Source organism: Pan troglodytes, chromosome 17, assembly GCF_028858775.2.
Source record: "Pan troglodytes isolate AG18354 chromosome 17, NHGRI_mPanTro3-v2.0_pri, whole genome shotgun sequence".
Taxonomy (NCBI): domain Eukaryota; kingdom Metazoa; phylum Chordata; class Mammalia; order Primates; family Hominidae; genus Pan; species Pan troglodytes.
Window position 1 is genome coordinate 22,248,855 of NC_072415.2, and position 72,089 is coordinate 22,320,943.

At 42.1% G+C, this 72,089-nt stretch overlaps 1 protein-coding gene across 1 annotated transcript; it reads right to left on the minus strand.

The window, feature by feature from the left end:
• Positions 1–18,108: 18,108 nt before the first annotated feature.
• RAB12 (RAB12, member RAS oncogene family) lies at positions 18,109–48,051 on the minus strand. Its single transcript, XM_001140752.8, has 6 exons — positions 47,519–48,051; positions 32,455–32,515; positions 24,139–24,277; positions 21,852–21,941; positions 21,117–21,221; positions 18,109–19,322 (listed from the first exon to the last, which is right to left on the minus strand). The coding sequence occupies exons 1-6, from the start codon at positions 48,033–48,035 to the stop codon at positions 19,209–19,211; spliced, it is 1,026 nt and encodes a 341-aa protein (XP_001140752.2). The 5' UTR covers positions 48,036–48,051; the 3' UTR covers positions 18,109–19,208.
• Positions 48,052–72,089: the final 24,038 nt, after the last annotated feature.

Below are 72,089 nucleotides of genomic sequence, written 5' to 3' on the forward strand. Positions count from 1 at the left end.
TTGGCTTTTGTCAAATAGGCTGTGGTAAGTTATTTCGGGATCAGTCATGGGGGGAAAGAGAAGGAAACTGACAAAGCAACAGATATTTAAAAGAGCAGGGACTATGTTAGTAACCTTCATTTTGCTATCTCACTTATTGTCACAACGATTCTATCAACCTACCTCACAAAGCCAAGTGGGGTTAGGACTTTGCTGAAAGAAAGATTTCTCCCTGTTTTCTTCTAGAGGATTTTTAGCTTTAGGTGTCATGCTTAGGTCTATGATCTTTTTTGTAGAGAGTGCAAGGCGTAGATTGAGGTACATTTTTTTTACATATGAATAGCTAATTGTTCCAGCACTATTCACTGAAAAATCTATCCTTTCTCCATTGAATTGCCTCTTTCCAAACTTGTTGAAAGTCAATTCACCATATATGTATGACTCTATTCTGTTCCAGTCATCTGTATGTCTATCCTTTCTTCTCCACTACTTTTTTTCTTTTTTTCTTTTCTTTCTTTCTTTCTTTCTTTCTTTCTTTCTTTCTTTCTTTCTTTCTTTCTTTCTTCTTTCTTTTTTTTTTTTTTGAGACAGGGTCTCACTGTGTTGCTCAGACTGGTCTTGAACTCCAGGCCATCCTTCTGCCTCAACCTCCTGAGTAGCTGGGACTACATGCACGCACCACCATCCCTGGCTTATCCCTTATGCCTTGATTACTGTCGATTTATAGTTAAGTCTTGAAATTAGATAGTGTGGATCTTCCAACTTTGTTGTTCTTCAGAATTGCTTTAGCCTTTCCAGTTTATTTGTTTTTATATATAAAGTTTAGAATTAGCTTGTTGATTTCTACAAAAAATCCTGTAGGGATTTTGATTGGATTGGTGTATCTTTCTCCACTTGTTTAGGTCTTTGATTTTTTTAATCAGAATTTTGTAGTCTTCAGCGTGTAGATCTTACATATATAATTTGTTGTGTGTGTAGGCGTGTGCGTGCTGTTTAAATAGTACTTTGAAAAAATCCAACCTTCAAGTGTTTATTGATCGTAAATAAAAATACAATTAATTTTTGTATATTGACCTTGTATCCTGTGACCTAGCTAAACGCACTTATTAGTTCTAACAGCTTTGCTGTAAATTCTTTGTGAATTTCTATGCAGACAATCATGCGAATAGTTTTATTTGTTTTATTTATTTGTTTCCATTAATTTCTTCTTCTTGCCTTATTGCAGGCTATAAACTTTAGTATGATGTTTAACTTTTTAAAAAAATCCTTGTATTGTTCCTATTCTTAGAGTTAAGACAAGTCTTCCACCATCAAGGATGAGGCTAGCTGTTGTTTTGTAGGTAATATTTACCAGGTTGAGAAAGTTCCCTATGTTTTTTTTTTTTAAATAGCTTTGGCAGTTTGTGTTCTTTAGGAAATTTGTCCATTTAATCTAAGTTGTTAAATTTATAGGCTTAGGATAGTTTGTGCTGTTTCCTTATTATTATTTATTATTATTATTTTTTGAGACAGAGTCTTACTCTGTTGCCAGGCTGGGGTGCAGTGGTGCAATCTCAGCTCACTGCAACCTCTGACTCCCTGGTTCAAGCTATTCTCCTGTCTCAGCCTCCCGAGTAGCTGGGATTACAGGCATGTGGCACCACGCCCAGCTAATTTTTGAGAGATGGGGTTTCACCATGTTGGTCAGGATGGTCTGGATCTCCTGACCTCGTGATCTGCCTGCCTCAGCCTCCCAAAGTGCTGGGATTACAGGCATGAGCCACTGCAACTGGCCTCCTTATTATTCTTCAGTGCCTGTAATGATTTCTCCTCTTCCATTTCAGTTATGGATAATCGTCCTCTCTCTGTATTTCTTGGTGAGTGTGGCTAGAGGCTTATCGGTTGTGTTAATTTCGTTGGGCATGATGGTTCACACCTGTAACAAGCATTTTGGGAGGCCGAGGTGGGAGGATCACTTGAGGCCAGGAGTTCAAGACCAGCCTGGGCAACTCACTGAGACTCCTTCTCAATAAATAAATAAATAAATAAAAATAATTTTTTTTGAAGTTCAAGTTTTATTTAATAAATTAAAATACATTATTCAATTTTAATTAATTTAAAATTTTTTTATTATACTTTAAGTTCTGGGGTACATGTGTAGAACGTGCAGATTTGTTACACAGGTATACACATGCCATGGCGGTTTGCTGCACCCATCAACCCCTCATCTACATTAGGTATGTCTCCTAATGCTACCCCTCCCCTAGCTCGCCACCCTGTGGCAGGCCCTGGTGTTTGATGTTCCCACCCCTGTGTTTATGTGTTCTCATTGTTCAACTCCCACTTATGAGTGAGAACATGTGGTGTTTGGTTTTCTGTTCCTGTGTTAGTTTGCTGAGAATAATGGTTTCCAGCTTCATCCATGTCCCTGCAAAGGACATGAACTCATCCTTCTTTATGGCTGCATAGTATTCCATGGTGTATATGTGCCACATTTTCTTTAGCCAGTCCATCATGGATAGGCATTTGGGTGGGTTCCAAGTCTTTGCTATTGTGAATAGTGCTGCAATAAACATATATGTGCATGTGTCTTTATAGTAGAATGATTTATTATCCTTTGGGTATATACCCAATAATGGGATTGCTGGGTAAAACGGTATTTCTTGTTTTAGATCCTTGAGGAATCGCCACACTGTCTTCCACAATGGTTGAACTAATTTACACTCCTACAAACAGTGTAAAAGCATTTCTATTCCTTCACATCCTCTCCAGCATCTGTTGTTTCCTGACTTTTTAACGATCACCATTCTAACTGGCATGAGATGATATTTCACTGTGGTTTTGATTTGCATTTCTCTAATGACCAGTGATGATGAGCTTTTTTTTCATGTGTTTGTTGACCACATAAATTGTCTTCTTTTGAGAAGTGTCTGTTCATATCCTTCACCTACTTTTTGATGGGGTTGTTTTTTTCTTGTAAATTTGTTTAAGTTCCTTATAGATTCTGGATAATAGCCCGTTGTCAGATGGGTAGATTGCAAAAATTTTATTCCATCCTGTAGGTTGCCTGTTCACTCTGATGATAGTTTCTTTTGCTGTGCAGAAGCTCTTTAATTTAATTAGATCTCATTTGTCAATTTTGGTTCTTGTTGACATTGCTAAACCACCACATCAATTTTGGTGGTTTAGTCATGAAGCCTTTGCCCATGCCTATGTCCTGAATGGTATTGCCTAGGTTTTCTTCTAGGGTTTTTATGGCTTTAGGTCTTATGTTTAAGTCTTTAATCCATCCAATTTTTGTATAAGGTGCAAGGAAGGGGTCCAGTTTCAGTTTTCTGCATTTGGCTAGCCAGTTTTCCCAACACCATTTATTAAATAGGGAATCCTTTCCCCATTGCTTGTTTTCATCAAGTTTGTCAAAGATCAGATGGTTGTAGATGTGTGGTGTTATTTCTGAGACCTCTGTTCTGTTCCATCAATCTATATATCTGTTTTGGTACCAGTACCATGCTGTTTTGGTTACTGTAGCCTTGTAGTATAGTTTGAATTCAGGTAATGTGATGCCTCCAGATTTGTTCTTTTTGCTTAGGATTGTCTTGCCCATACGGGCTCTTTTTTGGTTCATATGAAATTTAAAGTAGTTTTTTCTAATTCTGTGAAGAAAGTCAATGGTAGCTTGATGGGGATAGCATTGAATCTATAAATTACTTTGGGCAGTATGGTCATTTTCATGATATTGATTCTTCCAATCCATGAGCATGGAATGTTTTTCCATTTGTTTGTGTCCTCTTTTATTTCCTTGAGCAGTGGTTTGTAGTTCTCCTTGAAGAGGTCCTTCACATCCATTGTAAGTTGGATTCCTAGGTATTTTATTCTCTTTGTAGCAATTGTGAATGGGAGTTCACTCACGATTTGGCTCTGTTTGTCTGTTATTGGTGTATAGGAATGCTTGTGGTTTTTGCACATTGATTTTGTTTCCTGAGACTTTGCTGAAGTTGCTTATCAGCTTAAGGAGATTTTGGGCTGAGGTGATGGGGTTTTCTAAATATACAAGAGAGACCATTTGACTTCCTCTTTTCTTAATTGAATACCCTTTATTTATTTATCTTGCCTGATTGCCCTGGCCAGAACTTCCAATGCTATGTTGAATAGGAGTGGTGAGAGAGGGCATCCTTGTCTTGTGCCGGTTTTCAAAGGGAATGCTTCCAGCTTTTGCCCATTCAGTATGATATTGGCTGTGGGTGTGTCATAAATAGCTCTTATTATTTTGAGATATGTTCCATCAATACCTAGTTTATTGAGAGTTTTTAGCATGAAGTGGTGTTGAATTTTATCAAAGGCCTTTTCTGCATCTATTGAGATAATCGTGTGGTTTTTGTCATTGGTTCTTGTTAATTTTCTGCCTTGTTGATCTGTCTAATATTGACAGTGGGGTGTTAAAGTCTCCCATTTTATTGTGTGGGAGTCTAAGTCTCTTTGTAGGTCTCTGAGAACTTGCTTTATGAATCTAGGTAATCCTGTATTGGGTGCATATATATTTAGGATAGGTAGCTTTTCTTGCTGCATTGATCCCTTTACCATTATGTAATGTCCTTCTTTATCTTTTTGATCTTTGTTGGTTTAAAGTCTGTTTTATCAGAGTAGGATTGCAACCCCTGCTTTTTTTTTGCTTTCCATTTGCTTAGTAAATATTCCTCCATCCCTTTATTTTGAGCCTATGTGTGTCTTTGCACATGAGATGGGTCTCCTGAATACAGCACACTGATGGGTCTTGACTCTTTATCCAATTTGCCAGTGTGTGTCTTTTTTTTTTGAGACGGAGTTTCACTCTTGTCTCCCAGCCCATAGCCCTCACTTCCTCTCACCTATTGTTGCGGTCTCTGCCTATGGGCAGAGACCACTGCTTCCTCGCTTTCCCACTGCTTGCTTGCTTGTTTGCTTTTTTTTCTTTTTGAGATGGAGTCTTGCTCCGTCACCAGGCTGGAGTACAGTGGTGTGATCTTGGCTCACTGCAACCTCTGCCTCCCCAGTTCAAGTGATTCTCCTGCTTCAGCCTCCTGAGTAGCTGGGATTACAGGTGCATGCCACCATGTCCAGCTAATTTTTTGTATTTTTAGTAGAGACAGGGTTTTGCCATATTGCCCAGGGTGGTCTCGAACTCCTGACCTCAGGTGATTCACCCACCTCAGCCTCCCAAAGTGCTGGGATTACAGGCATGAGCCACTGTGCCTGGCCCACTCTGTGTCTTTTAATTGGGGTATTTAGCCCATTTACATTTATGTTAATATTGTTATGTGTGAATTTGATCCTATCATTATGATGCTAGCTGGTTATTTAGCCTATTAATTGATGCAGTTTCTTCATAGTGTTGATGGTCTTTACAATTTGGAATGTTTCTGCAGTGGCTGGTACTGGTTTTTCCTTTCCATCTTTAGTGCTTCCTTCAGGAACTCTTGTAAGGCAGGCCTGGTGGTGACAAAATCTCTCAGCATTTCCTTGTCTGTAAAGGATTTTATTTCTCCTTCACTTATGAAGCTTAGTTTGGCTGGATATGAAATTCTGGGTTGAAAATTCTTTAAGAATGTTGAATATTGGGCCCCACTTTCTTCTGGCTTGTATGGTTTCTGCAGAGAGATCTGCTGTTAGTCTGATGGGCTTCCCTTTGTGGGTAACCCAACCTTTCTCTCTGGCTGCCCCTAACATTTTTTCCTTCATTTCAACCTTGCTGAATCTGATGATTATGTGCCTTGGGGTTGCTCTTCTTGAGGAGTATCTTTGTGGCGTTCTCTGTATTTCCTGAATTTGAATGTTGGCCTCTCTTGCTAGGTTGCGGAAGTTCTCCTAGATATCCTGAAGAGTGTTTTGTAACTTGGTTCCATTCTCCCTGTCACTTTCAGCTACACCAATCAAATGCAGGTTTGGTCTTTTCACATAGTCCCATATTTCTTGGAGGCTTTGTTCCTTTTCATTCTCTTTTCTCTAATCTTGTCTTCATGCTTAATTTCATTAAGTTGATCTTCAATCTCTGATATCCTTTCTTCTGCTTGATTGATTCGGCTATTGATACTTATGTATGCTTCACAAAGTTCTCGTGCTGTGTTTTTCAGCTCCATCAGGTCATTTACGTTCTTCTCTAAATTGGTTATTGTAGTTAGCAATTCTTCTAACCTTTTTTCAAGGTTCTTAGCTTCCTTGCATTGGGTTAGAACATGCTCCTTTAGCTCAGAGGATTTTGTTATTACCCACCTTCTGAAGTCTACTTCTGTCAATTCATCAAACTCATTCTCCATCCAGTTTTGTTCCCTTGCTGGTGAGGAGTTGTGATCCTTTGGAGGAGAAGAGGTGTTCTTGTGTTTGGAGTTTTCGGCCTTTTTGCACTGGTTTTTCCTCATCTTCGTGGATTTATCTACCTTTGGTCTTTGATGCTGGTGACCTTTGGATGGGTTTTTTTTTGTGGATGTCCTTTTTGTTGCTGTTGATGCTATCTATTCCTTTCTGTTTGTTGGTTTTCCTTCTAACAGTCAGGCCCCTCTGCTACAGGTCTGCTGGAGTTTGCTAGAGGTCAACTCCAGACCCTGTTTGCCTGAGTATCACCAGCAGAGGCCGCAGAACAGCAAAGATTGCTGCACGTTCCTTCTTCTGGAAGCTTCCTCCCAGAGGGGCACCTGCCAGATGCTAGCTGGAGCTCTCTTGTATAAGGTGTCTGTCGACTCCTGCTGGGAGGTGTCTCCCAGTCAGGAGTCATGGGGGTCAGGGACTCACTTGAGGAGGTAGTCTGTCCCTTAGCAAATCTTGAGCACTGTGCTGGGAGATCTGCTGCTCTCTTCAGAGCCAGCAGGCAGGAACGTTTAAGTCTGCTGAAGCTGCGCCCACAGCCGCCCCTTCCCCCAGGTGCTCTGTCCCAGGGAGATGAGAGTTTTATCTATAAGCCCCTGACTGGGGCTGCTGCCTTTCTTTCAGAGATGCCCTGCCCATTGAGGAGGAATCTAGAGAGGCAGTCTGGCTACAGTGGCTTTGCGGTGCTGCGGTGGGCTCCGCCCAGTCCAAACTTCTCAGCGGCTTTGTTTACACTGTGAAGGGAATACTGCCTACTCAAGCCTCAGTAATGGTGAACACCCCTCCCCCCACCAAGCTCTAATGCCCCAGGTCGACTTCAGACTGCTGTGCTGGCAGCAAGAATTTCAAGCCGGTGGATCTTAGCTTGCTGGGCTCCGTGGGGGTGGGATCTGCTGAGCTAGACCACTTGGCTCCCTGGCTTCAGCCCCCTTTCCACAGGAGTGAATGGTTGTGTCTCACCGGCATTCCAGGCTCCACTGGAGTATGAAAAAAGCTGCAGCTAGCTCGGTGTCTGCCCAAACAGCCACTCAATTTTGTGCTTGAAACCCAGGGCCCTGGTGGTGTAGGCACCCAAGGGAATCTCCTGGTCTGCAGGTTGCAAAGACCATGGGAAAAGCATAGTATCTGGGCCGGAATGCACTGTTCCTCACGGCAGAGTCCCTCATGGCAGAGTCCCTCATGGCTTCCCTTGGCTAGGGGAGGGAGTTCCCTGACCCCTTGTGCTTCCCGAGTGAGGTGACACCCCACCCTGCTTCTGCTTGCCCTCCAGGGGCTGCACCCACTATCTAACCAGTCCCAGTGAGATGAGCTGGGTTCCTCAGATGGAAATGCAGATATCACCTGCCTCCTGCATTGATCTCGTTCATAGCTGCAGACTGGAGCTGTTTCTATTCAGCCATCTCGTGAGCCACCCAATAAATAAAATTTAAAAAAAAAAAAAAGAAAGAAAAGTTGCTTCTTTTTAAGGCTGAATAATTAATATTCCATTAATTATCGTACATGTATGTACATGCCAGATTTTGTTTACCCATTCATCCACCAATCGACACTTTCTTTGTTTCCACCTTTTGGCTATTTTGAACAATGCTGCTATGAACATGAATGTATAAATATCTGTTTGAGTACCTGTTTTCGGTTCTTTTGGGTATATACCCAGAAGTGACATTGCTGGGTCATATGGTAATTCTATACCTGATTTTTTGAGGAATCACCATACAATTTCCACAGTGGCTACACTATTTTATATCCCACTTAGCAATACATAAGAGTTCCAAATTCTCTACATCTTCACCAACACTTGTTATTTTTTCACATATAATTGCCATCCTAATGGGTGTGAAGTGGAATCTTGTGGTTTCAATCTGCATTTTCCTAATGATGAGTGACATTGAGCATCTTTCCATGTGCTGTTGGCTATTTGCATATTTTCTTCGGAGAAATGTCTATCAAGTCCTTGCACATTTGTTAATTGGGGTTTTTGTTGCTGCTGAGTTCTTTGGATAGTTTTGGTTTTTCTCTATTATTATGTTCTTAATTTCATTGAGTTATGCTTTATCTTTATTATTTCTTTTCTTCTGCTTGCATTGGGTTTAATTACCACTTCTTTTCCTAGTTTCTTAAAGTGAAAATTTAGATAAGTTATCCAAGACTTTTTCTTTTCTAATATAAGCACTTAATGTTATAAATTTCCTCTGTGCACTTCAGCTACATCATACAAATTTTTTTTTTTTTTTTTTTTGAGACAGAGTTTCACTCATGTCACCCAGCTGGAGTGCAGTAGCACAGTCTCGGCTCACTGAAACTTCTGCCTCCTGGGTTCAAGCGATTCTCTTGCCTTAGCCTCCCGAGTAGCTGGAATTACAGGTGCCTGCCACCATGCCCAGCTAATTTTTGTATTTTTAGTAGAGACTAGGTTTCACCTTGTTGGCCAGGCTGGTCATCATACAAATTTTGATATATTGAATTTGGGTTTTTGTTCCATTAGAAGTACTTTAAAATTTCCCTTTTGACTTCTTTTTTACATATGGATTATTTGAAAGTGTATTGTTTATCTTCCACATATTTGGAGATTTTCCAAATATTTTCTATTATTATTCCAGTTTAATTCAGCTGTGGCATAATACATACTTTATATTATTTTTTTAAAAATTTATGGCACAGAATGTAATCTGTCTTGGTGAATGTTTCATGTATATTTGAAAATACAAATTTTTCTTTTGATAGTGTTCAATTAGGTTGAGTTTAATTAGGCCACATAAGTCAAATAGGTCTTCTGTAGCCTCACTGATTTTCTATTGACTTGTTCTGTTGACTGAGAAAGGAGCATTGAAATCTCCAACTGTAATTCTGAATCTGTCAATTACTTGTAGTTTTATCAATTTTTGTTTCATGTCTTTCGAAGCTCTGTTGTTAGGTGCATACACATTTAAGATTACTGTCATGTCAGTGAATTGACTCCTTTATTATTATATAATGCTCCACTTTTTCCTGGAAATATTTCTTGTTCTAAAGTCTGCTTTGTCTGATAGCAATAGAACCACTTCAGCTTTCTTTTGATTCGTGTTTTCATGATACCTCTTTTTTCATCCTTTTAACTCATCCTTAAAGTGGGTTTATTGTAGACAGCAAATAATTAGGTCTTTAAAAAAAAAAATACAGCCAGGTGCAGTGGCTCACATCTGTAATCCCAGCACTTTGGGAGGCTGAGGTGGGTGGATCACGAGGTCAGGAGTTCGAGACCAGCCTGGCCAATATGGTAAACCCCGTCTCTACTAAAAATACAAAAATTAGCTGGGCATGGTGGTGTGTGCCTGTAATCCCAGCTACTGGGGCAGCTGAGCCAGCAGAATGGCTTGAACCCAGGAGGCGGAGGTTGCAGTGAGCTGAGATCATGCCACTGCACTCCAGCCTGGGTGACAGAGCAAGACTCTGTCTCAAAAAAACAAAAACAAAACAAAACAAAACAAAACCAACAAAACAGTATGACAAATTTCTTCTTTCAATTTGTAAGTTTAAACGGTTTATAGTTAATGTAATTGCTAATATAGTTGGATTAAATTCACCATCTTGGCCGGGTGTGGCAGCTCACGCCTATAATCCCAGCACTTGGGAGGCTGAGGTGGGCAGATCACTTGAGCCCAGTTCAAGACCAGCCTAGGCAACATGGTGAAACCCCATTTCTACAGGAAAAAAAAAAAAAAAAAAAAAAAAGCTGGGCATGGTGGCACATGCTTGTAGTCCTAGCTACTCGAGAGGCTGAGGTGGGAGAATCACCAGAGACCAGGGAGGTCAAGGTTGCAGTGAGCTGTGATCATGCCACTGCACTCCAGCCTCAGCAACAGAGCGAGACCCTGTCTTAAAAAAGGAAAAAAAAAAACCCAGCATCTTGCTAGTTGTTTTCTATAGACATTTAAAGTCAGTGCTCATCTTATAATGATTTGTGCATATAGTGATTGCTAGCAAATTTAAATGACACTAAGAACATAAGCCATTTGGGCCATCTTCTAGTTGGTGGGAAGTCAAAATCCTGCTTGGATGGTTATTACAAATAAATAAGGAACATGCTACTATATACTTAAGCCAAAACGTTAGTAAATCTGTTCAGACTGTGAGAAGACAGCAAAGAGTCTAAAGACCTGGGGCTCTGACCCAGCTCTACCCCTTGCTAGCTATGGAGATCTGGGCAAGTTGCCTAATCTTCCTGAGACTCAGTTAAATAGACAAAACAATACCGTCTACAAGCAATTAGAGGAACTATCTCTAAATCTTGGGTACAGTTGAGGAAAAAAAATCTCTTCATTTGGGGAAAGTCCAGAGAAAATGGAATTTCTGCATCTGGATGACAAATGGAATTTCTGAATCTGTTTGATGACTTGTCACAGTAAGCTTGCGAGTATTTTTGTGTACAGGGAGAATAATTAGAATATATGTATAGACCAGTGACTGCTGCAAGGATGCAAATGAGAAACTAGGGACTTCAACTAATGCAGAAGGTTGGAGAAGAGGATTTAATTCAATGGGGCTTGAAGACCAATCGGATGTAGGGAATAAAAAAGAAGTCAAGGACCAGTCCCAAGTTTCAGATTTGGGAAGCTAGGTAAATAGTGGTTACTTTCACTGAGGTATGAAATATAAGAGGACAAGTTTCAGATTTGGGAAGCTAGGTAAATAGTGGTTACTTTCACTGAGGTATGAAATATAAGAGGACAAGTTTCAGATTTGGGAAGCTAGGTAAATAGTGGTTACTTTCACTGAGGTATGAAATATAAGAGGACAAGTTTCAGATTTGGGAAGCTAGGTAAATAGTGGTTACTTTCACTGAGGTATGAAATATAAGAGGACAAGTTTCAGATTTGGGAAGCTAGGTAAATAGTGGTTACTTTCACTGAGGTATGAAATATAAGAGGACAAGTTTCAGATTTGGGAAGCTAGGTAAATAGTGGTTACTTTCACTGAGGTATGAAATATAAGAGGACAAGTTTCAGATTTGGGAAGCTAGGTAAATAGTGGTTACTTTCACTGAGGTATGAAATATAAGAGGACAAGTTTCAGATTTGGGAAGCTAGGTAAATAGTGGTTACTTTCACTGAGGTATGAAATATAAGAGGACAAGTTTCAGATTTGGGAAGCTAGGTAAATAGTGGTTACTTTCACTGAGGTATGAAATATAAGAGGACAAGTTTCAGATTTGGGAAGCTAGGTAAATAGTGGTTACTTTCACTGAGGTATGAAATATAAGAGGACAAGTTTCAGATTTGGGAAGCTAGGTAAATAGTGGTTACTTTCACTGAGGTATGAAATATAAGAGGACAAGTTTCAGATTTGGGAAGCTAGGTAAATAGTGGTTACTTTCACTGAGGTATGAAATATAAGAGGACAAGTTTCAGATTTGGGAAGCTAGGTAAATAGTGGTTACTTTCACTGAGGTATGAAATATAAGAGGACAAGTTTCAGATTTGGGAAGCTAGGTAAATAGTGGTTACTTTCACTGAGGTATGAAATATAAGAGGACAAGTTTCAGATTTGGGAAGCTAGGTAAATAGTGGTTACTTTCACTGAGGTATGAAATATAAGAGGACAAGTTTCAGATTTGGGAAGCTAGGTAAATAGTGGTTACTTTCACTGAGGTATGAAATATAAGAGGACAAGTTTCAGATTTGGGAAGCTAGGTAAATAGTGGTTACTTTCACTGAGGTATGAAATATAAGAGGACAAGTTTCAGATTTGGGAAGCTAGGTAAATAGTGGTTACTTTCACTGAGGTATGAAATATAAGAGGACAAGTTTCAGATTTGGGAAGCTAGGTAAATAGTGGTTACTTTCACTGAGGTATGAAATATAAGAGGACAAGTTTCAGATTTGGGAAGCTAGGTAAATAGTGGTTACTTTCACTGAGGTATGAAATATAAGAGGACAAGTTTCAGATTTGGGAAGCTAGGTAAATAGTGGTTACTTTCACTGAGGTATGAAATATAAGAGGACAAGTTTCAGATTTGGGAAGCTAGGTAAATAGTGGTTACTTTCACTGAGGTATGAAATATAAGAGGACAAGTTTCAGATTTGGGAAGCTAGGTAAATAGTGGTTACTTTCACTGAGGTATGAAATATAAGAGGACAAGTTTCAGATTTGGGAAGCTAGGTAAATAGTGGTTACTTTCACTGAGGTATGAAATATAAGAGGACAAGTTTCAGATTTGGGAAGCTAGGTAAATAGTGGTTACTTTCACTGAGGTATGAAATATAAGAGGACAAGTTTCAGATTTGGGAAGCTAGGTAAATAGTGGTTACTTTCACTGAGGTATGAAATATAAGAGGACAAGTTTCAGATTTGGGAAGCTAGGTAAATAGTGGTTACTTTCACTGAGGTATGAAATATAAGAGGACAAGTTTCAGATTTGGGAAGCTAGGTAAATAGTGGTTACTTTCACTGAGGTATGAAATATAAGAGGACAAGTTTCAGATTTGGGAAGCTAGGTAAATAGTGGTTACTTTCACTGAGGTATGAAATATAAGAGGACAAGTTTCAGATTTGGGAAGCTAGGTAAATAGTGGTTACTTTCACTGAGGTATGAAATATAAGAGGACAAGTTTCAGATTTGGGAAGCTAGGTAAATAGTGGTTACTTTCACTGAGGTATGAAATATAAGAGGACAAGTTTCAGATTTGGGAAGCTAGGTAAATAGTGGTTACTTTCACTGAGGTATGAAATATAAGAGGACAAGTTTCAGATTTGGGAAGCTAGGTAAATAGTGGTTACTTTCACTGAGGTATGAAATATAAGAGGACAAGTTTCAGATTTGGGAAGCTAGGTAAATAGTGGTTACTTTCACTGAGGTATGAAATATAAGAGGACAAGTTTCAGATTTGGGAAGCTAGGTAAATAGTGGTTACTTTCACTGAGGTATGAAATATAAGAGGACAAGTTTCAGATTTGGGAAGCTAGGTAAATAGTGGTTACTTTCACTGAGGTATGAAATATAAGAGGACAAGTTTCAGATTTGGGAAGCTAGGTAAATAGTGGTTACTTTCACTGAGGTATGAAATATAAGAGGACAAGTTTCAGATTTGGGAAGCTAGGTAAATAGTGGTTACTTTCACTGAGGTATGAAATATAAGAGGACAAGTTTCAGATTTGGGAAGCTAGGTAAATAGTGGTTACTTTCACTGAGGTATGAAATATAAGAGGACAAGTTTCAGATTTGGGAAGCTAGGTAAATAGTGGTTACTTTCACTGAGGTATGAAATATAAGAGGACAAGTTTCAGATTTGGGAAGCTAGGTAAATAGTGGTTACTTTCACTGAGGTATGAAATATAAGAGGACAAGTTTCAGATTTGGGAAGCTAGGTAAATAGTGGTTACTTTCACTGAGGTATGAAATATAAGAGGACAAGTTTCAGATTTGGGAAGCTAGGTAAATAGTGGTTACTTTCACTGAGGTATGAAATATAAGAGGACAAGTTTCAGATTTGGGAAGCTAGGTAAATAGTGGTTACTTTCACTGAGGTATGAAATATAAGAGGACAAGTTTCAGATTTGGGAAGCTAGGTAAATAGTGGTTACTTTCACTGAGGTATGAAATATAAGAGGACAAGTTTCAGATTTGGGAAGCTAGGTAAATAGTGGTTACTTTCACTGAGGTATGAAATATAAGAGGACAAGTTTCAGATTTGGGAAGCTAGGTAAATAGTGGTTACTTTCACTGAGGTATGAAATATAAGAGGACAAGTTTCAGATTTGGGAAGCTAGGTAAATAGTGGTTACTTTCACTGAGGTATGAAATATAAGAGGACAAGTTTCAGATTTGGGAAGCTAGGTAAATAGTGGTTACTTTCACTGAGGTATGAAATATAAGAGGACAAGTTTCAGATTTGGGAAGCTAGGTAAATAGTGGTTACTTTCACTGAGGTATGAAATATAAGAGGACAAGTTTCAGATTTGGGAAGCTAGGTAAATAGTGGTTACTTTCACTGAGGTATGAAATATAAGAGGACAAGTTGGAGGGGGCTGGTTTATAAATAGAAGGTAATATCAGTTTTAATGTCAGTTGATTTAGAGGTGTCCATAAAACCAAGGTGGAGATGCCAGTAGGTAGTTTGATGGGTGTATTTGGAGTTCAGGAGTAGTCTTCACTAGTCTTGGAAGTCATCGGTGTACAGGTAGAGGCTGGGCCACTGTACACTGACAGTTGGGCCCTGACCTCTCTCTACTCTGAGCTTCCCCAGGACTTGGTGCGTCTTCCGTGGATTCACAGAGGCTGCTCTGCTGCGTGTTCTAGTTATGGATCCGCCATCCCTTGCACCTGAAACTCGAGGGTCGTTGTATTGATCTAGGCCTTGCACAAAGCAACCACACAGCAAATTTCAACTGTTACTACAGTGTCACAACAGAAATAATGGGTTCCTTCTATCACGTCCTGACCCACTCATCACTCTTATGCAGCTTGTAAGCCAAGTTACAAATTCTAGGCAACGCGTAATCTATACACAAGGACTTTCCCTCTCCCTGGTAATGTAAGTCACTCATGGAAAAAGACCTAATTTGAGGAAGCTTGTTTGAGAGCTGGAGACATGCGAGGCAAATCTCCTGTTCTGTTGTCATCAACTAATATTCACCCCTCACATTTCATTTTAAAGACTTTAAGCAATTAGTTAAATTAAGCCAGCTGCCCACTAGTGACTCCATTTTGAAGCCCCAGGAGATAGAAAGAGAACCAGCTGGAGATGAGTGTACAGAGAATGAACCTGTTGTTTCCCCACTGCTTTACAAGAAATCCACTGTAATTCTCCACAAAGCTGCTCAACTCCAGGATGTTTAGCATCCAGTTCACAGACCAGAAATACAACTGTGTGGCCCCAACAAAATCTGCAGATCTTGTGGTCTTGGGTGGTTTTTATTTGTTCTTAGATTATGCTCCTCTCCATCTACATGGATGACTGAAAATTCCTTTTATATCTGGCTCTATTTACTTCAGAGTCTCTGTGAGAACCAAATAAGACACTAACCTAGGACAATGAGCTATAAACGTATAAAATATTACTTGCGACTGTTCTTCAAAGACAGTTCCTAGCTGGGCATGGTGGCTCATACCTGTAATCCTAGCACTTTGGGAGGCGGAGGCAGGCAGATCGCTTGAGCCTGAGTTTGAGACCAGCCTGGGCAACATAGTGAGACCCCCGTCTCTACAAAAAATAGAAAAGGTGCGTGCACCTGTAGTCCCAGCTACTCAGGAGGCTGAGACGGGAGGCTCATCTGAGCCTGGAAAGGTCGAGGCTACAATGAGCCATGATCGCACGAGTGCACTCCAGCCTGGGTGACAGATAGAGACCCTCTCTCAAAATCAAAACAAAATAAAACAAAACAAAAACACAATAGGACAGTTCCCTTAAAAAATCTAGAGGAATGGCTGGGCACAGTAGCTCACACCTGTAATCCCAGCACTTTGGGAGGCTAAGGCAGACAGATCACTTGAGGTCAGGAGTTCAAGACCAGCCTGGCCAACATGGTGAAACCTGTCTCCACTAAAAATACAAGAATTAGCTGGTCATGGTGGAAGGCACCTACAATCCCAGCCTTGGGCAGTGTGGAGCATTGCTTGAACCTGGGAGGAAGAGGTTGCAGTCAGCCGAGATCGCGCCACTGCACCAGCCTGGATGAGTGTGTCTCAAAAAACAAAACAGAAATCTAGAGGGATCAAACTGCATTTCAGCTGATCAGACAATGGACTGCTGGGCTGTCCAAAGGTGAGACAGGCCACTGACAGCATGAGAACCACTGGCCAAGCAGATACTGAATAACCAGCCCCTATGACAATGTGGGAATTAACAGTCTAGAAAATTTAGCTCTAGTCCCACGCTCACAAATCGTATTCATTGGAAGAAAAACCCAAAAGTATACTTACCGGAAAACCTAAGAATAAAAATTTAATCAGTCTGGGCCAGTGGTTCACACCTGTAATCCCAGTACTTTGGGAGGCCAAGGTGGGTGGATCACCTGAGGTCAGGAGTTTGAGATCAGCCTGGTCAACATGGTGAAACCCCATCTCTACTAAAAATACAAAATTAGCTGGGTGTGGTGGCGTGCACCTGTAATCCCAGCTACTTGGGAGGCTGAGGCAGGAGAACTGCTTGAACCTGGGAGGTGGAGGTTGCAGTGAGCTGAGATCACACCATTGCACTCCAGTCTGGGCAACAAGAGCAAAACTCAACAACAACAACAACAAAAATTAAACTCAAGAGCTATAAACCACACTGCCTTCTTGCAAAGTCCAACTTTAACCCCCAAACTATCCTACTAAACAAGGATAGCACTTTTGTTAATACTACAGTTGACAGACTGAAAATGCAGAAACTAATATTGAGTTGTAAACATAAAATAGACCACAGATTGCTGAATGAGCTACAAATGCCCATGCCAAACACCACCTTTTTTTTTTGTTGAACTCATCTGTGAGGATCTGTTTCTTGAGCTCACTCCTGGTTCCAGGTCCTCTATCAGTCAGGAAGACAGACACCAATGCGGGATATCTAAACAGAAGGATTTAATACAGGGGACTACATGGCTGTTCAAATGCTAAACCAATGAAGTGAAGGAAGCAGCTACCAACCCTAGGGCCCTGGGGGCAAAAAGGGGAGGGCACTGCCACAACTCAGGAGCTCAGAGGAAGGACCCCTGCAAGACTGGGTCCAAGCTTCTGAGGAGGGGAGTGCAGACTCGGAGGAGCAGGACCCTGGGGGGCAGAGGGACTGCTGAGGGTACAGTCCAGCAGGGGCTGGAATGACCCGGCTGGCAGGACACTGAGAAGCCCAGATGCCACTGGTACCTCTGACAGGGCACAGTGAGGTTGGAGCCAGGGGTTCCGCAGGAAGCTGGAGGCTAGAGCTGGTGGTCTGTTGTTGCTCCAGGGAGGCTGATGGGAACGGAAAAATGGCAAGCAAGCCCCTTCTTCCCTCCTGCCAACTTCTAGCTCTCCATCAGCAAGTTTTAACAGGAAGAGCAAGAGGGTTTGGCAAATATAGTTGGGAGTCCCAACCCCAGCATCACAGAGCAGAACACAGAAGGGCAGGGTGGGAGGTGAGGGTAGGTAAATCACCAGCAGTCGTAATCAACTGTGGCTGATAAAGGCATATACACGAACTAAAAATCTTTTCTGGAGGACACGACAATCCAGTTTGCTACAGCTCAGTGGCACTAAAGAAGTCCCTGCACACTGCTGTGCTGCCATCGCCACTGTCCATCTTCCCCAGCTGAAACTCTGCACCCAGAAACAATGCCTCATCCCCTCTCCCGCCCTCCTGGGAACCACCATTCTACGTCGTCTCTATGAATCTGGGTGCTCCATATACCTCATGTAAGTGGAATCAGGCAGTATCAGTCCTTCTGGGCCTGCTTATTTCACTCAGCGTAATGTCTTCAAGGTTCATCCGCGCTGCACATGTGACAGCATTTCCTTTCTTTTTAAGGATGAATATCCCATTGTTTGTAGAACACACATTTTGTTTATCCATTATTTTGCTGATGGACATTGGGGCGGTTTCCACCTTTCGGCTCTCGTGAACAATGCTGCCGTGGGCACTGGTGTACAAGTACCTGTTTGAGTCTCTGCTTTCGATCTTTTAGATATAAACCTAGAAGTCAAATTGCTGGATCATATGGTAGCTCTATGTTCAGCCCTTTGAGAAACCATCAAACTCTTTTCCCCAGTGGAGGACTATGCTTTTCCTGTCTAAACACTCAAAAGGATTAAGCTGTGGAGCTCATGGAGAATACTGTCATATATACAATTTATAATTGGATAAATAAATATGGCAACTCAACTTCATTCATAAATACAAAATTTTATTTGCACTTCATTAGTGTAGAAAGACCACAATGCTTTTCATACCACAACACTCAAGACACACCAAGTTATTCAAATACATAATTACTTAATTACCTTGACTAAACAAAACAGTGCAGTTTAATAAAAGATATACCAAAGATAGAGTTCACAAATTCATCATCAGACCAAAAAAAAAAAAAAAAAAAAAAAAAAAGAACACAGTCTAGGCTTAATCAGAATAAGCTTCACCGTAAAGGGGGAAGTTTTATCATTACAAAGGTACAGAGTGTTTAGGCAAATACACGTATGTTCTTTGATATAGTAAAATGCATCTCTTTAAAATTCCTTTAAACAGGATTTGTTTAGGACAGCAGCGTGTTTTAAAATCTTTTTCTATAGTTTCAAAAACATTTCTTTCTTTATTGAATCTTTGTAGTTCTTAAAAGCATAAAGGTACATCCCTTAGGAAGCCATGAGAGAGATTCTGTGGCCTTAGGACCAAGTCAAATCCAACCCTCTAACTAGTAATATTCTACCATTATGTAACATTAATAAATAACCTTCAATGACGGCCATGAATGGAGCTTTGCTTCGTGGCAGAAACACTCCAATACTTCAGATGCTACCACTGGGGGAAATGTCTTGTAAATAAAGAAAAAGCACTTAAGATAGCTTTTTTCCAAAAAGTCTTTAGTTTTACAAATTTTCTTTAAAACGGTAAGCAAAGCACCACGTTCTCTCTTATCAGAATATCTTCTGTCCTCATAATATAATTAATAAGGACAATTATATTATTTATTTCAAGAAACATTATACCTTTCGTTTCTCCCATTCTTCATATTAGAAGTACTAGGTTTCCCAGTGTATGTACACTAGACACTGGGGTAATGAATGAAATATAATAATTTGGAGGGAAATAGGTAACTTATAACCAAAACTTACCCAGGATTGCATATATGCATATTTACAAGTTAGTGTATAGCTCTGACTTGGATTACAAAGTGCGAAAGGAAATTGTCAAAATGATTGTAGTGCAGAATAGAACGTTTTTTCCCCTTTCCAGGAATCATTTCCACTTTGTCTCCAAAGTAGGAAATCAACAGCATCGGACATGTGGTCTTGGTGGAGGCAGTTCTGGCGGTATCTCAGGCTCTGGTTGTAACGACAGGATACTATTGGACAACTCATTCCTTAAAATATCCAGAGGCATCTAACGTATAAACAAAAAAAAAAATCCATTTTAACTTTACAAGGTACACATACAGCTGACCCTTGAACATGGGTTTCAACTGCACAGGTCCACTTATACATAGCTGCTTTTCAATACAAGTTTCACCTGCCTCTCCTGCCTCCCCACTCACCTTCTCCTCCGCCTCTGCCACCTGGAAGAGACAGCAAGACCAATCCCTCCTCCTCCTCCTCCTCCTCAGCCTACTCAATGTGAAGATGACACAGATGAAGACCTTGATGATGATCCACTTCCGCTAATGAATAGTAAATATATTTTCTCTTCCTTATGATTTTCTTAATAACATTTTCTTTTCTCCAGCTTACTTTAAGAACATGGTATAAAATACGTATAACATACAACCTATGTGTTAAGTGACTGTTTATGTTATCAGTAAGGCTTCCAGTCAGTGATAGGCTTTTAGTCGTTAAGTTTTTAGGGAGTCAAGTTATACTCAGATTTCTGACTGTTTAGGGGGTCAGCACCTCTAGCCCCCTTGTTGTTCAAGGGTCAACTGTAAATGCTTTCCAAATTATACAATTATATAAAAAAAGTATTATTATTGAAAGTCCTCCGATCATTAAAGATCAATTAGACATTAAAATATTAAGCCAAAAAAAGCCATGTTCAAGACACTTCATATCACAACATGAACAATGCCCAGCCTACTTAATACCCTATGGTAGAAGAGAACAGATCAACCTCATAAACATATATTTTCACAGAACCAGGCAAAATAAAAATACATTAATAAATTTTAAAAATGGTCTGCATTCCAAGGAGTTGCATACTTACTAAAGACAGACATAACCTACCTTGGCAATTATATAAACTTTTTTTTTTTTTTTTTTTTTAAATAGAGACAGTGTCTCATTCTGTCACCCAGGCTGGAGTGTAGATACGATCATAGCTCACTGTATCAAATTCCTCAAATTCCTGGGCTCAAGCAATCCTCCTGCATCAGCCTGGGTAGCTGGGATTACTACAACCAGGTACATGCCACTACACCTTGCTAATTTTTAAATTTTTTTTTGTAGAGATGGGGCTTCACTGTGTTGCCCAGTCTGGTCTTGAACTCCTGGCCTCAAGTGATCCTCCCACCTTGACCTTCCAAAGTGCTGGGATTACAGGTGTGAGCTACCACACCCAGCCTAAACAATTGCTTTATTAAAAGCTTCTGAATTATGTATGAACTGAGCAAATTTCACTTAATAACATAAACTTCAGTTCTTATTAACAATTTTTGAATGTAAGCCTAAAGATGCCTGAAGAAACTGCTGCTGCTCAATGAAGCTGTCTAGCAATTTTCTTGCAACTCAGCATCATGGAAAGGTCTCTGTAAGGAAGTGGCTCCCACCAGGGAGCAGAACAGGAAGGGATGCAAGCGCAGTACCAAGGGGCTCTCTTTTCCGCTAAGACACCTGCAGACTTGGCTAGGTCTCCAACTGAATTCTCACAGAAAAACGGGGGAGGGAAAAAAAGCAAATGTCAAATAAACACAGCATATTGCTATACCCTGTTAAGTCTACCCTGCTGTATCTTAAGGCGAAGCAAGTATGCCATATACCAACCCCAAGGACACCAGAAGCCCCTGGGTGGGAAACGGCTACAGCAGGCCAGGTGCCTGTGGCTGAGTTAACAACCATACCCGGTTCTTGCGCCTGAGCACAACTACTGTATTTTGGTTTCTAAATACAAAATTCTCAGTAAAAAAGCAATAAAGGAAACAACAGGTTTCAGATGATATACTTTTATGATGTAGATTCTTTTTTTTACCTTTTTCAGAATGTCATCGACAAGTTTCAGAAATATCTCGTCCACATTGAAGTTATCCTTGGCACTTGCTTCACAGAACCGCATCCCAGTGATTTGCTGTGCAAACTGAGAAGAAACACACACCTATTTCCTCTGTGTGGGGCCTCACAGACCAGCGTGCGAGCATGAGGCCTCTGGGCTCAGCTTCAAGGGAAGGGCTGGGATTAAGGGGTAGAAAGTCCCACTGATGCTCAAAGATAAAGTTCACAAGTGTAGCAAATTCTTACATTATAAGCAACTAGCAAAACAAAAGACAATAAAAATCCTGAAGGTGATGCCAGGACCTTCCAGTCAAATCAGTTGCCTAAGTTTCTAAAAGTGTAACATATCTGACATTTAAATGTGAATAGCATCGTTTCTGCATGATTCAATCCTTAGCACAAACCAAGGAAGTTTAAAGTACGTTAAAGTAAATTATAAAAGCAACTTTATGGCTTAAAATATGTTTCTCTGTATAAAATGTCAGGTTAGATAATAATGTTGTATACACTGATGTGTTTTTTTCTCCCTCCATTTCAGAATGAATTTAAAGGCACAGTTAGTCAAAAAAGTGCAAACAAATTAGGAGGATGTGACTGAGTAATCACTGTATTGATAATTTCTTTGTAATTTTTAAAATAAGTAATTTATTAAAAGAAACAGTACCTCAAGCGCTAAGCACAGTGTGTGGCAACCGTGCGTCCCATACCCTCTCACCTTTTCCCCCTGCTGCCTGGTGATTTCTCTGTCCGTTTCACAGTCCAACTTATTTCCAACTAAGAGAAGCTCTGCATCTTCTGAAGCATACTGTGGAATTTTAAAAGAAACCACATTTCAAAGATGGGCATCGCCATATACTGACAGCAGAAATATAAACCGATACAGTATTTTTCGCTAATTTACATTTGTCCATTCACTTCCACTGTCTTTGAGGTTCTACCAGTTCCCAGGCAGGACTGGGCAGCAGTGCAAGGCAGGGCTCACTGTGTCTTAGAAAGAACTAGGGCACAGGCATTAAGAACCACAATGCTCTTGGCTGTTGACCCAACAATTCCCAAGACCTCTTCCTAAGGAAATGATTCAACATACAGGCAAAGCTCTACACTCAAAATGGTTATCAACTGAAAAACCTACAAGTCAAACAAAATGGCTCAAGAATCAAGTTATTTTAAAAACACAGGCATTTAAAAAAACACACGCTTCAGAAGAACAGAGAATGACACAGGAAGGACTCCGTGACAGAATATTCACAAAATAAGCAAGACGTAAAGCTAAATACAGTGAAACCAATTTGGTTTTTCAGGATGCCAGAGGTACAGATTTCTTCTTTACTTTTGTGCTTTTCTTCATTTTCCAAATTTCTATAATGAAGGTATCATTAATTTTATAACCAGGAAAAAAGTTAAGCTACATTTCTAAGTTTAAAAATACATATAGGTACAATAAGATTTCTGTCTTTAAAAATGAGGTTAAAATCTCTTGAGCAACTTACTGTTCTAAAAAGTTATTTGAAACAGATTGCAACAAAAGGAACCTGAATGGTGTGGCCGTGGGCCAGTTACGCAGCCAGGTGAGGAGTGCCGGCCCCTTATCAGGGAGGTGTGGGTAACAGTGACAGCACCCACCGCAGGGCTGGGGCAATGGGCTCCGCACTCAGGAAATGATGCTCTCACTCAAGTAGGGTGAAAAGCAGCAGTTGACGACAAAAGGAAGACAGCATCAGACCTCAAGACCTGGGTGGGCACAGACTCACAAACTCAAGTACCAAATGGGGTAGGATTTAGGCCATTTCTTTTGGTTTTGTATTCATCCTATTCGTTCTAAAAGTTTTAGACTATGAGGACTGTCCACTTCTAATTTCCACAGAATTGCACTCTGTGACTTCCATATCAGGGAACATCAGTATCCACTGATGTGCCAATGGAGGGCCTGGTATGACTGATGCCCAGTGCAGAGCAGGCTGGGGCAGGGGCCCCGCCTCAGGTCTGATCCAACCTTGCAACCCTGATCCTAACAACTTTTTTTTTTAATGAAAAAAAAAAAAAAAAAAAAAAAAAGAGAGAGATGGAGTCCCACTATGTTGCCCAGGCTGGTCTCGACCTCCTGGGTTCAAGTGATCCTCTTGCTTTGGCCTTCCAAAGTGCTGGGATTACAGGTGTGAGTCACCATGCCCGGCCACCAATCCTAACACATTTTAAAGAGGCATACATCATCAATGACATGCTTGGTAAAGCTGGCAAACATTCTCCAATGTTATCTAGCAGACAGGTTTAAATGCAATGTGTAGATAAAATCCAATTTATATTGCATATGCTTGTTATGCAAAGGAACTAAACATGAAACTACTGCACGAGGGGAAGAAAACTCAAAATGTGGTCAATGGTATATCATCACATCCCACTCCCAACTGCTCTGCCTTCTAAATGTGTATTTGGGAACATGTTTCTTAGAGAACCCACGGTTTACATTAACCACAGGGACACAGCCTATCTGTATGATTCAATCACGAGCCAAAGGAGAACTCAAGCTCCTCTTGCTCAAAATGAGGAGCTAAAGGGCATCTATAATTGCGAGGACAGATGTCCAGTGGGTGACGGAGGCGTGTGGGACATCCGCAGGCACCGTGGAGAAGGCCATCTCCTCAAGGTTGTCACTCAGTGGACGTGCATGAGATGAGTGTCCAAGTGACCTTTCCGCAGAAATGAAATGTCTTATATCTATTCCATGAAAGCAGCTGGATGTAGTGGAATGAGCATGTTTGGCCTCTGTAGTCGAGACAGTCCAGGATACCAGACGAAAAATCCTGATTCTGGATAAATTTAATTCTTCTTTGCCTCATCCACAATACAGGACTACATCCCTATCCTGAAGGCTATATATGGGCTAAATGATGTTTAGTCTGTATGAAAACATGCTCAATACATGTGTTTCCCCTCCTTCTTTTAATAATGATTAAGACTCACAAGCAGAGAGTTCACATTGGACAGAAAAATGCAACATTTACCTTATCAATCATCTTCATCCATTTCGGCAAATCATCAAACGTCTCCTTCTTAGTGATATCATATACTAATATGATCCCCTTGGCACTTCTGTAATAAGCTGAGGTAATGCTGTTGAATCTCTCCTGACCTGCTGTGTCCCTAAGAAAAAGCAGCCAAAGTCAGTTCCCAAATAATGCCCAAAGTGAGCACCACCACATTCCAATGCAAACATAGATTATATGCTGCAGTTTTTCTGCGAAAAAAGAACGAGAGTAACCCCTATTTCCCTTTGACCTGATGACCACACTTAAAGAAAGTAGGAAAAATTTAGGTTGACTAAAACTATGACATAGAAAATACCTTTATATTTAACAACTAAATTAGATTAATGGAGATGGATTATGAACCAAGATCAACATACTCTCCTGAATAACTTTTTCCCTCAAGACAGAAAATCAGCCACAGGAATGCTAATATAACATCAAAATATATGATGTTTTTCTGAAATAAAATGGGGGAAAAGTTTTTAAAATACAGAATTTCCAAACAATCAATCGCTAAGAATTCACATTGTAGGTGATTTACAAAACCATTTGTCATACCCAAGAGCAACAATGCCACACAAGAAACACACACTTGATACACATGCATGACCCACTCCCCGCTCACACACACAATAAATGGTGGGCATCCTAGGATTGTGAAAATGAATGCCCTCCAAGCCACAAAGAATTCATTTCTCGGAGCTCACTAACCACCACCTAGAGTGCTGGGGGCAGGCGTGGGGCACATGTGGCAGCTTACGATGACCACTTCAGGAAGAAAAGAAGATCCACAGTTACAACCCTAGCAGGCACAGTCAGGCCAGCAGCACTGAGTCTGTGGAGACAAGCAGGGCCAGCTCTTGAGAATGCCTCTGTCTGGGTCCGGCCACTGGGAGCTCCTCAAGTCTGCACTGACATCTGTGCACAGCCACTACTGTCAGCCACAGTAGCTTTTCTGAACAAGTTACACTCAAACAAAAACATCAATAAGTCCCAATTACTTTTTTTTTTTTTTTTTTTTGGAGACGGAGTCTAGCTCTGTCACCCAGGCTGGAGTGCAATCAGTGACATGATCTTGGTTCACTGCAACCTCTGCCTCCCGAGTTCAAGCGATTCTCCTGCCTCAGCCTCCCGACAAGCTGGGATTACAGGCATGTGCCACCATGCCTGGCTAATATATTTTTAGCAGAGACAGGGTTTCACCATGTCGGCCAGGCTGGTCTCAAACTCCTGACCTCATGTGATCCACCTGCCTTGGCCTCCCAAAGTGCTGGAATTACAGGTGTAAGCTACCAGCCCAGCCTCCAATTACTTTCAAACCAAGATTTTGAAAATTAGAAAACAAGAATTTTCATAGCAGAAAAGATCTGAAAATCCTTTACAGAGTAAAACTTTTAATTTTTTTTTCAAATGAAATATCTTTCCAGAGTGAAATTTTGTGCAGAAATGAAGCATGAAAGTAATTTTTTATTTCTTACCTCATACCTGAAGGATTAATGTTAGCCAACATTAGCTTTGTAATCAATGTGCTGACCTTCTAGAATAAATCATAAGGGTACAAGGAAATTTAATACTCTAAATTATAGATGTGCACTTGACCATATTTCTTCCCCTTACAAAACCATAACTTCTGTTCTAGAAGGTTCTGAGTCCCCAATCTACTACACTCAGAGGGAAACAGACATGGAGGGAGCCCGAGGAACAGTGAAGATGTGCTGGGAACTGGGCAGTGGGCTTTTTCCCAATTTTCTCAGCAGCACTGGCTCAAAGGCTCCCTGGCTTGGATGACAGCCGTATCTGAGTCGCTCTGCAGCCAGCAGGGCAGTAGTGGGCAGAGTCTCATGGCACCCGGGCACTATTCTTGGCCCCATGACTTGGCTTCTTGGAAAACTCAACCTCTCTGAGCTGAGCTCTGTTTCCTCCTGTGTAAAATGGTGGAAGCTGTAACACCTCTATGGTAGGCTGTTATCAACAACATGAAAATGTAGGACAATTGACACTATTTAAGTCTACAACTCTCCTTTAACTGACATGGATTGTTAATATCTGGTTTTGTTGAAAAGATGACCAATAGTCCCACACTTATGAAAAATGCTGTAGAATTAGCCTTGTTAGGCCGGGCGCAGTGGCTCATGCCTGTAATCCCAGCAATTTGTGAAGCTGAGGTGGGCAAGTCAACTGAGGCCACGAGTTCAAGACCAGCCTGGCCAACATGGTGAAACCCCCGTCTCTACTAAAAATATAAAACTTAGCTAGGCATGATGGCAGATGCCTGTAATCTCAGCTACTCAGAAGGCTGAGGCAGGAGAATTGCTTGAGCCTGGGAGGCAGAGGTTGCAGTTAACTGCAATCGCGCCACTGCACTCCAGCCTAAGGGACAGAGAGCAAGACTCCATCTCAAAAAACAAAAACAAAAACAAAAACAAACCAGAATTGGCTTTGTTATTTTCTTAACCCTAGACAGAATAGGTGGTCAAAGGAAAAGGGAGGAGAGATACCAGATAGGTTTGCAAATACGGTAAAGTTCATTATTACCCAACTGCTCATTTGAAATCTAAAAGCGTTCTTTTTTCTCCAGGCTGACACTGGCCACATCCACATGAAGAATGTAAGCACATCAATCAGTACAGATGCCAGCTGAGCCCTGTTTCTCCTTTTTAAACCAAATATAAAATCTGAAGTCCTCCCACAACCATCTGAATGGACCTCCCCTTCGGCCAGGGCACTCTAAAATTTAACCTGAAAGGCTGGTGCTGGCCATGATGAGCAGTGGGGGTCAGACATTCCTCACTCTACCCTCCAGCATGAACATGAACACATACTTTAAGTCTGGTAAGAAACGTTTAGTCTCTTCTCTCTGAAGCCAGCTACTTAGAGGCTCATCTACATGATAAAACCTAGGTCTCCACAACCCCTTATAGTAACCCAGACATTGCTTTCTATAGATAATAACTCTTTCAACCAACTGCTAATCAGAATATGTTTAAATCTACCTATGACCTGGAAGCCCCAGCCCCTTTGAGCTGTCTCACCTGTCCAGATCAAACCAGTGTAAATCTTACATGTATTGATTGATGTATTATGTCTCCTTAAAATGTACAAAAGCAAAGTGTACTCTTGACCACTTTGGGCACAGGTTGTCAGGACCACCTGATGCTGTGTCATAGGTGTGTCCTTAGCCCTGGCAAAATAAACTCTCTAAATTGATTGAGACCTGTCTCAGATACTTTTTGGTTTATATCTTATATTATGATAAGCCTAGAAACTGAGAACCACTGCAAATTTCTAATTCCAATAAGGCTCAATGGAGAAGGCTTCCAATCAGGAAGGACTAACACTTGCAAAGCGATTTCTTTAAAGACCATCTATGATTTAGCTTTACCCAAAGAACCCCAACCAAGTGCGCCACAGTGGAGTAAGCTGGGGGGCAACAGGCTCTTCCATGCAAGGCCACCAGAGCCTCTCACCACACAGCAGGGAGTTCCTGAAAGGGGAGGAGAACACTTCCCTTAGGCACCTGTGGGACTGGGTCCCTAGAAACACCCCTTGGCCATGCTGTTATAATTTATGGTTTCCTTCAGAGGAGACCTGCCACCAAATTAGTTCACATCAGTGATGCCTTATTGTCAAACAAGCACGAAAGCTCACTGGCAAATTCATTTCCACATAAAGTGAAGCCATTTGCTTTGCCTCAGAGGATATGAGGATCCCCTGCTGCCCTGACTGGAAGATGAGGAGGGCAGAGGTGGGTATGTTTCTGTCTACCCAGGTCCTGCAGTACACGATCAGTAGACATGCGCTGGTAACATGTTTAAAAATTAGAAAGTTGATGCCACGTCAGGCAAGGCAAAGAAACTTCATTTTTTGGCCTCAGAACTGCAAAAACAAAAAAGGAAATCTGAAGAATATGATAGACGAAGACTGAATTCTTCAGGATTTCTAAAAGCAACTTAAAGACCACACTAATAGTCACCTTCAAGGTGGCTGAGAAGGAACAGAGTTAGATACCATTTGGTTTCCATAAAGAGTCAATGAATAAAATTATTTCTCTAATCCTAGGCATTTAGGGGTATACTTCACTACTTCCAAACCAATAAAGAGTTAAATCTTTCAGAGGATGGTTTACCATCCTCACAAGTTATGGCTTGTCTAAATTAGGATTCCATCAAATGTTTTTAATGTTGAAAAATATTCTGTGCTATTTGAGTACTGTTACAAAACATTCCCCATTTCTTTAAAAAGTTAAAAATAATAAGCATTTTTTCTACTCTGAAATCAGTGGTTAACACAATATCGCTGAACCACAAATTTAAATAACAATCAGATTTAAGGTCTTCAATAAGCATTTTAGGAATTACATACTTTAATAAACTTTTATTCTAGGTAATTTTAATCTGGTTTTCAGTATAAGTCAACTCACATGCACTTCCATACACATTCAATGACTTAAGAATCCAGAAACTGGAGGCACAAAACCAGAGAAATTACAGATAATAGGAGTTTTAATAAAAACAATCAAAGAACAGGGATAGTAAAAGGCAATTTTGATGTAGCTTAAAATGTTTTTGCATGAATAGCATACTCAGGAGTCTTAGAAACATTAAGAAGCTCACCATTAAGAAGTCAGCTGCCTCTACTGACTTTAAGTCCAATGTAAAGAAAGAGGATAGAAACCTCAAAATTCAAAACCTGAGGCAATCGTCCTAACGCAAATGAGCAAACTGATTTAGTTGACAAAAATCCCAATGAGGAAACATGAACTAGTTCAGCACTCCCCATTTAAGCCCATTCCTTAAATGCCACTGTTTGGGCCTGGCTCTGAAGGCTGGGGGTAGAAAAGCATGTTTCTTTGAGAGACGATTCCACACTCCCAAAATATTTGGGTTGAGAAAGCTTTTATTTTCTATTCCTCTCAAAAGTGCCTTTGCTTGATTTATTTCCCTTACATACTAAATTATCTACTATCATGTACGGCCAAAGAATAATAAATGAAATGTTGATTCCATTCAGCAAGTATTTCTTAAGTATCTACTATGTGCCAGCACCATAAAAATCCCACACAAATCTCTCCTTTTCAGAAAATTAGATTACATCAATGCACTGATCATGCTTTCACCTTTCTATGAAAAGGCAGAATCCTAATATTTCCCTCTTTTTCCCCATAAACTTGAGTTTTCACTTCAATGATAAGGTGCGGATTTCTAGAGGTTTGCAAGTTATGAACGTCAGCTCAATCATCGTTTACTACAGTTAGCATGCCACCTTATTCTGATTTTTCTATCTGGTTTTTGTGCAATTGAAAAATTCCTGCAATTCTGTTTTCCCAGTTTGGTGATACAACAACGCTTGGAGAATTCAAAGCCTCTTATTTGCTGTATTTAATATAGCCACTTAAATTATTTAATTACTAATTTTCAGGGCATACGCCAATATAGGGTATGAAATATTCCCCCTCTTCCAAGCAGAGAACAAAAGGAATGATGCTGACCTAAGAACGCTGGTTAAAACAAAGTCCCCCAACAGTGGACTGGTCCGACAGGCAGAACAAAGGGCCCTTATATGAAGCATTTCAATTCTGTGTTTGCCTAAAGGTAAGAGGCAAATTTCACGGCTTCAAGTCCATTTCAACACAACTCCAAGTTCACTGTAAATAGTTTCTAGGACACCATTTGGATATAAATTCATCAAACTACATCCTAGTCAACACGTTTTATTTTAGCTACTTACATAAAGTTCTAACATTCATGTAGAAATACTTTAAAGTACAGAGAAGAGAAAAATGGTCCTTTTTTTTGACCACAGGTAATCAACAAACTGAAATATGTGGCAATGACATAAAACGTGACGTAAAAATGTAACAGACACCTGCAGCTTTTGGTACTTTTAGCTTTTAGGAATCTATAGTAAATAATGCACTTCTTCCAACAAGATCCTCCTATGAAAACCGAATGGCAATGCTTTCATGCCAGTCTAGAAAATCGGAGCAGAGCTATCTATTATTAGCATAGCACAATCCACTGCGCCTCCTTGAGGGACCGTTTCCAGCTACACAGGCGCCTTCCATGCCCTCAATGGATGAGAGTGAAACGACGACAACACGCCCACAACAAAGCAGGTTACACCAGCAGCAGCACAAGGGCTGCGCCTCACTCCTAAAGAAGCCACGCATTACTTTAAAACAGTAATACAAATTACAATCATGATTCTAACACTTCCTTTTTACCTGCTGCACAGCAATAATGAAGGAAAAGGTTTTCATCTTTTAAATAAAATATTTCAGAAGATAAAAATCTTATTTTGAGTATTATGTGATCAACAAAATGGCTGGCCTGTAGTAGATATATGAGTCACTGTTCAAAACCTTCCTGCAGGAAAAGAGTCACTGGAATATTCCATGTAGAAAACTTGCAATCAACCATTCCATAAGTCCAATCCATTTCATTCTTCCTCCCTTAGTTACGCTCTTTGCCCATGCTGTACAGCTGCACAGATTTAGAGAATGAAAAAGTAGTAAAGAGTCAAGGGAGAATCAGGAGAGGGACAGGGGTCATTTGGAGAATGCTTTCATATACAAGAGAAAAATGGTTTCTGAGTGCCCGCTGCTCTTCGTGGAGCCACAGTATCTCACTTTCTCCCCGGGGGGGATTCCATCAGGTAGGGCCCTCTTATCTCAGAGTCAAGGACATTGTAGTCAGATTCCAGGAGTGTCCAATGTCACCAGCATAGACTTAGTGGGCAGAGCTCCAGGGAGGCACCAGGACATTTGGACATACTTTATAAATCAGAATACTGCCGCCAAAGATGAAGATGGAAGTATTAATGCATTAATTAAGACATGTGCCACAGTCATCAGGCATGGCTGTCACCCACTAAGGCAGGCGTCACACATTCTAATAATGTTTACATCACTTTTGTGGGGCAATATTCTCATCAGAAAGTACCTCACACAGGTACTAGGAACAGAGAGAGGCACATCCCAAATCCTTTTGAAGATGGTCTTTACCTTATAGAGCTTATAATTAGAAACAGCAGCTTGTGTGCCAAACACTTTGTTGCCATTTCCAGCGTTTAAAAGCTGGGCAGCAATGCACAAAAAGTCTGCGGGACTAGCACAGGAAGAAATATCTATTTGTTGTTTATTCAAGTATTTAGACAAGACCTAATGTTTCATAATCAAGCCAAAAATGAAAATATGCAGACCAAATGCACAACAGAAAAGAAAACAAACAAAAACCCAAATCAAAAAATCTTTGAAGTGTGTTATACAGTGAAGGGTGACCAAATGAAGATATTACCTCAGACACCTCCAGAAGGCAGGCACTGCGGCTTGGCTGCAGCTGCGGCCCAGACAGGGACACGGATGAAGAATGAAGACATGGCACTAACATTCAAGCATTAGGTGACCGATGATGCCACAGATGAAGCAGCAATTAACGCAGATGAAAGCAAACACACACATGGTGGACAAACAATCAGAGCTGAGGGTGACCTGCCAAGAGGAGTTAGTAAGCTGAGTACACCACAGCTGTAGCATTCAAAACAAAACGGCATTCTCAGAGCACCTCAATGGGGCTACTTTTAAGCCACCGCCAGACCACCAGACCAGATCTTATCCCTTCTTCCACAGACAGGTCGCTAGCACCTGCAGGCTGTTAACAGGTTAATAGCTAACAGAAAGCTCTTAGTGCTGAGTGCAGTTATAACACAGCTGGTTGAGTCTCTCATTCCAATTGTGATTTGAGAAAGGGGCCTGGATTCATTTCTAGTAGGCATTAGTGGGGGCTCACATCCCGTGGAATCAGCAGTACAGCCGGAAGGAGTATGCCCACCCGCAGTAATAGTCACACTGTGCCACCAAGAAGCTCTGGAACTGTCTGCAGGGGACCTGCCTTCAGATTGTGCAAATCTGGTTATGAACATATTGGGCTTTCTTTGAATACTATCATACAAAATAAAGACATGAAGACAAACATTTGAGCAATCATTTTAGTGGAGACAGTTTTGATATCACGTAAATAATTTGAAAATAGAGGCAAAAAGGTTCCAAACTAGCTACCATTAAAGTAACATTCTTCTGTCCACAACTGCTCCCCATGTGCAAGTGGCATATAACATAACAGCCTTATCTAAATTCTCTCTCTTGATGGAAACACTGTCCATTTAATTTTAAAATGAGCAAAAGAGGAGAAAAGTAGGAGAGGCAAATCAGCTCAAACAGTTCATTTTATTAGACAAGTACATGGACTGTTAAACACACACAGCACATTACTGGGTGCACACTCTCCCACTTACCAGATCTGTAATCTAATTTTCTTTCCTCTTAGCTCTACAGTTTTGATTTTGAAGTCAACACCTGTAAATAAAACAAATAAATGTGAAGCAAAAACAACAAAGATGCAATTTGTCATACAAAATAATCCTATTTGTGTATTTTGTTATCATTATCAGAAAAAAAGAAAACCCCACGAAACCTGACATCACTTAATTCCAAGGAAAAGCAGTATCTGCACCAGTGTCTATAACCTCCCATCTCTCATGCTTCAGTCCACACTGGGAAGGTCAGCCCATGTTATGTCTTATCCTGAGTGATCGGTCTAGTATTTGCTGTTCATAACACAACTTATAACTACCACAGTTCAGCATAGAAACCAGTTTAAAATTACATTTAATAACTACATCAACAAATAAGTGGCTTTAAAAGGATGTTTTCTCAGGGAAAATTCTTATATGGGACACTGGAAACTTAATCAAACTTAATCAACTTTAGTCAAATAGCCTTAGTCTGAATTTAGAAATTATTGTACTAAAAATTTCAGTACTCATGAAAATTTTAGGTAAATATAAACATAACATTATATGATCAACAGTGAGAAGATTTTAAAATTTACTCTTACACAAATTAACATATCCAACTTTAATTTTTATTCATTTTAATATTACTAAGCAAACCATCATGTATATTTCCTTTTCAATTTAGCCTGTAAAGCTTCAGATATATTTTTAAAACCAAGTTTTCATTTGTGTATGCTACCTTATATGCCTTCCAGTTATACAAAATGTAAATATTTCACAACAATATTTTATTACACAATTTTCATAACTAAGGGAAACAAAAGGGATGCTGGCTGAATTTAGAACTAGAGGCACCTTCCCTACAGGAACGACTTCCTGACAGCTTCCTTGGGACCCAGGGTGTAGACCATCCCAGCTCCCCGGGCCAGCAGGTGCCCATGTTTGTGAGTGGTATGGTGGCTGCAGAGGACAAGGCCCTGGCCATGCCCCTGACTGCCCATCTCTGGGCACCAATGAGGTGCTGCAGTCAGATGAGGCTCTTGAGGGGAAGTGGAAGACATGTGACCGATTTTTATAATTAGTAACACTGTGGACACCAATGCCACACAAAAGGCATGTTTACAGCCCTGGGGCAGGGTGTGGCCAGGGAGGCAGCCCTCCTGCCCTAGGAGAGAAGGTGCATGAATATAAAATGTCACAAGAAAACAAAGCTAGAGAGCACTACTCCATGTCAATTCTTAACCTCTCACATAACACATAATTTCAGATGTCCCTGAAGGAAAGCTACTTAATTCAATTTCACTTTCAGTTCTAGAAATGATTTGCTTTCCAAAGTCAAAGGAAGCTCAGACACTGCCTTGACCCAGGAAGCAGGTTCTGCATGATGGAGAACTTGAAGACAGTGGCTTAACACTCAGCTGCAAGGAAACTGCAATTTCAAGTGACACTACCCAAGATGCACAAAATAGCGCAGATATTTGCTATCTGGTTTAAAGCAGCACAGTTTAATGACAAAACACTGTCTTCATATTAATGTAGAGTTAGGATTTCACTGCTGCCATGCTACTCTGTGATGGAATTTACTAATCAAATGCATAATCTGTGATGACTACTATTCTATTGTTGCGGGAAGTCAGGGACCCCAAACGGAGGGACCAGCTGAAGCCATGGCAGAAGAACGTGGATTGTGAAGATTTCATGGACATTTATTAGTTCCCCAAATTAATACTTTTATAATTTCTTATGCCTGTCTTTACTGCAATCTCTAAACATAAATTGTGAAGATTCCATGGACACTTATCACTTCCCCAATCAATACCCTTGTGATTTCCTATGCCTGTCTTTACTTTAATCTCTTAATCCTGTCATCTCGTAAGCCGAGGAGGATGTATGTTGCCTCAGGACCATGTGATAATTGTGTTAACTGCACAAATTGTAGAGCATGTGTGTTTAAACAACATGAAATCTGGGCACCTTGAAAAAGAACAGGATAACAGCAATGTTCAGGGAACAAGAGAGATCACCTTAAACTCTGACCGCTGGTGAGCCGGGCGGAACAGAGCCATATTTCTCCTCTTTCAAAAGCAAATGGGAGAAATATCGCTGAATTCTTTTTCTCAGCAAGGAACATCCCTGGGAAAGAGAATACTCGCCTGGGGGTAGGTCTACGGGGGGGGGGGGGGGGGGGGGAGCCCTGGGCGTGGCCGTCTTCTATGGTCAAGGCTGTAGGGGTGGAATAGACCCCAGTCTCCCGTAGTGCTCCCAGGCTTATTAGGAAGAGGAAATTCCCACCTAATAAATTTTGGTCAGACCGGTTGCTCTCAAAACCCTGTCTCCTGATAAGATGTTATCAATGACAATGGTGCCTGAAACTTCATTAGCAATTTTAATTTCGCCCTGGTCCTGTGGTCCTGTGATCTTGCCCTGCCTCCACTTGCCTTGTGATAGTCTATTACCTTGTGAAGTATTTGATGTCTGTGACCCACACCTGTTCACACACTCCCTCCCCTTTTGAAAATCCCTAATAAAAACTTGCTGGTTTTGTGGCTTGTGGGGCATCACGGAACCTACCGACATGTGATGTCTCCCCCCGGACGCCCAGCTTTAAAATTTCTCTCTTTTGTACTCTGTCCCTTTATTTCTCAAACCGGCCGACGCTTAGGGAAAATAGAAAAGAACCTACGTGACTAACGGGGCAGGTTCCCCAATATTCTATTTTACTTTTGTTTCCAATTTCTTCAAGTAAGTTAGTTTTTAAAATGTAATTAAAGGAGCTGTAACTTTTGTAAACCTTGTGGCAGTGGCTGCGACTTTATTGAAAAGAACTGGCAGATGATATTTCTTTTGAGCTCTGCTTCAAATTGACTAAGAGTCCCTGAAACAGCTAGAGCAGATAATCTTTGTTTTGACTACAGTTTTCTCTGCTAACAATGGAGTCTGAATATGTCAGACTGCCTTTCCCAACCAACTTGAACAACTTACCGAACTCCAGCAGTCCTACACTAGGACTATTTTGTAATCACAACATTTAATGAATAAAAATAAAAGGCTAGGACATTAATATTCAAAATCAGGAAATAAGTGGTAACATTATCACTATGTAATTATAAACACATTATTATTTCTAATAGGAAAACAAAGCAAAGATTACCCGACAGTAAATAGGGCTAAGAACCTGTTTTAGCATTGAGTACTCATAGACAAAAAGAAGGGAACAGACACTGGGGCCTACCTGAGGGTGATGGGTAGGAGGAAGGAGAGGACTGAAAAACTACCTATCAGGTCCTATGCTCACTGCCTGGGTGACAAAATCATCTGTACACCAAACCTCCATGACACGCAATTCACCCATGTAACAAACCTGCACATGTACCCCCTGAACCTAAAATAAAAGCTGGAAAGGAAAAAAACAAAAGAAAAAAAGAATCTGTTTAGCCAAAATGAAGACTATCTTATAGTGAGTAGATGAATGACAATTAACAAAACAGAAAAATACCCAGTGGCCAGATCTATGGTTCCATGAGTAAAACCAGTTCCTTAAAACAGTCCTCGCTCTTAAACAAAATATCCTATACCTATACCATATCTAACAGCCATTAAGTAGCCTGCAATGACTGGAAACTTAATCCAATTTTTGGCTTAGAAACATATACCTCTATAAAAGTACATGAATAAACATTTCTAAAAACTTTCTTATATTAAAAGTCAAAAATATCCCTTAATGTTGTCTATTTTTAATACTGGGATGTCATAGAAGTGATAATGATCCTCAATAAAAGGAAAAAAGTCATGAATAACCTCAAATATCTGGCAGATGATTTAGGAAAAGTCAACAGAGTTCCTGTTACAGAAGAGGAAATGTTTACAAACAACCAAGGGACAAAGAGGGTGGCGACTTCACTACTGTCTACAACCCTGTTGAAAACCGGTTTCCTACAGGTTATCTTGACTAAGGGAGGAAGCAACGAGCCCCCACCACTGTTGATGGGGACAGTCCCTGCCTTCGAAAACCTCAGTCATACTGACCTAAATTAACACACCATGCACTTGGCAAAGCATCTGTCTTTGCTGTTCTCTCTTCTTAGAGAAACTCCTTGTCTGCCCAGAACCCTCTGAAGCCCTAGATTTCCCATCTGACCTCTTCTGACTGCACCCACCTTTACCCTTGTCTTTATCTATGTTCCAGTTCTTGGCCCTGAACTCTCTTCTAGCCCATATCACATCGTTCCTTCTTTGCTGGCCTCCCCGACAGGCTACGTGCCTGCCCTCTGAGGATGTAGTCATCTTCAGCCCCCTAAAGTCTAGGACACTGCCTGGCACACAACAGCAACTCAATAAATTTGATGGCTGGAAACTGCTCCCTCTTCTCCATCAAATGCTGTATATGTAAGAAGAAATGCAAATTATTTTTGGGAAAAAATAGGGAAATTCAGGACTGATTAGTTAAAAAAAAAAAAAAGGCATCTGAGTAGCAGGTGTGGAATGGAAGCAGTGAACGCAGGGGTGCCCAGCACACAGGGGAAATATGAGTGTGTGCAGCAACACAACCTCTCATTTCTCCTACAGTTCCTCACAGGATGGGGCAGACATCCTTGCTCACAGCCTCTCCCTACACACACTAATCTCAGAGGATTACGGTAACAGTTTCTCCATTCAGTCCCTTAGATACAGAACTGGTCTACCAGGTGAATTATTCTGGTGAGAGGAGCTTGCTTTTCTTTAGGCTTACCAGTTTTGTGGAAGTCTTTCTATAAGTATTTTAACAATGCTTTCTAAAAGCACGCAGGCTACAGAGATACAGTATTATCAAAGGTCTTAGACTGCTCTGTTTAAGTCAGTCTTTTTTTTTTTTTTTTGAAGCAAAAAAAAAAAAAAAAGAAGAAGAAGAAAAAAAGAAGGCTTTGTCACCCAGGCTGGAGTGCAGTGGCAGGATCCTATATAGCTCACTGCAGCCTCCAACTCCTGGGTGATCCTCCCACCTCAGCCTCCAGAGTACGTGGGTCTACAGAAGCACACCACTGTCACTAACTGATTTTGGTTTTTGTAGAGATAGCATCTCACTATGTTGCCCAGGCTGGTCTCAAACTCAAGTGATCCTCCTACCTCAGCCTCTCCAAGTGCTGGGTTTATAGGCATGAGCAACTGTGCCAGTGTCTTATTCTTGACCTTAATTTCCTTTAGTACTAATGACAGTGGACATCTGTCAAATACTCCATGTCTAATACCCAACACATCCAAGCCTCACAGCAGCCCAGTGACGGGGAAACTATTACCCCCATTTTATAAAGGAAGACATCATGATGAGCAGAGAGAGGACAGGGTAATTTGCCTACAGTCATACCACAGGACAGAGAAGCAGCAGAACCAAGACTCAAATTTACACCACTGCCCACAATGAAAGGTTATTATAATAAAAGTCAGATGGGTGAAAAAAGAGAAAAGCGTGAGATGTTCTGAAGTGGCTCATAGCTCCCACAGCCAAGCTGTTAAGACAAGGCCTGACTCTGCGCTCTGCCTTCTTGCTGGCTGTCTTTCACATGTCTAGCAACAGCGGGAGGAATCCCTAGACTTAGTGCTTGTAAGATTTCTATGTTCCCCTTAAAGCGAAACATTTGCACATTACTGTTTCTTTTTGCTGGGCCATAAGAAGTTACAAAAGTGAAAATGGCAAAAACACACGGAAACTTCTTTCTTTACACTCCTTTCCAGTAAAAAGCCTAACCACCACTGTGGTCCACATCTAGGACTACGGCTGAGCGGACCGTGCCCTCTTCTTCCACGCCCAGGTCACTTCTCCTCGTTCCACCAAAGATCTGGAGTTTGGACCAGACCACAGATTTTACTTAATACTTTCAAGAAGTTGAAGAATTTCCATAGACTTGGAAGTAAGTCTCAATACAAACAGTAGTTGTCACTGCCAATTTATAATAATGACCTTAAGTTTTATATAGTGGCTTTTCTTCCAAGGATGTATCTTACATAATGTTATTTAAATTGGATATAATATTCTACTAAGGGATTGGATTGTAAGCATTTTCAGTGAGTTGTGAGAAAATAAATTAAGGAACATGTTAAGGTTACAGAGAGAGGCAAATCTGGCATTAAAATCAAGTCATGTGGGCATAAGGCCAGTCTTCTGCCCAAACTCTACCACCTACCAGGGAAGTGTTCAAAATGAAGTCTCGTCCCATATAAGGAAAAGAGAATGTGGCTGGGCACGGTGGCTCATGCCTGTAATCCCAGCACTTTGGGAGGCCAAGGCGGGTGGATCACGAGATCAGGAGATCAAGACCATTCTGGCTAACACGGTGAAACCGCGTCTCTACCAAAAACACAAAAAATTAGCCGGGTGTGGTGGTGGTGGGTGCCTGTGGTCCCAGCTGCTCGGGAGGCTGAGGCAGGAGAACAGCGTGAACCCGGGAGGCGGAGCTTGCAGTGAGCCGGTATCGCGCCACTGTACTCCAGCCTGGGGGACAGAGCAAGGCTCTGTCTCAAAAAAAAAAAAAAAAGAGGAAAAGGGGATGCAAACTCACTGCTAGTAGACCTGTCTTGTGACATCCTACTATTTAATATTATCTGGCTTTTCCTATCTAACCTGTGTGGTAAGGATTTAAATAGAAACTAAGTACTATAACTATAAAATATTTTGATCAACTCAGAAGCAGGTACTATTAAAATCCTAATGTTACTATGCGTCATTAAAAAATTGCTTATCCAGGCCTGAGGATGTCAAATTGCATCCAGGTACAAGAAGACCTGTCCTCGCTTGCACTCCAGGGTTGGCACGCTCCCACCCAGCAAATAAAGCCCACCCTGTACACAGAAGCACAAGGAGACAGCCTTGCACTTGACTGGAACAAACAATGACACCACGGACTGCATCAGGGAGGGGAGGACAGAGGGACAGTTGGAGGTCCTGGGCCTCCAAGGAGAGGCGTGGCTGGAGCCCAGCAGAGTGAGTGGACAGTTCCTCTCATGGAAGTATACACACGTATGAGAATTCCACAGAAAGGTGTATGTTCTCTTCACAAATGAAAATATTAAGAACTTTTGTGGTGTTTGCTATATTTCAGATAACATTCTAAGGGCCTTATCTACATTAACTTATTGCAGTGTATATTCATTAACAATATTATGAGGTATATATTACTGTCTATATTTTATAGATGAAAAAACAGAAGTCAGGGAAGCTGGTAGACTGCCTAAGGTAACCAAGCTGGTGAACATGAGGGCACAGATTTGAACCTGGGTTGCCTGGCTCCCGGCTGTGCTCCTCCCTGTGCACTGTGCAGCCCCACCTGATGAACAAAAGGCAGAGGCTGGAAGGGAGCTAAGAACATATATTTAAGGCTGAAAAAGAACTTTGCATTGCTAGGCAAGTATATAAAATTAACAGTAAGACAGGGTGGATGGCTGGTTGGCTGGGACAGACTCCATCCCTGCACCAGGAGGCCTTCTCTACTCCTTGGCTTCAGACAAACCCCCATCTGAAATGCTACCATGTTATTTGAGTTCCTGGTCAAAAGAGGAGGAGAATATTTAAAGGGAAGAGATTAAAAAAAAAAAAAAAACCATGATCAAACAGTGGATTATTAACATTTTCTTCATATGCAAAAAAATTGAACTTCACTACTACTCAGAATGGATCCATGAAAACACAGGGACTGTCAAACAGATTATGTTTTACCCAGGACATGTGATTACATTTTGAAATTTATATCATCTGTATATATCAGTGTGTATCATTAAAGGGTAAGGATTTTTTTATGGAGTGTTTCAGAGTTTTCAGATCTACAGGATAAATTAGGAAAAGAGAATTATAAATTGTCTTTTTTATGCCAGACATGTAAGATATTTTAACTTCATTTATGCCTATACTGTGCGATGTGAAGAAAGTGTAAATCCCACTTTGTTTTTCTTCTTATAAGTGAAGACACTGAGGTAAGCTGCTTGCCTAAGGACAGCTGGCAGTCTGTCCTGGAGCTGAAACTTACATGCAGGACTGTATGCCTGCCTCCAAAATCTCTTTCCACAAGTGCCATGGCTTGGGAAGACAGTGGTGGCCAAGGAGAAGGTGGAGTGTTTTTTCTTTTTTGAGACAAGGTCTCACTCTGTCACCCAGGCTGGAGTACAGTGGCATCATCACTGCTCACTGCAGCCTAGATCTCCCTGGCTCAAGTGATCCTCCCGCCTCAGCCTCCCAAGTAGCTGGGACCACAGATGTGCACCACCACACCAGGCTAATTTTTCTTTTTTTTTTTTTTTTGTGGAGATGGGGTTTCGCCATGTAGCCCAGGCTGCTCTTTTTTCTTTTTAAGTAAAAAATTAAAAGTGAAAATTTGACTGCAGGTGTGTGATTCTTTAGCCAATCGACAAGTGTGTTGAGGTCCTACCACACACATGGCTTGAAGAGGTGAGAGGAGGCAAGCGAAAAACACAAAGCTCCTCATTTATAGGGGCCTATTCCTTCGCCCAAGTGCTGACGTGGAGTTGGAATTGCAGGTTGTTTTGTTAACTAGGCACCAGAAACCAAAGGGTGGAGTTTGTCAGAGTTGGAGGGAAAACATTTTCTATGGAATCCAGTGCTCTGTTCAGCCTGTGCTGTGCTTCCCAGTTTCACAAGTTTTTTTTTTTTTTTTTAACAATCACACTCAATTAAGGGCACAATTTTTGGTCTGTAGTTTTGGCTTTCCAAATACTTTCCAAATGTCAAAGACGTGAATTAAAGGACAAAAGGAGGATGATAAATGTCTTCCTCAGCTGAAGCAGGAGGCACTCTTTTCTAACACTTATTATGGCTACCTCCGTGACTCACCTCCTCTCTGAAAAGGGTAAACCAGGTGTGAGCTTTGTGCCCAGGGGAAGGTCGAGCAGGATGGTGTCTTATATAAATAGAAAATGCTGCTTAAAACTATTTGTAGAATGACTACTGTACAAAGCTGTTTTCTTTACAAATTCAAACTAATGCTTATTTGGAACAATGTATCCGGCACCCAAGGATAGAGAATAATTTGGACCTATCAGTTCTCAAAGGAACCTACTCTGCCTTCTACAGCCAGTTCCAAGATCCATTAACAGATGGCTTCTGGCAGATTCCACAGACCAGAGGGAAAGAGGCAATCTCTAAGAATCTGGATCTCTGTCATGCATAATAAAATCTCTTCTTTATTGTAAGTGCAGACAGTGAAAGGCTGAATGCACTTCAGCCAGGTCTTTAAATAGATTTTTATTCAACATAAACAACCTAACACCAACTAAATCTGCACGCTTTCTCTGAAAGATAGCTACTTCAGTCCACAAAAGGGGACGTTTTGTCAAGCCTCTCAGCTTGCATTAAGTTCATTAAATAAACCTAATCACACAACACACAGCATATGTGGGTATAAGAACTAAATGTTGGTTCCTCTCACGCTCACATCCCTGAGTCATCATGTTACATCATTTTGGCAGGGGAGTCTGTGTGAGGTTCTCTCCAGATGGAGCAAAACCACACTGCAGGGCTGCAGAGCTTGGGCTTTTGGAGTGGGAATTCTGGATGATTTTCCTTAATTCTCTCTTAAGTGACACATGGGCAGATCGGTCATAGCTTAGAAGACTGTGTACAAATACAGTATAGCAAAATAAAATACACAGTTAAGCATTTAAGTCCAGTATGAGATGCTCATTCTGGGTTTTCTAACAAAAATCTCTGCCCTAAGTTTCCAGAATAAAGTACAAGTAGTCAATTTCCAGGTGAAGACCCTGGTGGACTGCATTTGACTTGTCATGCCGCCTAACACTGAAGGGCAGACCCCCAGAGAGCATTTCTGCAAGGGATTCACACTCACCTGTTTCTCGGACCCCTCCATTCTGCTGCCAGCTCAACCGCAGGTCCAAAGAAATGGAGTCACTCGCACTACCCTACTTCCCCAGCGTAAGCAGTCTCAGGCCGAGGCCCCACCAGTGGGCATCCTGAGTGCACCCCCATGTCAACACAGGCTAGAGGGGAGTCAGGCAGAGAGCACACAGGACTGCGGCCTGCAGCGGAGTTAAAGGGCTTCACAGAAGGGCTGCCATCCTTTAAGGGGGCCAGGCTGTGAAGTTTAGAGCACTGCCGCACAATGAGAAAAATGAAGATAAATTTAAAGAACTTTTGGCTGGGGGTGATGGCTCACACCTGTAATCCTAGCTCTTTGGGAGGCTGAGGAGGGTGGATCACGAGGTCAGGATTTCGAGACCAGCCTGGCCAACATGGTGAAACCCTGTCACTACTAAAAATACAAAAATTAGCCAGGCGTGGTGGTGAGTGCCTGTAATCCCAGTTACTTGGGAGGCTGAGGCAGGAGAACTGCTTGAACCTGGGAGGCGGAGGTTTGCAGTGAGCAGAGATCGCACCACTGCACTCCAGCCTGGGTGACAGGGTGAGACTTCGTCTCAAAAATAAAAATAAAAACTAAAATAAAAAACTTTTAAACTGTGGTATCTTATCTTTCCTAATTTTTTTAAGTCTTTTTTTTTCTTTTTAATGTTCTTACTTGGCAAAATAAAGAACTGGCAATCCTATGCTGGCCTCCAGCATTTTGAAGGAAACTTTACTACCCAGAAAAATCAGAATTCTGGTCCAGATTGCCTTTCTTTGACTTCTTCTGTATTCAAATATACCTATTTTGGTATGTAAAAGGCTTAAGACATTTGAATTTGAATGATGGAATATATAGATTAAAAAGCAGTTCTTGTAGCATTATTTTAATTCAAAAGGCAAGTGACAAGTAATGACAGGGGCACACTTAAAGAAAATCAGTTTCACTAATACCATAGGATAATTATGTCACTATCTTCACAGGGCTGTAACAAGGACCAAATTCTAAAACGAGGAAAGGGCTCCATCATGTCTGAACTTTATGTGTGTGAGCCATTAGTATTTTCAACAAAGCAAAGTCAATCTAAACCTGAAAGTAAGCTAAGGAACAGACAGAAAGATAGTTAAAAAGAATTCACTTGCAGCCCTTGGCCCTGACCACTTGCTGAGCAGCTGTGCCACAGCAGGTAAATTTCTACCTCTCTGAGACTTCGCGTCCTCATCTGTAAAACGGGGATAACTTTCAGGGCTGTGATGAGGCCTTCTGCTGGTGTAGTAAGTGCTCACCATATAGCAGTGACTACTACTACTACTACTACTACTACTACTACTACTACTACTTCTATTTATAGGCACAGACAACTACATTACTTATCCAAAGTCACAAACTAGTTAGTGGCAGAGCCTGGAGCAAGAACCCACATTTCTTATTCTTACTCTAGTGTTTTTTCCAGCATGCAATGCTGTTGGAGCAAGGGCGGGGGTAGGTTTTTAAAAGGTAAAACCATTTCAACCTAAACAAAATTAACAGCTAGCTTCCAACAGTAACATAGAAATAAAACAAAGATCGACAGATATGTAATTTTATGGAATTGTTTTTTGAAATATACTTTTAAAAAAGCACATTTACCTGTTTATGCTAAAACTAATGAGAGTCAAACAGAAGGAACCAAGATCAAGAATTCGGCATTGCTAGATAGAAATGGTTTCTACAGCTTCACTCAGGAAGCAATAATGTCAACTTGCAAAAGCACACACAGATTCATGGTGGATAAGTATGCTTGTGATACAGGCACTGCTATGAGGAAAATAGTGGACCAGGCATGTTAGTTGTAAATTTCTTTAGTCAATTACTTTTTTCTGTTTCTCAAACTTTAAAAAGCTGCTCCTGTACTTTTTAAAAGAACTTGTAAATTATAATCAGACTAATTAAATTCCATGAAAACAAAATCCCATTTGAAAATATGAGACAATTCCATTAGACAATTTCAATTAAACAGACCAATCAGTAAATACAACCTCTCAGTTTTTCATACCCTTGTGAATTTTGTGTATCTTTTAAACCAGTTTCTGATTTGATTAACAATACAAAAAACAACATTTTGCTCATTTATAATTTTACATAATAGTTCATCATCTCAAATCCCTAAGGACTTCCACTACGGATCTTTTATAGAAAGTTCAAGTGAATCCCATTTACTTTAAAAGGGCACTTACTGGTCAGGAGCAGTGGCTTACACCTGTAATCTGAGCACTTTGGGAGGCCAAGTGCTTGAGACTAGGAGTTTGAGACCAGCCTGGACAACAAAGCAAGACTTCGTCTCTACTAAAAATCAAAAAAGGGCTTGGTGGTGTGCACCTGCAGTCCCAGCTACTCAGGAGGCTGCGGCAGGAAGATTGTGTGAGCCTGGCAGGTCGAGGCTGCAGTGAGCCAAGATCGTACCACTGCACTCCAGCCTGGGTGACAGAGCAAGACTCTCTCTCAAAAATAAATAAATAAATAAAAATAAAAAGGCTTTTAATGGAAACACTCTCCTAGCCTCGGAATTAGACAATACTACCACTCTAGTGACCCATCTTGGTCCAGGCACACTCAGGGACTCTTCCCTGGGCCATGCTGTGAGGCTCACGATCTTTCCCAGACGGCTGTCGTGAGCAGCACACATCCATAAGCCCTGACAGGGTAGGGAAAAACTCCTACTGTGGAAGAGACTCTTGCTCTATATGGAATTCACTGCACTACATGAAGATGAAACTAGAAAAACCAGCCTGGGAAGAACCCCGTGAGCTAACTGCTCAAATGGCAAGCGTTCAGGTAAGGCAACCACAATTCTACACCACGCCCAGTACCATATTTAATTTGCATTTTTCTAAAGGAACTAGAGGAACAAACTTATCTTCAAACATTCCAATGACGAGGAAGCCTTCTCTGACCAGGCCTCATCACTAGCCTCGACTGGAGGCGCTTTCACTGTGCTCCCAAATACCCATACACATCTGTCACTGCCCTGACAAGCGGTCATGCAGCTCCCGGAAGCTCCGATCCACTTCTGGACAGAGCCGATGTCCTGTTCACCACTGAATCCCAACTGGGTAGCATAACACCCAACACACAGTAGGTGCTCAACAAACGATCTGATGAGTGGAGGGGAAAAGCAACTCTGAAGCAGAAACTGAAGTGGAGCTGGCTGGCGTTCTCACAGTGTCTTCCCGCTCTGCAGCAGGCCAGGGGCCATGATCATTCTCTGAACATCCCAGTTAGAAGCACGCACTGAGTACTAAAGTACTCCAGTACTCTAAGTATTATAGGCTACATGTGAAGCAAACAAAAATGAGCAAGACAGAAATTCAACCACACTCAGAGTAGGGAGTATGTGCTCGGGTAAGTGCATGTTTGTTAAGGGACACAGAAACAAACTGCTTGGTCTCCTTGCCTCCTGGTTTCTTCCTTATTCCCAAACATCCTCCGCAGCTCTTCCTTATTCCCAAACATCCTATGCAACTCTGCCAAACTGTTTTCGTGCCAATGCCTTACTAAGGAGTCTTTTGGTTCCAGGTGCCCATAGGATCGGGTCCATTCTCCTTAGCATGGCGGTCAAGGTCTCGCAGCATCCATTCCCAAGTCCCCTAAGGAACCCTCCCCAGAGGTGGGGGGCTGCTCCACTGCTGCCAGGCTTAGAAAATCCTTCTTCCTCTCTCCTCTTCTGCATTCTAAAGCACACCTTTGCTCATCCATCTCACCCTCCATCCACTCAAGCCCTCAGTTACCCACCTATGGGTACCTGATTTCTCTTCATCACACAGTGCAACTCTATTATCCCTCATTTTTATATACTGAAGTACGGAGCCATAAAATATTGACAATTCTAAACGGAATTTAACCCTACTTTATTTATGTCAGGTACTAAAATAACAGCCTAACCCTCATTTGATGGTTTAACAACTCCCTGTACTCTGTATGATCCAAGACTGGATATTTGAAACAGGTATAGTTACGCTACTCATTTTAATATAATGTCTCCAACGACAACATTTTAAAAACATATGGTACAGACATCACAAATATTTCCAAAATGATCGATTCCAAAAAAGCATTAAGGGAAGTAAGTTCTTGAAAACAAACCAAGAAAGACAATACAAAAATTGGAGGTTTCATTTTCCAATAAGACACTTTAAATGTAGTACTGTTTTGTTACATGACAATTTCAAATCAAGTCATCTCAAAATCGTACTGACAGCCTTGGAACTACCACTGGTTATAACACTATTAATAAACAGAATTACATGAAATTATGCTTTTAATTCTATCAAATCTCCTGACTACTCAGTTTCTTGGACCGCCCCTGGGGAAATCTCTCACTTCCTATCACGGAAGTGACTGCCCTTTAAAGAACGGGGTTCTCCTAGTTTGGACATCTTTTAAGGGGTTTTCCATAGAAACAACTGCTACCCACATCCAACTGAGAAATCTCAATGTCAAGTCCTCTAAGCATGACTCAATTAAAAAAATTTCCCCTGCAGTTTCCATTTCAGATCCGCGGCTGTTTTCCTCCTTGACCCTGGAGCGTTCCTGTACTTACTTCACTCCTGTCCCTCACCGAAAACAGCGGTACTGGAGGAATCAACCCCATGCCCGCCAGTCACCGGGTTGTTTGAGGTCATGGATAAATGCAGCTGAAGCTCCTCTGCCCCGTACGTATGGCTAGCACGAGAAACTTACTGTAGTTTTAGTTTTAACATTCTCCATAGGTGACTTTAAACTTCATTTCTTGAAAATGGGTTCAAAATAAGAAAACTGCCCTGGTTGCGCAGGGATCACACCCGCAGCAGACGGCGCGCGCTGGCCTTGGCGGGCCGGGCGGGAGCGGCCTTAGGCGTTCACTCCCCTGCCTGCCTGTGCTCCACTCGAACCCAGCTTTTTCTTGGGCGAGTATGCTAAGGGCCGAAGTTTCCGTGGAGAGCCGCCCCCACAGGCCCCGGGGGCTGCCAGGACCTCTGAGGCAGGGCCGGGGGCCAAGGGCAGGTCTGCCCGGAGGCGGCACGAAAACCTCTGCCAGGCTTTGGGATTGGGATGCAGGGCGCTCCACGGAGACCCCCGCCCCTAGTTTCACCGAGAGGCCCATCCCCGAAAGACTCCCAGGCTCGATGAGACTCGAAGCCCACGGGGCGAAGGGCACCTGCCCGGGCGCCAGGAGGCCCGGCCCAGGGTCGCCGTGGAGCCCTTACCCACGGTGGACTTGCAGGCCTCGCAGAAGGTGTCGTCGGTGAAGCGCTCCATCAGGCTGGTCTTGCCCACGCCGCGGGAGCCGATAATGATGACCTGCAACTTGAAGTCGGCCGGCCTGGGGGGCTGCTTCCTCCGGCGGCCCTGGCCGCCCGACAGCGCCGGGGAGCCCGCGCCCAGACCGCCGCCGCCCCCGGCCCGCCTCTGCAGCGCGGCGCCCGGATCCATGCACGCATGCGGCTCCCGCTCGGCCCGCCGCCCGCCGCCACCCGCCCCCCGGCTGCGCGCCCCGGGCCCCGGCGCCCCCTCGGCCTCCGCCGCGCGCGGGGGGTCGGCCCCGGGCTCGGCTTCCGCCCGCTGGAGCGGCCCCGGCGGCCCGTGGGCTCCGCGCTGCAACTGCGCCGCCGGCCGGCTCTCTGCGCCCGGGTCCCCTCCTCCTCCTCCGCCTCCGCCGCTGCCGCCGCCGCCGCCGGGAGAGGAGGAAGGGAAGCAGCTACTCCGCAGTAGCGGCAGCAGCATCCCGGACGAGGAGGGGCAGGAAGCGCAGGCGCGGGCGGGGCGGCTGGCCGCGAGGGGCCGGAGGCGGGCGGGTGGGCGCCCCCTGCCGGCGGGAGGACCGCGCGCCCGGGCCTCGGTTGGGCGCTGCGCGCGGAGCTTTCCCGCAACCCGAGCCGCTCTTTCCCTGCCTCTGCTCGCCTGCCCGCCCCCGCTTCCCTCCCTCTTCCGCCGGCTCTTTCATCTTTTCTTCCTCTTATCTCTTCCCTTTTCCTCCTTTTCACTCCTCCCTACTCGGCTTTCACTCTGACCCGCATTTATAGTTAACACAAGAAACTTAGTGTGGTTTTAGTCTTAAAATTCTCCGTAGGCAATTTTAAACTTCAGCGTTCCAGTGCATCATGAAAATGGGTTCAAAATAAGAAAAAGAACCCTGGTTGACAGTGGAAACACTCCCATGCGCACAGTCCCCAAACACCATGCACATGTTTTCGCCCCCGCGCGCTCGGTGTAGCTGGAACGCTGGAAAGGCCCCGACCTCAGGCCGCGCCGCCCGGCCGCCTGCGCTGCGTTCGCGTCTACACCAGCGCTCTCTCACAAACACCAGCGGGTGCAAGCCCCCGCACCCTCTACCGGGCCGTGGCACTGCTCGGTCTCTCTCCGTCACGTCTGTCTCCCATTTTCCACGGAAACGCGCGAAATCAGTTATTTTTAACTCTGATCGCTGTCTCACTCAGAGTTCAGAAGTTTTTATGCTGTTTAATTTTTAAATTAAGTAAATGGCATACTCCTTTGGGGGAATAAGCGAGTTAAAACTCAAACAGTGCGAGAAGATTGAAACTTTAGGAATTATGGACTCGGGTCGTATCTTTTGCCATTTCTGTTTGGAAGGATTTAAGGATACAGAAAATCACTGCTGCTGATTCCTTGCCAGAGATTTGTTTAGCAAATTCCTCAGCTTGAACTTGAGCATCTCAGAACACAGGGTTCTGAATATGATAGGGGCTGGCAACATTTGCCGAATGATCACGTTACCCACCAAATTTCAGCTGTACTGTATTTAGAACTAGGTTTAGTAATGCACAGTACACGCGTATGTTACACAGCAAACCTGATTTGTAAAAATCTAGCGTTGCTCACAGTGTAGATTGGAAGTTTACATCTATGAGAGCATTCTTAACTGTGCAATCACTGTAGGGATCTTTATAATATGAATTCTGAGAATATGTAAAATATGATCCCTCTATATTATTTGAAACACAGATCCATCACCTACCATCACGGAATTTACTTTCTTTCTTTCCGTCTTTCTTTCTTTTTCTTTCATTTTGTTTTGTTTTGCTTTTGAGACAGCCTTGCTCTGTTGCCCAGGCTGGAGTGCAGTGGTGCGATCACAGCTCACGGCAGCCTGGAACTCCTGGGCCCAAGTGATTTTCCTTCCTTAGCCTCCTGAGCCGCTGAGACCACAGGCACGTGCCACCGCGCCTGGCTAATTTAAAATTTTTTTGTACAGTTGGGGTTTTGGTTTGTTAACCAGGCTAGTCAACAGTGTGAGACCCTGAACTGGCCTCAAGTGATCCTCCCACCTCAGCCTTCCAAAGTGCTGTGATTACAGGCATGAGCCACTGTGCTCCGCCGCAGAACATTTCTTAGCTGTGGGTTTCTCTTCTGTTCTATGAGAATGAGAGTAGTGGCCCCTCCTTTCCTCTAGCATTGTTAGGAAAAAAGCAACTAACAATCTCTGCAGTCTGCTGCAACCATAAGGCACTATATAAATGTAAGGGATTAAAGAAACTGACTTATGCATGGCTTTTCAGGAATACTGTGATTTTACAAAGCAAGACGCATCTGCAAAGGTAATCTCAAGATTTTTAATTTGGTCCATTCTGATTAATAGCACCGCCTGTCTTAATAGGCAGATGCATGTGGCATGGCTTGTGGGGCTGAAGACCTTCTTGCCCAAAATAAAATATCTTCCCCATAAGGTAGATCTGTAGTTTCTGCCACTAGAATAATTAATGAACTAAATGACAGAGGTTGGGCAGTGTTTCTGGAGGACAGGTAAGTGCATATTCACTATTTTAAATCAATTATTATAGTGCCCCTAATCCCCTGGGAATATGTCCCAAGACCCACAGTGGATGCCTGAAACCTCAGAGAGTATAGAGCCCTCTATATACTATGTTTTTTTCTATACATACATACCAATGACAAAGTTTAATTTAAAAATTTGGCACAGTAAGAGATTAACAATAACTAATAATAAAATTCAGTTGGCCCTAGAACAACATGGGTTTGAACTGGATGGGTTTGTTTATATGCAGATTTTCATCCGCCTCTGCCACCCCTGAGACAGTAAGACCAACCCCTCCTCTTCCTCCTCCTCCTCCTCAGCTACTCAATGTGAAGATGATGAGGATGAAGAGCTTTATGATGAACCACTTCCACTTAGTGAATAGTAAATGTATTTTCTCTTCCTTATGATTTTCTTAATAACATGTTCTTTTCTCTAACTTACATATTTTGTAACTTACAATATAATATTCTTATTAGACTACAGTAATGTATATAGCATACAAAATATTCTTAATCGACTGTTTATGTTATCAGTAAGGCTTCTGGTCAACAGTAAGCTATTAGTAGTTAACATTTGGGGGAGTCAAAATTATACACAAATTTTTGACTGCATGTTGTCGGCACTCCTACCAATCACATTGTTCAAGAGCCAACTGTACAATTACTATGAAGATATATACTGTAATAACAGTTATGTGAATGTGGTCTCTTTCTCTTGCAAAGTATTGAATTGTACCACACACGGTATCAGTCCACAGTGCTCCAGCACCTGGAACTGTGCCTGACACATGGTACAAGTTAGTAAATATTGGTGAAGTGAATGAATTAATGAAATTTTTATAGCTATCTATATCCATAGATATCCATTTTCGTAGATATCCCTATAGAACATTTCATAGTTTATCCATAAACTTCATTGGCTCTTTGGGCTCTGTCTTAAACCTAGACACCCCATATCCTGCTTTTTCCTAAAAAAAAACCTCCCTCCTATCATTTGGTAAAGTCTCCCTTTTTCACTGTCTTCACTTTAACAACATCGTCACCACCTGAGGTGGATGATGTGGTTTGGCTGTATCCCCACCCAATTCTCATCTTGTATTGTAGCTCCCATAATTCCCACGTGTTGCGGGAGGGACCCAGTGGGAGATAATTGAATCATGTGGGTGGTTTCCCCCACACTGTTATCATGGTAGTGAATAAGTCTTACAAGATCTGATGGTTTTATAATGGGTTTCCCCTTTCACTTGGCTCTCATTTTTCCCTTTTGCCCGGTGCCATGTAAGACGTGCCTTTTGCCTTCCGCCATGATTGTGAGGCCTCCCCAGCCACGTTGAACTGTCAGTCCACTAAACCTCTTTTTCTTTATAAATTACCCAGTCTCAATTATGTCTTTATCAGCAGCATGAAAACGGGCTAATACAGGGGAGAAGTTTCAAGTATAACAAAGGCCAGAACCAGAAGAATATGTAGAGTAAGAAACAAAAGGTCAAGAACAGAGCTCCAGGATCACCAACATCCAAAAGATAAGCAAGAGAAGAGAAGCTGGAAAGAAACCTGGGATGGAAGGGAGGGGATACTGGAGATAGTGGGGTCGTGGAAAAACAGGGCACAATTGTGTTTCACAAAGGCAGGAGTGATCAAAAGAGCACCGTGTCACAGAATGGTCACATAAAATAAGTACAGGCAGTCACAGATTTGCAAGGTAGTCAGACACCATAAAAATCGTTGTTTAAGCTTGAGTAGTACAAAGTGATCTTAATAACCAATGGGAAAATTATTATTATTATTTCATGGCCTTTAAAATTTTTGTCAAAACATTGAGAACACTCCAACTATTGCTATACGTGTATAAAGACATGAAGAAAAAATTGTAAAGTTAGTATTTATTTAGGACACTATAAAATGCCGGAAACATTGAGAATTTTTTTTTTTTTTTAAATACTTATCAGGAATAGTTTGGGCCATGCATGGTGGCTCATACCTGTAATCCTAGCACTTTGGGATGCTGAGGTGGGAGGAGCACTTGAGCTCAGGAGTTCAAGACCAACCTAGGCAAAAAAGTGAGACTTCGTCTCTGTTATAATAAAAAAAACTATAAATAATTGTTTGAACAGTGCTTGTCTTCTTCTTGCCATATAACTTAATTCTTTCTGTCTTTATTTTTTTTGAGACAGGGTCTCACTCTGTTTCCCAGGCTGGAGTGCAGTGGTGTGATCTCAGCTCCCTGAAGCCTTGACCTCCCAGGCTCAAGCAATCCTTCCACCTCAGTCCCCCAAGTAGCTGGGACTATAGGAATGCACCACCACACCTAGCTAATTTTTGTGTTTTTAGTAGAGACAGGGTTTTATCCTGTTGCCCAGGCTGGTCTCGAACTCCTGAGCTCAAGCCATCCACCTGCCTCCGCCTCTCAAAGTGTTGGGATTACAGGCACGAGCCATCGCGTCCAGCCCATATAACTTACTACAAGGAGTTAACATCTTTTTTATGCCTTGCTGAATTGTCATACTCCGTTCTGTTTGGATCAGCTTCTAATTTTTCTTTCTTTTTTTCTTTTTTTGGGATGGAGTTTCGCTCTGTCACCCAGGCTGAAGTGCAGTGGCACGATCTCGGCTCCCTGCAACCTCTGCCTCTCAGGTTCAAGCGATTCTCCCACCTCAGCCTCCTGAGTAGCTGGGATTACAGGGATGTGCCACCACGCCCAGGTAGTTTTTGTATTTTTAGTAGAGACGGGGTTTCACCATGTTGGCCAGGCTGGTCTCAAGCTCCTGACCTCAAGTGATCTGTCCACCTCAGCCTCCCAAAGTGCTGAGATTACAGGCAGGAACCACTGTGCCCGGCCTCTAACTTTTCATCCTTTGAGCTTTCAATGTCATGAAATAGCTCTGAGAGTTTCTTTAATGTTAGGTTTTTTGCCCGTGTCACTTCCTCAGGGCCACCTTTGTCCTTTTGATCACAGCCACTTTCCTCCTTGTGACAGCGACGAGCTCGCTGTTACAGAATTCCTGATCGCACATCTACAGCCTCCCGAGTGGCAGCAAAATCACCTTTCCCACAGTCAGCTATTTCCTTTATTACTCCACTTACAGTAGATTCAGGTTTCACTTCCAGCATTATCACTTTTTGTTTCTTTTTTAATTGTTATGAAAATAATTTTGAACTCACAGACCCTCTGAAAGGATCTTAGGGACTGTGGGTCATCCTAGACCACACATGGAGACCTGCTGCTCTAGGGATTACAGTCTGCATCCTGAACTCTTGAGTCTTTCCGAGTTTATATTGTAGCACTGCCGGTAACATGCAGGACGCTTGTAACTGTATGAGTCTACCCCCTCATCCTTCATGCTGTAGCTTTCGTATATGTTACATCTACATATGTTACCAACCCCACAATACAATCGTTTTTGCCTTAAACAGTTTGATGTATTTTAAAGACATTAAAAAGTAAAATACATTTTGTATTTACCTACAAATTTACCATTCTCTTTATTCCAGCCCGTAGCTCTGTTCTTCCATCTGGTTTCATTTCCCTTTTCTCTGAAGAACTTTTTTTTTAGCACTTCTTATAGTGTAGGTCTGCTGATAACGAAATCTGTTTTCTTTTATCTGAAAATAGCTTTATTTCATTTTCATTCTGGAAGAACGCTTTCACTGGAAAAGCATTTCTATTTATTTGTTTGTTTGTTTATTTATTTATTTATTTTCAGGACAGGGTCTTGCTCTGTCACCCAGGCTGGAGTGCAGTGCATGATCTTGGCTCACTGCAATCTCCGCCTCCGAGGCTCAAGTGATCTTCCCACCTCAGTCTCCCAAGTAGCTGGGATTACAGGCACACACCGTCATGCCTGGTTAATTTTTGTATTTTTTGTAGAGATGGGGTCTCACTGTGTTGCTCAGGGTGGACTCAAACTCCTGAGCTCAAGCAATCTGCCCACCTCAGCCTTCGAAAGTGCTGGGATTACAGGCGTGAGCCACCGTGCCCAGCCAGGAAAAGCATTTCTGAGTTGACTTTTTCTTTCAGCATTTTAAAGATGTTATACTGTCTTCTGGCCTATATTGTTTTTCATGAGAAAACAGTGACACTGAAAATGTTGTTCTGTGTATGCAGTGTGTTCTTTTTCTCTGGCTGCTTTCAAAATTTTCTCTTTCTCTTTGCTTTTTAGCAGTTTGACTATGATGTGCCAAGGGATACCATTTTTGTTTTTTTATTTCCAATTCTGCTTTGAGTTTTACTGTGCTTCTTGAATATGAAAATATGTCTTTCACCAAAGTTGGGAAATGTTCAGCCATTAGTTCTTCACCTGTTTTTTCTGCCTCATTCTCTCTTTCCTCTCCTTCTGCCCTGGAGCTTCCTTTAAAGAACTTTCTCCTCCCGTCAGCAAAACTCCAAAAAAGTCTTCTAGGATGGGCTAGCCTGGGTTCTCCAGTTTCTGTCCTTCTTAGGAATGGAGTACAATCCTGTCCACCGTGGGCTAGTGCACAGACCCCAGGGCACAGCCCCCCACCAGCATCTCCATCCATGGCTGCTGTGTGGCACATTTTGTTTCTTTGCTGCTGCACTTTGATCTTTGTTGGCCAGTGTCTTCTTTTGATTGCCTATTTTTGTGAAATGTCACATGGGCTTACCACTGAAAGACAAGGAGGCATCACTGCTTCATGCTTTGCTGTCTGTGTATGAACTGAATGACTTACACAGAAATCAGTTACCAAGAGATTTTGATACAAGTGGTGTTGTAGTAAAGAATCTAACTCCATTTTTTTTTTTGAGATGGAGTCTCCCACGGTCTCCCAGGCTGGAGTATGGTGGCGTGATCTCCACTCACTACAACCTCCACCTCCTGGGTTCAAGCGATTCTCCTGCCTCAGCCTCCCGAGTAGCCAGAATTACAGGTGACCACCACCACACTCAGCTAATTTTTTGTATTTTTAGTAGAGACAGGGTTTCACTATGTTAGCCAGGCTGGTCTTGAGCTCTTGACCTTGTGATCTGCCTGCTTCGGCCTCCCAAAGTGCTGGGATTATAGGCATGAGCCACCATGCCCGGCCTAACTCCATTTTTTGATGTCTGACTGCTGAAGTCTCACCTCGCCCTCTTCAGCTTCTGCCCCACATCTGGGCAAGCTGATAAGAAGGCCTGTGTGCTCCCTCCTTTGGTGACAGATTCAAACCATGCAAGTCCCTGCTTATGTGTAGAACCCTCATCCTAGTCCACTCCCCAGAGCACAATAAATACCCCCAGCCAGTTTCCCTTCCTCTGTTCAAGCCATTTTCAAACCAGCTTGGGAGGGCTGCCCTATTCTTCCCAGAAATAACAAACCAATGTAAAGAACACATACACCTTCTTGGTGTGTGTGTGTGGTGTCATCAGTCTTGACATCCAAACCAAAAATTTTGATGGGAGTTCATTCTATTCTTCAAAGTGTCCACAACAGACATCATTGATCACTGATTATGATGTAAGTGTTGTTTATTTATGTAGTGATCTGTGAACTAAAGAGCTAGCTGTGAATTTTGTACTTCCTGCAATTACTCATAGTTAATATACCATGGTAACTGAAATCTGAAATGCTGGGGAACTGGTGTTATTTAACTAAGCTGTGGTAACTGAAATTTCTACCATGCAAAGAGGACTGTCCATATTTAAAGCATTCATTGCAATGAGGGTGGGAGTGAGATTGCACTAGACTGAGTAACACAGGCAAAGTGAAGACCAGAGATACAGAGAAGCAAGCAGGTCTTAATCTGATTCCAGCCGAGATGCATTTTAGCCATTTTCATCACACATTCCCATAGAGACATACCACATTATGTGCCATTCCTATTGCTCTGATTATACCTTACTCCCTTTGCTCTTCCTCAAGAAAGCACATCAGAATGCCAGTGAGCAACTACAGCAATCACTGTTGGTTATCCACGCAACAACCACTTCCTCATTCTTTTCAATGCTAACGGAACCATGACTTTTGTTCAGATACCCACACTGCTCTGTGAAATCAAGTGTTTCGGCCAGAGCTTGCTCAAGCATCAGAACTGGAAGTTGAATGTTGATTTTCTAAGTCAATCATTCTGATTCTATTCTCCAGAGTGTGGCTTAGGAAATGGCATACGACCACACTCTGGTCAGTGAGACATGAAGGGAATTTTTAGGAGACCAGAGACTTCTGATAAAATGTTGTTAGCTCTTTAAAAATGACCATTTTGTAAGGCCAAGACAGGAGGCTCACTTGAGCACAAGCGCTTGAGACCAACCTGGGCAACATAGTGAGACTCGGTCTCTACAAAAAGTAAAAAAAAAAATTGGCTGAGTGTGATCCTACACCTGTACTCCCAGCTACATACACGTGTACTCCCAGCTCTGGAGGCTGAAGCAGGAGAATCACCCGAGCCTGGGAGCTTGAGGCCGCAGTGAGCCGTGTTTACACTACTGCACTACAGCCTGGATAACAGGTAAGACCCCATCTCAAAGTAATAATAATAATAATTTTAAAACTACCATGCTGGGCACAGGGGCTCACATCTGTAATCCCAGCACTTTGGGAGGCCGAGGCAGGAGGATTCCTTGAGCCCAAGAGTTTGAGACCAGCCTGGGCAACATAGTGAGACCTTGTCTCTACAAATAATTAAAAGATTAGCCAGGCATGGTGGCATGCATCTGTGGTCCCAGCTACTTGGGAGACTGAGGTGGAAGGATCACTTGAGCCCAGGTGGACGAGGCTGCAGTGAGCCGTGATTGTACCAGTACACTCCAGCCTGGGCAATAGAGTGAGACCCTGTTTCAAAAAAACCAAAAAACAAAAACAAAGAAAAATGACCGAAGGGAGAAAGAGTCACCAGTCCCCACCTTTTTTTTTTTTTTTTTTGCCTCAGAATCTTTGTGTGGAAGGGTGTAACCATTACAGTTGCTGTTGCCATTTGCAATCTTGAGGAGAGCTAGTTGATAGATTGTAGACAGCAGAGTAAAAAGATAAAAAGCCCTCACATTTTGTGGTAGTTGTGAAGTCACTGAATTAATCAACCATGAAGACTCCCATCTAGGGACATTCTTACCATGCAAGATAATAAATTCTCTTCCTAGATAAGCTTTTGAGTTAGGCTTTTTCATTATTTGGAGCTAAAAGTGTTCTAACAAATATATGAATGCATCCTTACAAGTATAATGACATTATAGAAGTAAGCTTGAATCACCCCAATCTATTAAAAAGAAGATAATTGACAAATGTTGTTACTTTAGTGATCAGTAACAAATCACTTGTGCCGTGCCTTATGTCTGATCAAGTGTTTGAAGGTACTGTAATTGAGAACTGTACTACATACTAGTTATGGGGAAAGGCAACAGATAGGAGCACCTAGAGAATGCTGAGTTCAATATATCTCCCAATATTGGAAGTCAAAGTAAATCTAGTGAATATGGCAACTGATATCAAAAAGCATCATCTATAAACTTAGAGTGGATCAAGGTTTGTGGGGCTTGAAGCCTTTACAATTTGGGGGTTCCTCTTCAAGGAAAGAAATTTCAAAATACAAATGCAAAACTGCCAAGAACTGTGAAGGATCTGAGATTTTGCTCTACTCACAAGCTAAATAGCCTCTCAAAGTTTCATAGATGCTGGTGGAAGACATGAGACCCCTGGGTCAGAGATAGAGACATAGGGAAGCAAGCAGCTCTCAATCTGTTTTTACCAGGATGCAGTCTATTACTTTAGCTGGTTACCTTATTACAGTACAGCAAACCACATGAGCTTCATATTTGCCTCAGTTCCTTTTGTCCCCAAGTCCCATGCAGTGACACAGGGCTGCACCCAGGTGAATGTTGCACACACAGTAGGCTTGTATCACAGCAGAGGAACCTCAAGCTTAGGAAACCCCAGTTTTTAAAGGGACTGCAGCTAACTTGCCCAAACTGCCCAAGAGGGAGACATTATTATACTGCTCAGCAGGCAACTCCTCCCTCCATCCTGGACGGAGACACAATCTCTATCTTCCAAAGTTGTTTACTATGCAAACATTCCTAAAAAGATACTCTGGAACAAAAGCGGTCAGTGCCCTGCTCACAAGATGTGCAGAAACATGAGAGATCCATGGAGGATTGTCTCCCAACAAAAATTAGGTATACAGCAAATATTTATTTCAAATGATAAAATAAATAACAATTTGTACATTTAGAAGAGCTGATAAAAGCTCTAAACATATATATATGCATATATATATATATATATATATATATTTTTTTTTTTTTTTTTTTTTTTGAGACGGAGTCTCACTCTGTTGCCCAGGCTGGAGTGCAGTGGTGCGATCTCGGCTCACTGCAAGCTCTACCTCCCAGGTTCACGCCATTCTCCTGCCTCAGCCTCCCAAGTAGCTGGGACTACAGGCACCTGCCACCACGCCCGGCTAATTTTTGTATTTTTAGTAGAGACGAGGTTTCACCATGTTAGCCAGGATGGTCTCGATCTCCTGACCTCAAGATCTGCCCACCTCGGCCTCCCAAAGTGTTGGGTTTACAGGTGTGAGCCACCGTAAACATAATTTTTAAACTCGGTAGTTGTATTAATTGCCTGGATCATTTCTATAATTTATTTATTTTTTTTGAGACGGAGTTTCGCTCTTGTTACCTAGGCTGGAGTGCAATGGTGTGATCTCGACTAATTGCAACCTCCGCCTCTTGGGTTCAAGCAATTCTCTTGCCTCAGCCTCCTGAGTAGCTGGGATTATAGGCATCAGCCACCATCCTCATTTATTCTTGTATTTTTAGCAGAGATGGGGTTTTGCCATGTTGGCCAGACTGATCCGAACTCCTGACCTCAGGTGATCCACCTGCCTCAGCCTCCCAAAGTGCTGTGATTACAGGTGCCTGCCACCATACCTGGCTAATTTTTGTATTTTTAGTAGAGATGGGGTTTCCTCATGTTGGCCAGGCTGGTCTCAAACTCCTGACCTCAGGTTGTCCGCCTGCCTTGGCCTCGCAAAGTGCTAGGATTACAGGTGTGAGCCATCGCGCCCAGCCCATTTCTACAATTTTTTTACTACATTTATTGGCTGTATACATTTAATCATATGACAATGATTTTGTAATATAATCTTTTATAGAGATAACTGAAATGCAGTCTTTGTTTTAGAATTGACTGGGTTTTGTGTGTGTGATTGAGTGTTGAACTGTGTAAATTATGTGACCTCCTATTCAGACATACTCCCTGTTTATTACCTCTGCCTTAGGCTTGTGTCTACAAATATGGGAATTATGATGGATTTTTTTTCACACCATTTTCATCCCAAAAGAAAACAAAATGTACCATTGCCTGTGTTTTATCATGAAAAGCATCACTTACAAGGAAGAACCCCACTTTGTTTAGACATTGATGAAGACTGGTTCTCCACTTGAACTTTTATTTTCCTGTCTGGTGATTGGAAGAATTTTTTACAGATGAGTTTCCAGGTCCATATGCTGCTTCCCCATTGCCTGCACACCTGTAGGACACGTTCCAATCGCAGTGCAGCTTCTGACCATGACCCTTTGTGTCACAGTCATGGGTTAGTTGGCACCGTGAACAGAAAGCTCATTCTTACCTGGAATTGTTAGCAGTAATTTGGCTATCCATAGAAGTGACCGTGAACCACATAAATAGATCCCGTTAAGCCTGAACTAAAAGTACCCGCAGTTTAATTTCCGCCTAGGTCTGGCCACTCAAATACCGCCTGACACAAGGGGAAGTGTGATGGACAGAGAAGGCACGAGACGAGACAGTGGCCTGAACAAATCACAGTCAAGGTACTTTCCTGCAATTCCTTCCTTTTCTTTCTTTCTTTCTTTCTTTCTTTCTTTCTTTCTTTCTTTCTTTCTTTCTTTCTCTTTCTCTTTTCTTTTCTCTCTCTCTCTCTCTCTTTCTTTTTCTTCTTGCTCTTTCTTTTTTTGACAGAGTCTCGCTCTGTCACCCAGGCTGGAGTGCAGTGGTGCAATCTCGGCTCACTGCAACCTCCGCCTCCCGGGTTCAAGCAATTATCCTGCCTCAGCCTCCTGAGTAGCTGGGATTACAGGTGCCTGCCCGCTAATTTTTTTGTATTTTTAGTAGAGACGGGGTTTCACCATGTTGGCCAGGCTGGTCTCAAACTCCCGTTCTCAAGTGATCCACCTGCCTTGGCCTCCGAAAGTACTGGGATTACAGGCGTGAGCCACCACACTTGGCCCAAATGTTACAAAAACACTTGACCACAGGGACACAGTGCTAGGACCTTTCCCAGGCCTTGGAGGGGCTTCTGCAAATGAAGGGCTCTGACACTTATGCTTCATGGCTTGTGATAAATCTGCATAGAGCCAAACTCAGTTGTATATTATTCCAAATCAAAGTAACCTTTTTCTCCTCATGACAATTAAGGTGAACAAATATTTCAAATATGAGTGTATAAAATGTATTTATACTTAAGAAAAATGTGTTTTGTATTTGGGGAATCTATATAAGAATTCATGTTTGTTGGAAACTTGATGGGCAGGTAAAAAAGAAAAGAGGCCGGGCACTGTGGCTCACGCCTGTAATCCCAGCACTTTGGGAGGCCAAGATGGGCAGATCACCTGAGGTCAGGAGTTTGAGACCAGCCTGACCAACATGGTGAAACCCAAAATATAAAATTAGCCAGGCGTGGTAGTGCATACCTGTAATCCCAGCTACTCGGGAGGCTGAGGCAGGAGAATCGCTTGAACCCGGGAGGTGGAGGTTGCAGTGAGCTGAGATTGCACCATTGCACTCCTGCCTGGGAACAAGAGCAAAATGCCCTCTCAAAAAAAAAAGAAAGAAAGAAAGAAAGAAAGAAAAAATAAAGAAGAAGAATTTATGTTTGGGAGGCCGAGGTGGGAGGATCATTTGAGCCCAGGAGTTTGAGATCAGCCTGGGCAAAATGGGAAAACCCCATCTCTACTAAAAATAGAAAAATTAGCTGGGCATGGTGCCATGCCCGTGTAGTCCCAGCTACTTAGGAGGCTGAGGTGGGAAACCCACTTGAGCCTGGGTGGTCGAGGTTGTAGTGAGCTGAGACCACACCACTGCACTCCAGCCTAGGTGACTGAGTGAGATCCTGTCTCAAAAGAAAAAGGTGGATGAGAAAAAGAGTTTGAAACCTACTGAGGGAAGAACTGAGAGAGCAAAACCCTGGAAGAGATGGGAGGGCTCTGAGCAAATAGACAGCTGCCCCTTTTCTCAGAGGAAAGAGGGTGGTGGGTGGTGGTCAGTAAGTTTGCGAGGAAGGAAGGGGGACAAGGTGTGTCCCTTGGTCCCTTGAGTAACCTTGAGTATGTCAAGGTTACTCAAAGCCCCCCAACAGCCATTATGTTATCATGTCTGTGAAGTCCCAGGGTGACCCAAGACCTCGAGAAGCCCTAAGTCATGAAGAGGATGCCCTCCACTGCTACCTCCCCTATGTGTCATTCCAAAGAAGAGACAGCAGAATTCAATATAAATGTGAGAAGGGTTCAACCCCTAATAGGGTTGAATTGTGTCTTTCAAAAAGATATGTTAAAGTCCTAACCCCTGGCTCTTCAGAATGCAACCTCATTTGAAGGTAGGATTGCTGCAGATATAATTAAATTAGGATGAGGTCATACTACAGCAGGGTGGGCCCCTAATCCAGTGTGCGTGGCATCCTTGTAAGAAGGAGGAGACCTAGAGACACGGGAGAGAACATCACGTGATGATGACAGAGGCAGAGGAGAGACTGAAGTGCTGCAGCCGAAAGCCAAGGAAATGCCAAAGGTTGCCAGCAAAACACCAGAAGCTGGGGGAGGAAAGGAAGGATTCTTTCCTGCAGATTTCAGAGCCGGCATGGCCCTGCTGGCCCCCTGATTACAGACTTCTCAGCATCTTCTCTGCGGTACTTTGCTGTTAGCAGTTGTAGGAAACCAACAAAGGGCCAAAGAATTCTGATGTTTGTCTTGATAATTATCCCTTTATGAAGTTCTTTCTTTAAATCTCTCCCTGCCGCTCTTTTCTGGTGCCTCTGTTTTCCTGGTGCTCCAGGTATAGGCTTGGTCAGTTGGTTGTGTTTTTCAGAATGGAAGTTCTTTTCTCTCTGTCCCTGTAATGTGTTTGGTGATCGTTACAAAGACCTATTCAATGTTCTGCTTTTAGGATCCAGCTCTAATGAAACCAGAGTCAGCACCTTGGAATCCCAGAAACCAACCTGGCTGAACCCCCACCTGCCACTAGGCCATAGCAGTGCCCTCAAAAGCAGGAAGCTTCTGCCGAGGGACACAGTAGGTTCTGGGAAGGAGACCCACAGTGATGCAGTCGGGCTAAGGGAGTGCCACAGACAGCAGAAGACTTGTGTCGGTCATAGTGTTGTCTCCTTCTCCCTGCACCCACAATCTTTGTCAGTAGCCCACCATCTCCCTACACTTTTTATTTTATTTTATTTTTTGAGACAGAGTTTCACTCTTGTTGCCCAGGGTGGAGTGCAATGGTGCAGTCTTGGCTCACTGCAACCTCCACCTCCTGGGTTCAAGTGATTCTCCTGCCTTGGCCTCCCAAGTAGCTGAGATTACAGGCATATGCCACCACACCTGGCTAATTTTTGTATTTTTAGTAGAGACGGTTTCACCATGTTGGCCAGGCTGATCTCGAACTCCTGACTTCAGTTGATCCGCCTGCCTTGGCCTCCCAAAGTATTGGGATTACAGGCGCGAGCCACCATACCCTGCCCCTACACTTAGTTTTTAAAAATAGGCTTATTCCCGGAACCAAGCCAAGTCTGGCTGCGTTTTCTCGAGGCCCAATAACGAGAAGCAGACAAACTACGGAAGAAGAGAATGTTTTGCTGTAACTGGATACAGGGAGAAGGCTGGAGATAATTCCACCAGACCAACTCAAAGCATTACAATTTTCTTAGTTGTTATATTGGTTGGGGTTAAGTGCCTGCATGGAGTATAGTATTTGCCTAAGTCTATTAGTAACTAATTTTGTTTCAACTGGAAGGTCACAGGCAAAAAAATACTTGCCAAGTCCACTTAACAGTGTCTCAGTACCTTCCAGGCCTGTCTACTGCGATACCGGAGTGATTATTTCTATCTTATCTCCTTTACAGCTTGGGCTGGAGAGCCGCCTTAGGTATCTATTCAAACAGCTGCCTCTGTTACCTCTGTTACCTTGACTCGGATTCTGACGATCCGAGACCGGTCCTGGCACTGGGAATGTAAGACTGTCTCTATTATTTTGACTTGCTCCAGGTTAGAGAGAAGCCCATGCAAGGTGCCTACTGACCATATGTTTCATTTCTAGCTTTGATGTCTGGGCACTGATTTCTCTAGGTTTAACTATTTGCTCAATGTTAAGGCGATTCTGTGGAAATCTGTCTGTGTAACTGAAGTGCTATGCAGGCCTGTCTGCGTTGACTGTCATGCAGGCCCGTCTGTGTGATTGTCAGGGAGGACTGGCCTGCCACAGGCTTTATATTTTAGAGCAGTCTTAGGTTCACAGCAAAACCGAGCAGAAGGCACACACCCTCACACATGGGCAACCTCCCCCATTAGTGGCATCCCCCATCAGAGTGCAACATTTCTTGAAACTGATGAACCTGCCTTAACACGTCATTATCACATTGGGATTTGCTCTTGCTGCTGTACTTTCTATGGGTTTGGACAAACGTATAATGACATGTATCTATCAGTATAGTATCATGGATACCGCAGAGTAGTTTCACTGCCCTAAAAATCCTTGGTTACATACCTTTTAAAGGCATGTTAAATATTACCTAAGAGTGAACCAATTCATATTCTACCAGTGTATACGAAATTTTCTGTATTCCTCAATTCTCATAACACTAAGAATTATAAGAAAAAATCTGGCTGGGTGCAGTGGCTCACGCCTGTAATCCCAGCACCTTGGGAGGCCTAGGTGGGCGGATCACCTGAGTTTAGGAGTTCAAGACCAGCCAAGACAACATAGTAAAACCCAGTCTCTACAAAAAATACAAAAATTAGCCAGGCATGGTGGCAGGCGCCTATAATCCCAGCTACTTGGGAGGCTGAGGCAGGAGAATCACTTGAACCTGGGAGGCAGAGGTTGCAGTGAGCCAAGATCGCACCACTGCACTCAACAGACTGAGACTCCATATCAACAAAAGAAAAAATTCTTGCCAATTTGATAGCTGAAGGATGACATTGCACTTTGATTTTTAAGTGAGTTTTAGTGAGCCATATAGTTATTGGTTATTTGAATTCTATAAGATGTCACAGAGCAGGAATTTTTAATTTTAATGAAGTCCAGTTATCAATTCGTTCTTTAATCTTCATGGATTGTGCCTTTGGTGTTGGATCTAAAAAGCCAAATCTAAGGCCATCCATGCTTTTCTCCTATACTGTCTTCTAAGGTTTTTATAGTTTTGCATTTTACCTTTAGGTCTGTGATTCATTATGAATTAATTTTTGTGAAGTGTGTAAGGCCTGTGTCTATATTTTTTTTTTGCATGTGGATGTCCAGTTGTTTTATTAGCAGCATTTGTTTAAAAGACTATCTTTTCCTATGGTATTGCCTTTGCTCCTTTATTAAAGATCAGTTGACTATATTTATGTGGGTCTACTTCCGGGCTCTTTGTTTTGTTCATTTATCTATTTGCCTATTCATTTGCTGATACCGCACTCCTTGATTACTGCAGCATTATAATAAGTGTTGAAATTGGGCAGCTTCAGTCCTCCAACCTTGTTCTCCTTTAATACTGTGTGGCTATTCTGGATCATTTGCCTCTCTCTGTAAACTTTATAATCAGTTTGTCAATATCCACAAAATAACTTGCTGTGATTTTGATTGGGATTGCATTGAACTGATAGATCAAGTTGGGAAGAACTGATGTCTTGACAATATCGAGCCTTCCTACCCAGGAACATGAAATATGTGTCCATTTTAAAATTTCATATTTGATTTCATTCATCAGAGTTTTACGGTTTTCCTCATATAGATCTTATCCATATTTTGTTAGACTTATATCTAAGTATTTCATTTTTTGGAGGGAATGCTAATGTAAATGGTACTGTGTTTTTAATTTCAAATTCTACTTGTTCTTTGCTGGTATATAGGAAAGCAATTCATTAAACTTATATCCTGCAATGTTGCTATCATTGCTGATTAGTATCAGTAGTTTTTATTTTTTGTTGATTCTTTCAGATATTTTGTAGAGATGATTATGTCGTCTGTGAACACAAGCAGTTTTATTTCTTCCTTCCCAATCAAGCATGCCTTTTGTTTCCCTTTCTTGTCTTACTGTGTTAGCTGGGACCTCTAGTACAAAGTTGAAAAGCAGTGGTGAGAGGGGGACATCCTTGCCTTGTTCCTGATCTCAGTGGGAAAAGTTTGAGCTTCTCACCATGATGTTAGCTGTAAGGTTTTTGCAGATATGCTTTATCAGGTTGAAGAAGGTTCCCTTCTATTCCTAATTTACTGAGATTGAGTTACTTATTTATATATTTATTATGTATGCATTCATGTATTTAAATTGACCAATAAAAACTACATATATTTATCATGTACAATCATGTACAACATGTTGTAAAATATGTATAATTGTGGAATGGCTGAATCTAACTGATTAACATTACCTCATATACTTATTTTTTTTTGTGGTGAGAACACTTAAAATCTCTTGGTACTTTTCAAGAATATAATACATTGTTATGAACTATAGGCACCACGTCATATCTAGTTTACTGACAGTTTTTATCAAGAATGGGTGTTGGATTTTGTCAATGCTTTCTCTGCATCTTTTGATATGATCATGTGATTTTTCTTCTTTAGCTTGTTGATGTGATACATTATATTTATTTGATTTTTTAATGTTGCCATGCATGCATGGAGTAAATTCCACTTTGTTGTGGTATATAATTCTTTTTAGACATTGTTGGACTTGAATTGCTAATATTTTGTTGAGCATTTTTTTTTTTTGAGACAAAGTCTCACTCTGTTACCCAGGCTGGAGTTCAGTGGTGCTATCTTGGGTTCAAGTGATTCTCCTGCCTCAGCCTCCTGAGTAGCTGAGATTACAAGCATGCGCCACCACGCCTGGCTAATTGTTGTATTTTTAGTAGAGATGGGGTTTCACCATGTTGGTTAGGCCGGTCTCGCACTCCTGACTTCAAGTTTTCTGCCCACCTCGGCCCCCCAAAGTGCTCGGATTACAGGCATGAGCCACCGCACCCAGCCGTTGAGCATTTTTATATCTGTGTTCATGAGACATATTGGCCTGTAGTTTTCCATTCTTGTTATGTCTTTATCTGGTTTTGGTATTAGTGTAATGCTGGACTCAGGGAATGAGGTAGGAAGTATTCTCTTTGGTTCTCTCTTCTGAAAAAGATGGTAGAGAATTGGTATAATTTCTTTCTTCAGCGTTTAGAATTCACCAGCCATCTAGGCCTGGTGCTTTCTGTTTTGGAAGGTTATTACTTATTGATTCAATTTTTAAACTAAATATAGTCCTGTTCAGATTCTTCTTGTGTGAGTTTTAGCAGATTGTGACTTTCAAGGAATTGCTCTGTTTCATTTAGGTTATCAAATATGTGGACACAGAGTTGTTCATAGTATTCCTTGGTTATCCTTTTAATATATAGGGGATTCATAGTGATTTCCCCTCTTACATTTCTTATAATAGTAATTTGTATTGTCTCTTATTTTCTTAGTTAGCCTGGTTATTATTTTTATTGATCTTTTCAAAGAACCAGCTTTTGGTTTCATTGATTTTCGCCATTGATTTTCTGTTTCAATATCATCGATTTCTGCTCTAATTTTTATTATTTATTTTCTTCTATTTACTTTGGATTTTGTTTGCTCTTCTTTTCTTAGGTTCCTAAGGTGGAAGCTTAGAGAATTGATTTTAGATCTTTCCTCTTTTCTAATCTATGTATTCAATGCTATAAATTTCCCTCTAAATGCTGCTTTTGCTGCATCCCACAGATTTTGGTAGGATGTGCTTTCATCTTCATTTAATTCAAACTATTTTAAAATTTCTCTTGAAATTTCTTCTTTGACCCATGTATTATTTAGAAGTGTGCTGTTTAACCTCCAAGTATTTTAAGATCTCCCAGCTATCTTTGTTACTGATTTCTAGTTTAATTCCACTGTGGTCTGAGAACAGACATTGTATCATATCTATTCTTTGAAATTGATTAAGGTGTGTTTTATGGCTCAGGTGTGGTCTGTCTTGCTGACTGTTTTGTGTGAGCTTAAGGAGAATATATATTCTCCTAATGCTGGATGAGGTAGTCTGTACATGTCCATAGTATCCAGTTCATTGATGATGGTGTTGAGTTAACCAAGCCCTTATTTATTTTCTGCCTGCTAGACGTGTCCATTTTTTTCTACCCAAATGTTATCCTCTATTTTTCCTTGAAAAGTCAGGTATCTTTCCAGGAAAGTACATCTAACATCATACAGTTTAGAAAATGTGAACCAGAGGGTGGTCCCCAAACACCTGTGAGGATGGCCTCCACGAGAGCAGGAATGCTAGTGATAGCATTTTGGATTTGGCATGTGACGTGGGAGCCTGAATATGGATTTCAACCCAAGAAGAGGAAGCTTTGAGAAATTTGAGATCAGTTCAAAATGAAAATGTCAAGAGATAGCTGGAAACTGTTGCTGTTTAACATTCATATATATAAAGACAGTATTAACATTTCTGATCCTCATATTCTGGAAAAATCACAGAGCAGCTTTTGCTAAAAGGGTAATTATCTTTGTGAGGAATTGTTTGACTGGCTGGAGTGGAAATCTGCTTAAGTTATCACAAGTCAAAGATAGAACTGATCTTATATCCCAAGGATGGGAAGTGTAACCAGGCCCCAGGAGGGGTAACAATCAGGACCTGGAGAGTCAGAAGAAGAGTGTTATGGGCTGAGCTATGCCCCCTTAGATTCATATGTTGAAGTCCTAACTGCAGAACCTCAGAATGTGACTGTATTTGGAGGTTGGGCCTTTAAAGAGCTGATTAAGGTAGAATGAGGTTGTATAGGTGGGCCCTAATCCAGCGTGACTGGCAGGTTAGGAGAGAGACATGCATAGAGGGAAGACCATGTAAGCACCTAGGGAGAAGGTAGCCACCTGCAAGCCAAGGAGATAGGCCTCAGTAGAAAGAAACCCTGTTGACACCTTCATCTCAGACTTCCAGCTTTCAGCACTATAAGAAAATAAATGTCTGTTGCTTAAGCTGCCGTATCAGTGGTACTTTGTTATGGCAGTCCTAGCAAACTAGTACACAGAGGTCACAAGATGACAAGTCCGCCTCTGTGCAGCCAGGACCCTTCTTTTCTGCCTTTCTTGGCTCATTTGTCTATCTCTCTAAAAACTAGCTTTCTCTGACATGGAACACATATGACAAAAATGGTCTCTCCAGCTTTGAGTCTAAGTGACCTCTGTCAGCTCCAGTGCCTCAAACTTACTGTAGGAGTTTCCCAGAAGAGAGCATCAGACCAACTCAGTTGGGTCAAATGGACTTCCTGATATAACAAAACCTGTGGCAGTTGGTAGAGGAGCGTCCCAAGGTAGAAACATGGAGACCCGGCCTCCTGGATCTGCAGGAGATACTGGTAATGAGTGAGTCACATCTGGAGGTTGGGACTAGGAAGGCATCTTGAGGGGTGATATACTACAGCTATTTTCAGCAAAACCTTAAAGAAGAAAGTATATCTCAGACAAAGCTAACACAATATCGCCTGTTTGTGCAGGACCAAACTTCTTGTATCTTCTTCCTTTTCATTGGCTAATAGATAACAGAATGTAATGGAGGGAAGAAATGGCTCCAGCAGCTTATTCTAAAAGGTGAGGAGACCATTAGACAGCCAAGAAGTTGGTGATAACTTTAACCACAGTGGGAAAGAGGAGGAATGAGTGTCTCACACACAATCCTCAGCTGTTGTTTTGTGATTTTTCTTCCCTCTTTAATACTGTTATTTATTTAAAACCCATACAAAATGCACACACATGGGAATAGACTGAAAAGGAAATATCCACTGTACTTTTTTCTGCCTTTGTCCCCTAAGAGTGGACACAGATCCCACACAGAATAAGGTTAGTCTGATGTCTTTGGAAAAGTTTAGGCCACGTGTGGTGGCTCACGCCTGTAATCCCAGCACTTTGAGAAGCCGAGGCGGGTGGATCACTTGATGTCAGGAGTTAGAGACCAGTCTGGCTAACATGGTGAAACCCCGTCTCTACTAAAAATACAAAAACTAGTCGGTGTGGTGGTGAGTGCCTGTAATACAAGCTACTTGGAGGCTGAGGCAGGGGAATTGCTTGAACCTGGAAGGTGAAGGTTGCAGTGAGTTGAGATCGTGCCACTGCCCTCCAGCCTGGGAGACAGAGTTAGACTGTCTCAAAGAGAAAAAAAAGTTAGTCAAGCAAGTAAATATGCTTTTTTAAAAAAGGAAAAATTAGGCTGGGCACGGTGTCTCATGCCTGTAATCCCAGCACTTTGGGAGGCCAAGGCGGGTGGATCACCTGAGGTCAGGAGCTCAAGACTAGCCCAGCCAACATGGTGAAACCCTGCCTCTACTACAAAAACAAAAATTAGCTGGGTGTGAGGGCAGGCGCCTGTAGTCCCAGCTACTAAGGAGGCTGAGGCAGGAGAATAGCTTGAACCCAGGAGCTGGAGGTTGCAGTAAGCCAAGATTGCACCATTGCACCCCAGCTAAACTCCGTCTCAAAAAAAGAACATGGCAGCTCTGATTTAACCAGTTTAATGGGTAGGGTGGAGTAGATGTGGGGAGTGAATCCAGAAGAGTGGAGAGGGGTGGTTGAGAGGGTGTGGGCATGAGCCAGAGAGACAAAATTAGAACTGTCTGCTTCCACATATAGGCAGAAAAGAGGGCGTAACCCATAATCGTACATTTAAAGAGAACATTTGGAATATCTTTTTACCCCAGGGAGGAAGGATTTTACACTTTAAGAAAGAAATGGTGGTAGGATTGTGTGAACATTTTTGAAGTTTTCCTTTTAATATTTTAACGTGTTTTCTAAATTGTCTACTATGAATCTGCTTTTATCATTTGAAAAAAATAACATATATTTAAAAACAAATAGAGGTAATTTCGGGAGACATCAGGTTTTCAAAGTTTCATTTCTGTTTTCTGAACACTCGTAACATGTGCATTGGGCAGACATGATTTATGGGCTGCCATCCTGAAGTCATTGTATATCTGTCACTATTCTTTTAAATGTATTCAGCAGGGCTAGTTCTTCCCTGTCCCTGGATAAGAACTCAGGCAGTCCTTTAACATTTCAGGTCACTGATGTGTGATACGAAGTGTCTCCACACAGAAATGGGCATTTCCAGTCCCCTGCAATGTTCTAAACTCAAGGCTGGGGTAAGAGGAGGCGTCTCTCTTCCATCATCGAGGGCAGCTGCAGGTGGCGAGGCTGCTGTAAGCCAGGGGGCTAGACAATGGGTCCTTCTCTCTCTCCCCATCCAACGTTCTCTGCCTCCCACACATCCTCCAGTTTGCTCACCATGGTTTCCGATGCCTGTGGGGTTGCTGGTTTCCTAGGGAGTAACTGGGAGACAAGAGAGGGCTGACAGGATGGAACTGTCGCTGTCACCAATTGCCTTCTTGCTCTCTGTTCCTGACAGACGTTCAGTGCCAATGCCTTCTCCCGTGGAGGTTTGTGTGGGTTCCTCAGAGCCCTTCCTCCAGCCACCCACGAAGGTGGGCACTTCCCGCTGGAAGTTCCCTAACTTGGGGGGATGCTTCTCCCGTGGCTCACCGTGGTTTCCCCATGGCCATGGTAATCCAGCAACACCTGCAGCTCTGTGCCCCTCCAGCTGGCTCTCTTGGACAAAACCTAAAGTAACCCACAATCGCTTTCTCACAGGCATGACCCCATCACCTCTGCCCCAGCATCCTGGGGGTGCAGGCGTCCTCCCCTCAGCTATCGGCAGAGCTGCCACATGGCTCACTTTAGATTTCTCAAGTGGGAGTCACACAGCAGCCTCCTGGGCCCCCTACCACATGGGACACACAGCAGCTCTCCATGTGGCACCTTCAGTGCCCCTCTTAGCAGCTTGAGGACAAACCTCCCCATTTTTCCTCCTTGGGAGCTGGGACTGAGAACAGATCAACAGCTTTCCCTAAAAAGTCTCTGCACAAATCCCTCCCATCTCCACACATTCTGGCCTTTAGTATAGGTGAGGGTTAAAGCTTCTCACCAAAGACCCTAAAAGCTAGACTCCTTACTTGGAACCTCAGGTTGGCACACGATATTTCTCATCTTAGGGTCTCAGCCAAACCTTCCATTTTAAAAAAGTTTATTTTTATTTATTTTTTTGTAGAAGCAGGGTCTCATTCTGTTGCTCAGGCTGGAGTGCATTGCCGCAATTGTGACTGCAGCCTCAAACTCCCAGACTCAAGTGATCCTCCTGCTTCAGCCTCCTGCACCACCATACCCGGCTAGGTGTTTAATTTTTTGTAGAGATGGTATCTCACTATGTTGCCCAGGCTCATCTCGAGCTCCTAGGCTCAAATGATCCTCCTGCCTTGGGCCCCCAAAGTGCTGGGGTTACAGGCACGAGCCACTGTACACGGCTCAAAACTTCCATTTTTATATTCTGTTATGTACTATATAATGCCTCCCAGAAAGCCACCCACAGCCCCACCCAGCAATAATTATTACTACACAATACATATTTTTGTATTTATTAATACATTAATTTTAAATAAAATAATATTACTTCATCTTTGAAAACTGTTTTTTGTTTGGAAAGTTAAACAATGCAACTGTATTTGTTTCTCAGTCCATCCATTTAAAGAAATTAGGCATTGGAGGGGTTACATCACTCTGCTTTAGAGTTAAAACTGGAAATGATAATACTTTTCATTTATATAGCACTTTAGCGTTTAAAAAGGAGTGCATTCAAATTGCTTATTTCACCACTTGATTGTTCAAAATGAGGAGACATGAAAGAACTGTTAAGACAAAATGGAGCTACAAATAAGACAAATAAGGCATGCCTTTGTGTCCACCCCAAATCCATAAGCAAGTGAGGAAGCAC

Bases quoted from the DNA above. Each gene is read 5' to 3' on its own strand.
- RAB12 (XM_001140752.8), bottom strand. From the start codon at position 48,035: ATGCTGCTGCCGCTACTGCGGAGTAGCTGCTTCCCTTCCTCCTCTCCC. The intron at 24,278-32,454 runs GTAAGTGGGAGA...GCTTTTTCTTAG, and splicing joins AAAATTAGATTACAGATCTG to GGACACAGCAGGTCAGGAGA. The intron at 21,222-21,851 runs GTGAGAGGGTAT...GTTTCTTCTCAG, and splicing joins CCAGGCAGCAGGGGGAAAAG to TTTGCACAGCAAATCACTGG.